This window comes from Ursus americanus, chromosome 1 (assembly GCF_024610735.1).
Source record: "Ursus americanus isolate L20-20 chromosome 1, mUrsAme1.1.p, whole genome shotgun sequence".
Lineage (NCBI taxonomy): Eukaryota > Metazoa > Chordata > Mammalia > Carnivora > Ursidae > Ursus > Ursus americanus.
Window position 1 is genome coordinate 104,637,457 of NC_142127.1, and position 55,588 is coordinate 104,693,044.

Below are 55,588 nucleotides of genomic sequence, written 5' to 3' on the forward strand. Positions count from 1 at the left end.
CCAGGTGCCACAAACGACGAAATGAATGGAGGCAGGAAAGCGGCTCAGAGCCCCGGGCACCGGGGTGCGCAGGCTCGAGAACAGCTGGGACGACCCCGCCCCCGGCCGCTACTAGCCAATCAGCAGGGATGGCGAGATTCACGCCCGCCCCCGGCCGTGCCCTCTGCCAATGAGCGAGTCCTGGGCGGCCAGCTGCCGAGCCCAGCCCCGGCCGGCGCACGCCGCTGTTCGCGTGTCAGGCTCCAAATAAAGTTCGTCGGGGCTTTGAATTTTTTTTTTTAAAGCGCCCGCTGCCATCTCGGCCGCCGCTGGCAAGAGAGGCCGAGTCCCCGCCCCGCCACTTCCGGTCCCGCCGCCCGGAGCCGGTGCGGCTGTGAGGGGCCGTGTGTCGCCGCCGCCGGCCGGCCGGGCATGGTGTTAGGTGCCGGGCCCGCCTCGCCTGTCTCGGGGTGTCCAGGTGAGCAGCGCGCGGCCCCGCGGCGGGCGACGGGCGGCCACGGGCCTCCGGGCGGCGCCGGTACCGCGGGCGGGCCGGAGGGCGGGCGGCGCCGGGGCCGCCTCAGGCCGCGCGCTCCTCACGGCCGGGCGCCGGCGGTGCGGGGCCGGACCGCCTGACCGGGAAAGGGCCGAGGCGCCGGCCGCCGCCGGGCTCGAGGGGCAGCCCGCAGCCCCCGCCTGCTTGTGCCGGCGCCCGCACGGCCTCGCTCGCGCCCGCCGTCGCGGGGGAGCCGCGGGCCGCATTGTCCAGAAGGAAACGGAGCCCAAGGTCACCAGCCCGCCGGGGCGGGGGGCAGCGGGACTCGGACGCGGGCCGTGGGACTCCTCTCTGCCTCGGGAGTCCGGCTAGGCCCGGAGAGCGGCGGGGGTGAGGAGTGGGACTCCCGCCTCCCCAGCCTGCCTGCAGCTGCCCCGCGGCTGGGGGCGGCCTCGGATCTTTTGGAGGATTTTACCCGGACCGAGAGGGGGGAGGGTATCTTGGAACGATCTGAACAACCGAGTCTTGGATTCTAGACCTGGTTCCGCTGGTGTGTAATCTTGGGTGTGGCCCTGCCCTCCCAGGGCTCAGTTTCCTCATTTGTCACATGAGGGGACTGGGCCCTCCCCTGTCTGCATTCCCTCCAGCCCTGGAGTAGGGGCAGGATGGGTTGGAGTGGCCAGAGAAGGTTTCTTGGAGGAGATGTTGGAATCTGGGTAGGAATCTGTTGTCCTGAGGAAGGAATAGGAGTAGGTGGTGAAGGGAAGGAGGGCACTCCAGACCTGGATATCATCAGATTGAGCAGAAGCTTCCAGAAATGGGCACGGTGGTATTGAGGAACAGGGAGGAGGCCAGCTTGCAGAGGATTTCTGGCTGGGTATGGGGATGAGGGGTGGGTGGTGGGGGACAGAGGGTGGGAGAGATGTTTGGAGACAAATCATCACCAGGCTAGGTGGTGTGGGGCTTGAGAACCTCCACCCAGATTTGCCTGCGGTTCAGGTAGTAGGTAGTGCAGGAGGGGGCATGTTTACTGATGAAAATAAAGGGTTGGGCTCCAAAGGTCGTTCAGCCAACCAGGGTGACTCCCCTGACAGGTGGGAGGTTTCTGGACCCTGGCATTCTGAAGGAGGAGGGTACAGTGTGGACATTTTTGTGTCCTGATAAGGGCCTCTTTGGCTAGAGAAGTTGATCGCCCCCTGGTGACCTGTGGTTCCATCTTTTACTCTGAGGTTGCGACTTTTCCACAGCAGGAAGATTTGCAAATGCGGAGCTCCTCACACTGAGCTGACTGGCTCCTGGTATCCTGCACAGGTGACATGGCCCGATGTTGCCACTACAGGCAGGAATGCCAAGTAAATACTCCTTGATGACGAGACCAGTAAATAGCACGCAGGAATCTTCTTTGAACAGCCCGAGAGCAAGTCCCACCCAGAGGAGGAACGTAAATGGGCCAATTGGGACTTGTGGGATTTAGAGACAGCATCTATTCGATGCAGCTGATCTGTCACCAGAAATGCTGCCTTAACACTGTGTGCTTTGCAGTCAAGGGGTAGTTTTGTGTTAAGCTCTGTGGGTGAAGCGTAGTATAGAAGGAAAAGAGAATCCTGAAGCAACTGCAGGTGTTTGGCAAACCTCTTGACAGTTTGAATAATTCTCTTTGTTCAGATCTCTTTGTAGAGAATTAATTTAACAGCTAAGGAAACATTTCCAAATTAGGCCTTAGGTTTATCCCTACAGTGGCATGGAGTAGTAATACGGATGGTGGACAAATAGGTGGTCATTATACACTCAGACTTCTTAGAATGCTGGGAAAGTAAGTTCAGTGTTCTCTTCGATAGACAACAAAACACAAGTATCATTGTCTTATACCTGTCAGTCAGTGCCCTGTGTATTTATTAAGGGCCACAAACTTGTTGATGATTGCAAGCCAGAAATCTGGCTCCTAGTGGAGTTGAGTGTGGGGCATATTCTGCCCACAGAGAAGACTTCAGTGTGGGTAGTAGGGTTATAAAAGAATAAGCAGCAGGGAGCCTGGGTGGCTTAGTCCACTGAGCGTCTCATCCTTGGCTTCAGCTCAGGTCTTGATCTCAGGGTCTGGAATCCAGCCCCGAGTTGGGCTCCTCGCTCAGCAGGGAGTCTGCTTGGGATTCTCTCTCCTTTTCCACCCTCCCACCCCTGCTGTCTCTCTCAAAAAAAAAAAAAAAAAAGAAGGCAGAATCCTCAGACTGCAGTGACACAGAAGAGTGTCTTGGTGTGAGCCTTTGTAAACAAGTCTTCCGAGGACCCTCCAAGTGGCTCCTTCAGTGCAGGCCCTCAGGGAGTTCAGTGCAGACCAGGCATGTGCCCTGGCACTTGCTTCTCCGTGGGGCTCTTTGTTATGACTTTCCTAGGGTACTGCCTGTGGAACTGTCTTTACTCATGTTGGGCTTTTGTTTTATTTTTTGGCCGTATTTGTATTGGCAGGGTCAGCTAGAGGATAAAAATCAATTGGACTTTGTGAAGGATGTATGTCTTGGTCCATCTTCAGGCAACCCTAACCAGGTGGGATTGATGTGCTCAAGTCTGGGTGTGTGGTGGACTTGGCTGGGGTGGCAGACACTGTTTTGTGATCCAGATCTGCTTAAGGGATTCCTGACAAGATCATTCCAGGTGGGGGCTGAGCAAGAGAACCTGGCTCTGGATGGTCCTTCTGTCTCTGGTAGCTATAGGCTGGAGCCCTTATGGGTGTTTGGCTTTCGTCCCACCCCCAGGAAGCCCCCCTTGTGAGGTTACCAAACCAGTACCTTCCTGCCCTGGGTAAAGCTAAGAAGATGTGTGTTGGTTATGGTCCAGGCTGCTATGTAGGTTCATCTGGGGAGATGGCATGGTCAAGTGGCAATGAAGAAACTAGTGTTGGTTTGTTTTCACATTTGTGTCAGCTTTATTGAGGTGTGATTGAAGTGCACGAAACTGCACATATTCAAAGTATGCAGATAGATCTGTGTATGTATATACCACTGAAACCATCACCACACTCAGAATGTTTGTGTCATCTCCAGGAGGGAAACTGATGTTTCTGTGGTGACTGCTTCTGGCAGCTGGGTGGCCTCAACCAAGCCAGTTCCTGGGTTCCTATCATCACCGGATCTACATCAGTTAAAAAAAAAAAAAAAAAAGTGGGAACTGAGGGTTGGAGGGGGAAGTCCTTCCCAGATTTGAAATTTTAGGAGCTTGTGAATGCTCATGTGTAATAGAAGCATCTTTTGAAGCATTTAGACCAGTGATTTCTAAAAGGGATTAGGTGTGTGTTCGCGTGGGGGTCATATACGATACAGAAGATCATATTCAGTATGTTTCTTTTTTATGGCATACATAATAGAAAATAAAATCTGACAGTCTTTGGAGGAGGGGGAGATACACAGAAGAAGATGGTATGAGAAGTTACGTAAAGAACCTGGGTTAAAAATAGTAAAAATACCAATGGGGGAAATGTGTTCTTATTTTGGCTTTCAGTATCTTGGCCTCAAACTAAAAGTTTTGTGTTTGGGTCAAGTTTTTCATTTGGAAGTTTTAGATCGTTTTCTTTTGAAAACAATCGGTATTGAAGTAATGTGAAAGCAACAAAGGAAATTATGGAAATATTGGGCTGGTAACCAGTTTTTGTGTTTGGTCTTTATTGTCCTTCCCAGTGAGCTTTGAGTGAGTTTCAGGGGGTGCCTGAAACACAGATGGGTTGGAAGCAGCCAGTGAAGAGAGTCTAGTTTGGGGCATTAATTCTAACTTAATATTGATGTTGATATTGCCTAAAAAATGTAAATAAGACACAACATAAATAAATGCAAAGATGCTTCTTAAGGGAGAAGAAAAGGGAGGCATTGCATTGCTTCCTCCTCACCAGGGCTGATGCTCCCCTCAGTCTGCGATGGGCCAGGCACAGGGGCCACACACACAGGTGCACGGTCCCTGCAGCAGAGAGGGGCACACTTAGAGAACAGTGGTGGGGCAAAATGGAACCCATTGGTGGAGGCTCCCCTAGACCACGAGCTCATGGGAGCCTTGTCACCACGGTGTCCCAGGGCCTGATGCCCAGTGAATGTTAAATGCATGGCTGTCCCTTTTTAAAATTTTTGTGTACTTTAAAAAATCAGACTTACAGAGGATGGCATAGAGATTTCCCAAATCAATTATAAGGAATCCAGTCTTATGAATGTGCCTTATATGCTGAATTTTTCTGTGACTAAAGTATAGGTAAAAGTTAACTACCTATGGCCTTGTCTTCAATTTCCAGTCATTGTCTAGAGACATGTCTGTAACCCTACTTTTGGTCTGTCTTTCAGGGTAAAGGTAGCAGTAATGCTGACACTGGCAAGCAAACTGAAGCGGGAGGACGGTCTCAAAGGGTCCCGGACGTCAGCCACAGCCTCCGACTCCACTCGGAGGGTATCTGTGAGAGACAGGCTGCTTGTTAAAGGTAACGTCATCCATGTAAGCTGGTTTCTCTACTATAACAAAACGAAGTCTGACTGGAGGCTCTTTGGGGATATGAAACAGCCAGTTGCTGAGTAGAAATACCTGTTTGAAAATATTTAAAAATATAATTGCCTGTCATTTACAAGGACTTCGTACTGTGGGAATACTAAGGACAAGAAAATGTGGTATGTCTTGCCACTTGGGATATGCTCTGTAGGGGCTGCCAGAGTGCCGGTGGGAGGATTGTGGTACTCTGGCCTCAGTGCTGTCAGTGTCTGGCTGGTGTGGTGGTCAGGGGAGCATCTTCCTTTCTCGTGCTTAATCACAAGGGGTTCCAGAGCCCCTCTCTGACACCTCAGCACCAGTTTCTAAAGGGAGGGAATGGAATTCAGTAATCTCTAGGGTCTTTCTGTACTTCAGTCAAGTCACAGCCTGAAGAGAGCCTTGTACAAAATTAGTTCCCGTCACAGAATTAATAACTTGAGTGTCTTAGAGCTGTAGTCTTTGGAGAAGGGTTTATATAGTGTGTGTGAATATGCGTGTGTTTGTATGGAATTTTTGCATTCTTTCATTGATCAGACTTACAACTGTGAGGTGCAAAGGCAGTTTCCTGGGGTCATGAAGACTACAAAAGGTGAGGAAGAAACAGTTCCTGCCTTAAGCTTAGAATTTGCAGCACTTTTTACTTTATGGCACATGTTTACATTTCTTAAGTGTATAGGAGCTAGGAAGCCACGAGCTATACAGTTGGTTAGGACTGCCTGTTTTCCTGTCATATCAGGTAGACACCATGAGGTTGCTGGCATTTGTGTGTCTTGAAACACACCTAACAGCAGGAGAGCTGGTGTGAGTGCATGCACTGTTTGTCCTTCTCAGAAATGAGGCACTGCTGAGCTTGGCAGGAGTGGCACCAGGAATGCATCAGGTTCAGGGAGTCTTGGGTGGTGCACTCTTCCTTATCCTCCCTACCCCTGAATCTGGCCTAGCTCTGGTTTATCCAGCCTAATGGATGACTGGCTAATGGTGGAGTAAGAATCACTTCTTACGTTTTGACATTACCCACTGTATCAGATTGAATTCAGAATTTGTGATGGACTGCAGCGCTCAGAGGGTGGGACATGGGCCGCAGCTCCTCACTTGGATGGGCCTGATAGGACTTGAGTCTCTTTCCCAGATGCTGGCTCAAGGGTTCCATCTACGGAGGAAGCCAGGAGCCAGGTGAGCTGGGGAAGGGGTTGGATGTGTTGATGTGGTCCTTAAGTGAAGGCTGTTTTAGTGCCTGGGACTTACAGCGAGAAGGCCCAGATATTAGCTGAGGAGGAGCAGGTGGAAGCAGTGAGTAGACTGTCCTGTCTTCTTCACCATATCTTTATCATGTAAAGATATTAGTAACTTGTACACAGAGCACTTGGGACCAGGCCCTGCATTGGACACTTCATAAGGCAGTTCTTGTTTGACTGCTAAGCCTTGCCAGGTGGGTGGTTCATTCTGCAGCTGAAGGACTGAGACTCAGGTTAAGAAATGTGTCCAGAGTACAACTTTGTTGTAGCAGCACAGCCAGACCCACAGTCTGGGGTGGGGCAGGCTCTGGGGGAGCAGACGCAACAAGCAGAAGCTGGAGGAGCAGGAAAGAAGTGCGGGTCCACTGAAAAGAGCATTTAGGGAGGCGCAGGGGCTCCTGCACACCTTCCACCCTGCCCGAGGATTCACCTGGCAGCTCGCAAATGGCTCTAGGGCCTGATGCAGCCCTGGGGAGCCCATGGAGGCTGGACTCCATCCCTGCTCCCAGGACAGATACCTTTGGCTGGGTTTACAGGGCCCTGCTCAAGTCCTTTGACTTTGTGAGACTCATCAGAGAGAGAGGTGCAAAACCACCTTGTGGGGCCACCTGTTTCCATCCTCCCAGGGCACTGGTGATTATCAGGTTTCTGGGGTAGCTGTGGGCAGCAGGGCTCAGTGTAACACACACCTCATGTGGCCTGCTCCCTCCTGCCTCTGGGGACTGTTGGACCAGGCTGGGCTGGCTGAGTGGTGAGCAGTTTGGGCATGTGGTAAAGGGTGGGGAGAGAGGAAGGGTGGCCCTGGCCTGAGAGGGGGCTGTGAAGAACAGGCACATAATGAAGGATGCTCTGATGGTCCATGATTTCCTGATCTGCCCCTAAAGCACTCCTTTGCTTGGCTAGATGTGGAGGAGATCTTCATTCTGGGGATTTCGGATGCCGGAAGTGGTGCGTGGAGTCTAGGAGTCTGTGGCATTGTGAGCACTTAAGGGGTGATTACAGAGAAGTTCTTTCTAGGGGAAGCCCCCTTTGGGAACTTTGAGAAAAGTTGGATGTCTGAGTTCAACAAGATTGCAATAGTCAGCAGTGTCATCCTGGGCTGTGGCTTTGGCTCATGTGGGAATGTTACTCATGAGGATCATTAGTTTGTAGAAAAGTATGTTAATGTGTCTTGGGATTCAGTACCATAGGCTGGGTTCCCAGGAGTGGGGAATTTGGTATCCGGATAGTTATAAAGGAGTATCCCTGAGACTGATACCTGTAGAGGGAGGTGAAGGACTCAGGAGCAGGCAGAGCAAGAAATCGACCTCTGGGGAAGGCTCCAGACAGCCTCTGCTTAGGGCAAGCATAGCCTTCAGAGCAGTCCCCAGTCAGGTGAGATGGTCAGGTTTTCCTGCTCTGCATGGATCAGTTGCCAGAGAGGCTGCCCTGAGAGGGATGAGGGTCCTGGGGTGAGGGGGTCTGTGCAACCTACACAGTCCCTGGAAGGACTGATTGCTGAAGGCCATCTGCTGAGAGCCCTGTGGGGGGGTGGGGGGGTGGGGGGGCTGTGTATCCCGTAGCCCAAAGGTACGGGATCTGGCTTGGTGCAGATGGCTGTAAGGTTGAGCTGATGGATGGGGGAGATTGGGGGTTGGCAGGGACAGTTGGTGCTAATGGTGAGGGCCAGTAGTGGCTGCAGAGCTGTAGTTCCTGTTCCTTTTCTTGCCTCTGGAAGGCTGGAGTCCCCTCTCCTTGGAAAAACCAGAGCCTGCCTTGGAGCAGCTGGCCAGGGGAGGCTTCTGTGCTGGCACCTTGGTCACACCACCTTTTCGTTTGCACCCCTCAGGTAACTCGGGGACATCCTTCAGGCTGGAATTGGAAAGATACTTGTAGCAGCAGTCCCTGGAGGGTGTAGAACAATCGAGTATTTCTGGGCTAGGACTGAGGGCTGCCGTCTGCCCTGAATCCTAGGAGCTGGGGACAATGTGGAGAGAGTGTCAGATCTGTGCAGGTCTGAGCCTGACTGGGGAGCTATCACCAGGGTTTTTAGTCACAGGGCAGATGGTACTGAGTTCCTGGTGGACCTTTGTGGGGCCACTGAGTCCAGCAAGTTCAAAGTCCGATGGTGCTTCCCACCTACCAGAATAGCCTAGCAGGGTCTTAGCTAGCAGAACCTTGGCACTTTTTATGTAATGGGATTGTGTGTGTCTCCTTGTTCTTTCATTTTTTTCGCTGAACAGACATTTTAGTCCCTGCTGTGTGCCACCCTACTGTTAGTGCCCCCTAAAGACCCCAGGGGCTCCAGGCATGCTGGCAGAAACCTTTCACCTCTATTAGTCTTTATTAAATGTGGAGACTTGGATTGTGCTGAGTTCAGGGTCAGTTCCGGAATTAGGGGAATAAGAGGGAATGAATCTGTGTGTACCTTTATCCATCCCAGCCCCCACACCCCAGGTGCTTCCTGGCGTTCCGTGGCTGTGGTGTGTGGCTGTCCATGCTCCAGGCCTGGAGCAGAGAGGCCTGGCTGCCCACCAGCATATGCTTCCCAGGGTGCAGGGTGCAGGGTGCAGGTGCCACCTCAGGTGCACTGCTGTGTCCACATGAGCTGTTCAGTCATGGGATGGGATAGGGAGGGCCCCATTCCAGCAATTCCTGGAAGAGTGGGGGAAAGAGGACCATTTATTGTTTTCCAGAGCTGCTTTCTCTATGCCAGGCCCTGCCCAGGACCCTGGGGGTGGGCTCAGAGTTTGGCTTGCATGTTGGCAGAATATTCAGAGCACTTAGCGGCACTATAATATGTATTTTAAAAACTTGAAGGGTACCTGCTTGGCTCGGTTGGTAAAGTGCACGACTCTTGATTCAGGGTTGTGAGTTTGAGCCCCATGCTGGGTGTAGAGCTTACTTAAACATAAAATCTTAAAAAATAATAAAAATAAAAAATAAAAGCTGGAATAGTGACCCAGAGAGGAAGAGTCCTGCTAAAATGGAGCTATTGCAGCTGGCTCCAAGGTTAACCTTTAAAAAATGTTTTGTCAAAGGGTTAAATAACCGTCAGGCTGCCCAGAAAGCTTGGTGGCCCCACTTAGGTATACCCGGTAGCCCTGTAGTGCAGGGAGAATTGTAGAAGCCAGTTGCTGACCTTGTCAGCTCATGTTGAAAGTGGGGGTAGCCTGAGGCCTTGGGTTTCATTCTCATTGATACCAGTCTCTGCTATAGCAGTTGTGCTGATTTTCAGGGTGATAGCCTTGCTTCCTCAGTGTGTGGAGGGGACTGTGAGTGCTCTGGGCTGGCACTCGGCAGTGTGCTACTAAAAGGCCCCTAGCCTGAGTAGAAGGGCTGATGGGAGGGGCCGTGAGGTCCTCAGTTCTCGGCTCTAGCAGTGCTGTCCCTGTGGAGGGGCTAATGCCCTTCTTAGTTCAGGTGTCTCCCAGATAAGGGCACTGTGCATGGATGCTGAGACTGCAGAGGGGGTGCTCGACACCTAAAGACGGGTGGGAAGCTCACAGAGAAAGTTCCAGTCAAAGAAATCTAAGAGGTAGTGGTTCAGGTGGAAGGAGGTAATCAAGTCTTCTGGGAAGTAGCTACATCTTTCCCTGGGTGGAATGGCACAGCTGCCCTGCCCGACGGGGCTTGGAGCTGGCTCTTCCCAAGAGCCATCTGTTTCGGTGATTGGCCCTTTGTCTTAGCTCAGACTGCCATAAGCAAATACTATAGATTGGGTGGCTTCAGCAACACACATTTATTTCTCATGGTTCTATAGCCTGGGGAGTCTAAGATCATGGCATCAGTGAGGACCCCTTCCTGGCTTGCAAGCACCTGGTATCTCTTCTTATAAGGGCACTGATCCCATTGTGAAGGCCCTACCCTCATGACCTCATCTAACTCTCATCATCTCCCAAAGGCCCCACCTCCTAATAATGGGGGCGGGGCGGGGTTAGGGCTTCAACATAGGAATTTGGGGGGAACACACTTCCACAGCAGCTTTGGAATGCATTGGTCCCTAACTACACAAGGGGAAAGGCTTCTCACATCTCAGGACGTTCACACCAAGAGCACGGCCAGCTTGCTGGCAAGTGTGCTTATTTGTTAGGCGTTTCCTGAGCTCCCTGTGTGTGCCAAGCCCAGGGCCAAGTAATGGGGTCGCAGGGCTGGGTCAGACTACAGTCCCTACCATGAAGAGGGCGCAGATTTGAGGGGCAGGCAGTGGAGAAATAGGAAGAGCACTGTATTGTGAGCAGCCTGTGGCAGAAAGGGGTGAAGACGTGCCGTGTGGGGGCCACTGTGGTCATCGGGTGGATTTTGTAATCTGATATCTCGGTGCAGTCGTGCTTCAAGTGGGCTCTGTGGTTTGTTTTTTAGTTAGAAAGGAAAAGAGTCTAATTTCTCAGAAGGAAGTTGTGCAGCCTCGGAATTGTGCAAGGTGCCCCCCAGAAAGGCTTGGCCAGTGAGGGGTAGAGGTGTTAGCATCTTGGAACAGGCGAGACTTTAGCAGGTTAAAAATACCTGAATTCTTGCTATTTTGCAGGTAGGGGTTGTGTCCTGCAGGCAGTGAGGTCATGCAGGGAAGGGCTGCTGCTTTGCAAAGAGGCCTCTCAAGCCTGTGAAGCAATTTGCTTGTTTCTTTGGCCGTAGACTTCTTGTACGAGTCTAAGGCGATAGCTACTGATAGTAATGAATTCTTATTTGCCATCATTTGAAGTGTAGAGAAACTTGTGTCATTTGTGACAACCCCATGAGAGTACGTGGCTTATTTTACCTTCTGCACTGGACTGAACTAAAATGCTGATTATCTTTATTGAAATTCCTGTGCTCCCAAGATTGTATTTCTTGCCTGCTCTTGGACCAAAAGCCTACGGAGGCCCTGACTATGGTGGGACTCTCCTGGCCCTTGTCCACTCCCTTGACTGAGTAACACTGAACCTGGAAATGCAAGCATAATGGTCATCTTTGGAGTTGAACTCTAGACCACAATGTGAAGTTACTAAATCTGCGTATGTAAATATCTGTGTGTGAATATTTTAACATGGCCAAATATCCTGTAGCAGTTTCCGATACCTGGGGAGAGTAAAAAATTCAGAAGCCTAGGCCCCACGTAAAACTTTTGGTGTAATGGGTCTGCATAGGACTAGGAGTTTTAAAAGCTCAGCAGGTATAGATTATGGTGATAAATGCACAACTCCAGGTTTTACTAAAAATTATTGAATCATACACTAAAAGTGGGTCTATTATAGTTAATGGTACCTCACCACAGCTGTTTTTAAAAGAGGGGCAGCAAAAACCTCTCAAGGTGAGTGATGTGCAGCCAGGGCAGAGATTGATTCCCCATCCCACTACAGTCAGGCTTCCTCGGGACACAAGCCTCTGGCCCCCCATCCCGTCCCTGTGGTGCAGGGGTCCGGTTCTGTTGCTCGATCACCACCACACCGCTGGTCAGTGCCTTGCTGCCCTCTTGTGTCCTGACCTCCCTCTGCCCCGTCCCTTGGCACCAGACGGTCTTCTCAAACATTTTACTTCTGTTTTGTGTCCCCCTTCTCCTCAAATCCTCTGGGCATGTTTTTTATTTCACTGTTTTTTTTTTTTAAAAACTGGACTGCCAGAGTTCTCACAACTGTAGACAGGACAGACTTGCAAGGGAAGCCAATTCCAACATCAGTTTCTCAAAACAAGGGCCCCCAAGGACAGTTTCTTGTAAGTTCTTACCAACAAGCTAGATAATAGTATAATAAAATATGCAAATGCATATAGTTTAAAAGCATACAGTTTAATTATATAGGTATTATTTATTTTAAAGTGATTAATGAATGACTCATTTGACATAATATGTGCTTTTTTGATAAAACAAATGCCCTGTGTGAGCGTCTGGAGCAGAATGTGGCTCTAGGTGGCCCTCAGAGGACCCCGTGTCAGTGACCTCAGAGTGGTAGCACTGTGGTCTCAGCCCCCCTTTGCTGCACACAGTTTTCTTAAGTGAGTGCCCTGCTCCGAGGAAGGGTGAGAATGCGCCAGTCAGAAGGACGAAACTAAAGATCACTCTGGTCTTTAAAAGAATAATAATAGTGTACATTCATAGGATTCTTAATTACGTTTTGTTAAGTTACTGTATTTTAAATGTACCACAACACAAGGCAGCCAAGAAAACAGAGTTCCCAGGCTTATACTTCATCGCAAAACCTGTTCCTTTCCAGTCACAGCAAGACAGTCATTAACTGTCACTCCTCTCCCCGTGCCCAGCTCCACTGAAGAGATATGCTCTTTCTCTCTCCCTGGTTGGAGCATCGGATAGAGCACTGTAGCCCACGCGGGCACCTTTCCACTCCCTAGCTCCTCCCTCCTCTGCCCCACTCCTCTTTGCTGAGTGCCCATTCTAAATACCTGGACCCCAGAGTGAACACAGTTAGTGGGTCCCCTGTCTGTACCCAGATTCTCAGATAGCTGATATTAAAGGCCTATGGGACTCTCAAACCCTTGGCCTCAGAATGGAGCCATCTGCCAGTCTTCCCACTAATGCACTCAGTGTTCAGCTGTGCCACATGATGGCCTCTGCCATCCTCTTCCCCTCTCCTGCCCACAGCTCTGTACTTGACATGAAGGAGTTGTCATATCCACTGCTTCTATATTTTGACCACCCATTTACTTCTTAGTTTTTTGTAATCTGGTTTCCATCCTGCCACCTGCCTTCTTGCTGTTTCCAGTGCCCTCAGCAACGTCTGATCCACACTTCATGGCCTTGACTGGGACCTCATTTCCCTTGGATTAGTCTGTCTCCTGAGTTACTGTTTTTCCGCCTTTTGTCTTGAGGGACCCCTTGCCTTTGTCCTGTGTTTTCTGTCTTTTCACTGTTCTCTCCTCTGTCAGTCGCATGTCGTTCAGGTGGCATCACTGCGGGGACTCCTCAGCCCTAGCCGTGCACCCAGATTTCAGCTTCCTCCTCCCAGGACTTCCCCAGCATGTCAGCCCTCTGCCGTCTCTGACCCCCCCCACACACACAGGTGGCAGATCCCTTTGTCCTCTGTGCACACAGGGCTCTCCCTGCCTTTGCTAGGCCCTTGCTGCCTATCGGAGTGCCCACCTCACAGGTCACCTGGCCTCTGCTTTGCCCTTTCTAAAGTTGTCCTCTTGAGGAAAGTTTGGAAACTTTTATTCAGAAATGTCCCTCTGCCCCCTATTGCTGTAGATTTAAGTTTAGAATTCTACGCCATGCACACAGGGCCCCTCCAACACCCAGGCCGTGTTTTTCCACCTTGTTTCTTGTTGCTCTTTTGTTGTACCCATTGCTCTGGCTGCGTTGTGTGCCTTCTGGTTTCTATGCTGGCCTATGTTTTGTGCTTTTGCACATCACTGACTTAGCTTCTAGGAATGCATTTTTTCCTCTTCTGCTGGACTTCATTCTATTTCTTCTTTAAATCGTGGCCCATAGACCTCCTTTCTCTCGTCTCCACAGCTGGGGGGAGTCTTTGTGCTCCCAGAACTCCAGAGCACGTTTTACTATGTCTGAGGCACTGCTGACTTGCCTGCCCACTTATTTCTGGGTGTCCCCAGACCTCAGCTCTTAACAGTTGTAGTGAAGGGTTTGCAGCTTTGTCCTGGCAGAGCGGGCGCTGGGCTTAAACACTGAGCGAGTGATGATTCAAAGAGCCAAGGCTCCAAGCCCCCCTTTCTCGGGCATTTAGCAAGATGTTAATGGATAACAGCACAGCCTGGGGCCCCGGCAGGAGGCAGAATTTTCTCTTACTGGAATAGTTCAAGCACACACTGGGTGAGCCGCACAGAAAGCCAGGTCTGAAAGAACTGGAGGAGACACAAGGTGTATATATAGATCAGATACCAAGGGCAGTAGTTCTGCTACGTGGGGGAACAAGACTTTCGAAAACACTTTAGTGACCATTTACCTATGGGTGATTTCTGTGTGAATTTTAAATGATTTTCATTTATACTAAGTACATTTCCAAGGGCCTGTGACTGTACTTGCTGGCATCCCACAAGTCCCTTTGAGTCTTTGAAAGCAATTCCGTGGTCTGAAGTCTAAACGTTAGACCAAGTGTAGGTTTTAGTTACGTCAGTCCCTTTTGTCCCTCAGCATTCTGGGAGAAGTTGCCAGTTTAGAGCTGGCGGTTTTATGTGGAGACCTGACTGGTATTAACAACAGTCTTTTTGTTTCCACAGAGGTCGCGGAGCTTGAAGCTAATTTACCGTGTAAGTATAGCATCCCCGCCCAGACAGTAAGTGCTGCAAAGTAACTGCATGGAGAAGCTTTTTTACGTTTTAGTGACCTTGTACAGCCAAAAGCCTGTTTCTCGTGCGTGTTGGGAGTAGGTTTTAATTTTGTGCAAACAGGTAGCAGAATTTTGTTGAGGCTCGGGTAAGAGTGAGGTATTTACCATCTTCGTGATTGTAGCACGGAGGGGCCTCCTCTCTCCTCCTGTGGCAGAGGTGACTTGGTTGGGGTTTGTATCTCTTCCACAGTATTCTGTCCCATGTCCTCTTTGAGTGTAAAAATCTGTAAATCAGTGACAGATGGTCCTGTTTTCATAACTGACAGTACCACCTTTTTGGTCCAGAAAGTGCTTGCCTATAATGTATCTCCGTTCGTGAGCTGGGGTGACCACACCCCTTACATCACCAGGTGTCCTTGGTCCTTTCTGGAAGCTCAGATACACAGACCTGCTGTGCAGTCCTCACTTGTGAACATACTCGTTTACCGGGCAGTTAATTTGTCAAAGGGTTGTTTTTCTTTTCCTGTTACTAATCTTGTCCCAAATTTTTATAATACCATTAAAGCCTGAAAGTTTTGACCATTTTAGTATTTTTTTTTTAATTAGAACTTTCTATCATCATATTTGGTTAAAAATAGTTCTGAGGCTGATGATGTTTGTCAGTGTGAGTGAAATGTTTTATACGTGGGTCTCCTGGTTTGGGTGAATGCTCTAGGGAGCTTGGTCTCTCTGGCCTACCGGACACAGGTAAGAGAGGGCCCGTTCCTGCTGCCAACTACAGTTAGAAGGATGATAGTTGGTGTGACCCTTAAGTGGTTATAGAATCATTTGTAAGGGTAAGTACACATAGTTTCTTGAAAAGTTATTTTTAGTGTATGGTATTTATCTGTGAGTGTGGTGGGTTGTGATATAAAATAGGTTTCTTAGTATGGGTCTCAGCCAAAAATGCCTTAAATCCCTGAATTGCTTGACCTCAAAGTTTTCTTCTAGTCAGAACTGGAAGAAAGTGTCTCGGGGTTTTCTTAAAGGGTTTATATATATATATATATATATACACATATACACATATATGTATATACACACACACACACACACACACACACACGCATACATTTAATCAAAGGCCGCAAAAACTTAACCACTTACACACTGTTCATTTTGTCCTTAAATATACTCTTACAAAAATTATTGGTTTTTAACCCATAGAGGATAGCTTTAACTTTATCCAAAATTTTGGTTTGAAAACTGTTAAACTTTGGGGGGCACCTGGCTGGCTTAGTCGGTGGAGCGTACACTCTTGAGCTCAGGATCGTGAGTGCAAGCCCCATGTTGGGCAGGGGCTCTACTTAAAAAGAAATTATAAAAACAATTAAACTGTGTAATTGGTTTTCAAACCAGGATTTTAACTAAACACCTTAGGTTTGAAAAAGGCATCTCCCTAGCACTTATGGCTAAAGTGTCCGATTAAAGAGACTGCATGTTGTCTCTTCTCGCTTTCTCCCTACCCTCTGTGCCATCAGAGTGGGGGAGGTCTAAATTAGTTTATACAAGTAAGCCATGCTTTCCAAAAGTACGCAGCTCATTAAAGAGGAAACGAGAAGCCACCAAAGAATAAATCTCTAGTATCTTATCTAGTATTACTAATATCTCTGAAGTATTAACTAAGAAAAACAAAATAACCTGCTGTGTAGCAGTGCTGCTTAGTAATCATTCAGAACTAGCTCGGAGCTCTCTACATGCGCGTTTATAGAAGTTTCTCTGTTGACAAGAATACCTGTTCCAGAGAGATGGAAGTACAAGATGCTAGCCCATACCTGCAGACAGAGGAAAAGCTTTGAACTAAAGTAAAAACCTGTCTCTTAACTTTTTGTTATTGAGCTTTAAAAATGTTTGGTTGTTTTTAGTACTTGTTTGTAAATCTGCCTTGATAACTTTGTTATTATTGGTGGGCCAGTCTGTTCTAGAGGGATGGATTTCTATGTCTGCCCTTCTATTGAAACAAAGGGGAATGCCAAGTATGAAAACAAAGAAATGCTGCTGACTTCAGCCAATAAGTGAGACGTTCCCCAAGCCCTTGTCCTACGTTTCTGTTGCATAGATCTGGAAAGATAGTATTGCTCATTTCAAGTCAAGATTAGGAGAAATGAAGCCCATATATAGTTCACATGTGTGGTTTGGCAGAAGTCTTTTGAACTCCATTGGCTCACTGCTTCATTATTTGTAAAATAAGGAATGTAACAATGTAATCTCTAAGACCCCTTCTTGCTCTTCTGGATTAAGTTACCTTTTACTCTACGTTGATTTTCTGGGGGATTGGCAAAAAAGAAAAAAAGAAACCCCATTAACAGATTTTTATGGTTTTTATGCCTCACACCTGGCATGTTCATGAAGTAATGAAATGAGGCGTGGTATAGGGAGAAGAGCCATGAACTCATCTTTAATTTGGGAACAAAACCTTCTGTTGATAACGTGTGTGATCCTGGGCTAGTCGCCGAACCTCTCCGGACCTTTGTGTTACCTCGTGCTTGAGGACATTGAACTAGATGATCTGTAAGGGCCATTTCTAAGTCTGAATTTGAATCGTCCTATTTTTTATGAAATTTCATACCATTGTAAAACTAGGCAAATGCTTTCAGTGGTGGGACTTGTAAGAAATAAAGTCAGCAAGTGACCCAAGGAGTTTAGCATATTTTCTGAGTTTATAAAATAATAGACAATTTCTACATCATTCCTTCCCAATTTAATGGGTATTTATTCCTTTTGTGTATTTACCATTCCTTGATACCATTTGTTTGAAGGAAGCAGATGTAGGATGTAGCCAGCTTCCCCTGCCTTTACCACTAACCATTAGCTCTTCTCCCAGTGAGAACTCCTTGTCCTGATTTACCAGATCCCTTCTGATGTAGTACAGTGGACATAGGGTGTTGCCATCTGAGCAGAGCATCATTTGAACAGCAGAGCAAACTGAGCTGCCACTTGGGCTGTGAAGACTTTTTTCCCCTCCTGTTTAATGCCATGGTAAACTCTGGGTGTGAGTTAACTTCACGGGCACCCTTCTTTTGAACTTCAGTTTACTGTGGTGGGTATGAGTAAGTATGGTGGAGGATGAACAGCCTAGAAGTTTGGCCTGGGTTTTTCTGGTTTTGCTGTATGGCAAATCACTGGTTTGCAATTTTAGCACGGTGGCACAATTACTGTCAAACCAGAAGCAAGGAGGAGTCTACAAACTCCTCTAGCACCTTCAACTCCATGTGTTTCAAGGTTAGCCTCCACATAAGGACTGCTGCTAGCTGTCAGACCTTCCTGATGTGCTGTTTCTTTTGCAGGTACATGTAAGGTGCATTTTCCTGATCCAAACAAGCTTCATTGCTTTCAGCTAACTGTAACCCCAGGTAATATTCTTACATACTTAAGTGTTAAAGTGATTTTCAGACAGTAAAGTTTAAAGGCTGCCTAAATCTAGAATCTTTGGCTTGATTTGTCCTCTCACTTTTGAAAGTTACGAAAGTCACAACTGTTCCACATGAAGACAAGATATGTGCTTTGTAGTCAGAGCAGAATAAAGGGAACCGGTGGCATTCGGTGTATATGCGGAAATGAAGTACAGGCTAACAGCTGGAGTGAACGGCCGCAGGAGCTGTTGGTACAGTGAAGAGTGTGAGCTTTGAAATCGTAACTGGGTTCTGATCCTGCTCTGCCATTCGTGGCAGTGTGATCATGGTTCAGTTGCTTCATAACCTCTTTGCACAGCCCACCCAGCTAGAAAGTGGGGATCAAATAGGACCTATCCCGTGGGATGGTTATGTGTGTGAAGGATTTCAGCCCAGGGTCTGGCACAGGGAGGTAAGCAGATTACCAGCTGTCCTCGTTAGGACTGGTAAGCCTCCAAGCTCCAGGTGCTCCGGGATGGTAACCTGTCCCTCCTTGGTCAGACTGGGTAGTAAGATGGAGGACTGGAGTTTTTTCTTACTGCAGTGCAGCTCTGAACGTTGCGGATTCTAACCTGGCACAGACTACCAGTGTTTACATTGGGCAGAGGGTGCTGTGCTTTGGGCAGCGGGGCTGCTATAGGGTAGGTGGGGACAGGAATGTTGTGGAGGAAATGGAGGGTGTGATTTTATTTGGGGCATGGAAAGGGAATAAGACACTGAGAATAATGAGTCACTAGCTAATTAGAAAGTGAAAGAGAATACAGAATTTCAGTAGGCGATACTGAACCCACAAATAAGACCTGGCAGTTGTCTCCCTGCAGGTAGGATGGATTATTTTCTGTGGAAAATGTTTTATAATAACAGGAGAAATCCCATTTTCAACATGGGCTTGAAAACTTTAAAACTCGGTTAATCTGTGTGGTGGTTCTACAGACATCTCTGGACATGTCTGTAAACTCAGTCTGGCACCATTTGCACTTAGAAAGCACTAGGAGGGAGTTAATATCAGAACCCAGTCGGTAGATGTGGGGCATTGCACACGCCTGACATCAAGAGATAACTGAAGCTCAGGACTTTAAGCTAGGAAATGATGAAAATTATAACCATCCTTTGGCCGCGTTCATAAAACATGGTACATTGTGCTGTTTTTAGCAAGGGGTATTAAGCACACTTTAATGTTTCTTGGTGACTCAGGGTCACCATTCCGAACAACATTTACTGTTACTGTTGAGTGATGCAGGGTATTTTCAGAAATGACTGTGCTGATTGAGATTGGTTCTGTGTGTACTAAGTGGTCTCAGACTGTGTGTTTGTAGTAAACATCCTAAGAGCATTTTCAGTGGCTGGCAGGGATTCTGTTGCTCTGCTCCCTGCCCAGGAGTGGGCTCCATGGTCCTTCCCAGCCACTCAGAGACCTCTGTTGAATTTGCTGGGCTTGTTACCATCTTCTGTGGGTTTGTGTCAAGTCCGGCCTCTGAATAAGAGTTTCTCCTTTTGCTCTTGTTTTTTTTAACTGAATTTTTTTTAATGGAATTACGTGGGTGTTGTTGATTACTGAGATTATGTACATGACGCCATCTTTGATGTTCTTATTGTTCTTGAAAGTGGAGCACAGTTGCTTGAGTTTTGGTATTCACTGTTCCATCAGATTAAAACGTAGCTTGTGTTTCGGTGCCCGTAACTGTTTAGTACCTTAGCATTTATATTTGTAGTAAGTGTGTGTCAGGGACACGATTATCACACTGAGCTGCGTGCTCAGCGTGTCCTTCAGATGCTGTGTGTTTGCCCTTATTTTGTGGTGTTAGGGTGTCGGAAAGCTGCTGTGGTTCCGGCCCTTTGTTATTAAGAGAAACGTGGCAGAGATCTGCCAACCCTAAAAACTTGTCTAATATCGTGGTCTTAAAACAACGTTTTGGAGTCATGCTCCTCTTAGTATTGGAAAGAAATTATAGAGATATGCCTAAGTGATAAAAGTTTTAACCGTGTATGAAGCAGATCATTTTGAAACCGGCTCACTGGAAGCAGCCAGTAGTTTGCACACTCAGTAATTAATAAGATCTAGATATTTGGGTGGTCAGGGTGGGAGAACTCTATCGGTAGTTGAAGCTCACAGCTCCTTTTTACCTGGCTCCTGGCAAGATAGTTCCTGTTCATACTTGGTAACATTTTCATAGTTTAGTTTTTAGAATGTCCCTCATGCTTGGGCATAAATGTACTCTTCAGAGGAAAGATGGAAATGTATTTTGGTGGTAGAGGAAAACAAAACTGAATTTAAGAGGGGAAAAAAGTCTCCACATCAACTCACAAAGTAAGAAGAAATACTAGTAAGAAACGAATCGAGACAAAGCGAACACTTAAAAGATTTGCTGAGATACTCTCTGGAGTCTTTGGTGAAGTTAGACAGTTTGAGAAACTGTTGCCCTACTGACTTGTGGGGGTCCCCTCAGCCTGCCCCACTGTGATATGGATCTTTTAGGCAGAGAGGAACATGGACTTAAATAACAATTTTTTTTTAGGGGCGCTCTGTTGGTTAGGCATCTGTCTTCAGCTCAGGTCATGATCTCAGGGTCCTGGGATCAAGCCCCATGTCGGGCTCCCTGCTCTGCAGGGAGTCTGCTTCTCCCTCTCCCTCTGCCCCTCCCGCCCCCCACTTGTGCTCTCTCTTTCTCTCTCAAATAAATAAAATCTTTTTTAAAATTTTATTTTTTTGTTTTACTTTTTAAATAAATTTTACTGAGGTATAAAATAACAATAAAATGTACTAATTTGGACAGTAGCTTAATAAGTTTTGAGAAAATATGTACACCTGTGTAACCACAACCCCAGTAAAGCATTTCCAAAATTCCCTTCTGCTGCCTCTCCAGTCAATTTCTTGCACCTGGCTACCACCCAAAATTCCTTTCTGATTTGTTACCATAAATGACTTTTGTCAGTTCTTGAATTTCATATAAATGTCATTTTATATATGTACTCTTGTCTCTGACTTCTTTCATATAAGATTTTTAAAATTCATATGTGTTGTATCAGTGGTGTTTCTTTTTGTTTTATGAGTATGCCATAATTGCTCATTTTCCTGTTCATGGACATTTGAATTCTTTCCAGCTTTTCCCTATTATGAATACAACTGCTCTTAGCATTTTCATACCATCCTTTTTATACTCCTATTTTTTCATTCTTTCGTTTTCTCTTTAATTCCACTTAAGAGTGAAATTTCTGAGTCACAGGAAGATCTATGTTTAGCTTTGTAAGAACTTTCTGAAGGGGTCATGCTATACACTCAGCAGTAATGTATAGGGGTTGTACTGTATGGCAGTGTGTGAGAAATTGCAATTATTCTACATACTGCTCAGTATTTAGTTATAAATGGTATTTCACTGTGGTCTTAATTTGCATTTACCTAGTTCTGGGATTTTGATTGAGATGGTGTTGACTTTATAGATCAGTTCTGCCCGAAATGACATCTTCACAGTGTTCAGTCTTGCCATGCATGAGCACGTGAATGTCCCTCTTATTGAGATTGTCCTTACTTCTCTCAGCAGGGTTTTGTACTTTTCAGTGTATAGGTCTTGCTGATATAACACCAAGTATTTCATGTTTTTTTAAATTGGTGTAAATGGTATTTTTTTAATTTCCATTTTAACTGTTACTAATTATGTAAAGTACAATTGATTGTTTAATATATTGATCACGTGTCCTATCATCTTGTTAATAAATTCACTTACTAAATTCTAGTAGTTTCTTATATATTCTTAGGATTTTTATATCCATGATCATTGCATCTACAATAAAGACATTTTTACTTCTTTCTTACCAGTACGCATGCCTTTAATTTCTTTTTCTTATTGCACTGGCTGTGACCTCCAGGACAGTGTTGAATAGAGGTAGTAAGAGCACATGTCTTTGCCTTGTTCCTAATCCTAGGGGAGAAGCGCTCATTATTCACTGAATATGATGTTAGCTGTAGGGTTATTTTTAAAAAATAACTTCTTTATCAGGTTGAAGAGTTACCTTTTTTTCCTCATTTGCTGAGAGTTTTTATCATGTGTGTTCAATTCTTTCTAATGCTTTTTCTGCATCAGTTGATACGATCATATGATATTTCTCCTTTATTTTGTAAATATGGTAAAATACATTTAATGATTTTTGAGTGTTAAACCAACCTTATATTCCTGCCATAAACCCCACCTGGTCATGATATGTTATCTATTTTCTTTATATTCAATATAGAAATATATATATATTTCTACATATTTACATTAAATTTCTTAATATTTTCATATAGAATTTTATATCAATATTCATGAGGAATGTTGGTTTGTATTTTTCTATTCTTGTGATTATTTTGTCTGGTTTTGGCATCAGAGCAATGCTAGCCTGGTAGAATAAATGAAGAAGTGTTCCCTCTTGTTTGCTGAAGAGTCTGTAAAAAATTGGTATTATTTCTTCCTTAAATATTTGATAAAATTCACCAGTTAAATAGTCTGGACCTAGAGTTTTCTTTCTGGAAAATTTTTACTTATGAATTCAAAAATAGATACAGGGTTATTTATCTATGTTTCTTAAGTCAGCTTTAGTAATTTTTTTCTTCCAGGGAATTTGTCTGTTTCACGTAATGTTTCACCAAGTTGTAGAATTTATTGATATAAAAGTTGTTCAGAATATTTTCTTATTCTACCACTGTATGTAGGACCTGTACTGATGTCCCCTTTTTCATTCCTGACATTGGTAATTTGGGTCTTCTCTTTTTCTTGATCACGTTAGCTTGAGGTTTATCCAGTTGATCTTTGGAAAGAACTTTTGTTTTTCTGAGTTGTTTGTGCATTTTATTGATTTCTGCTCTTTATTATTTCCTTCCTTATATTTTGGGTTTAATTTGCTTCTCTTTTGCTACCTTCTTTTTTTTTTTTTAAGATTTTATTCATTAGAGAGAGCATGCGCACATATGCAGGTGTGAGTTGGGGAAAGGCAGAGGGGAAAGAATCTCAAACAGATTCCCTGCTGAGCAGAGAGCCTGACAGGGAACTTGATCTCACCACCCTGAGATCATGACCTGAGCTGAAATCAGGAGTCTGTTGCTTAACCTACTGAGCCACCCAGGTGCTCCCTTTTTTACTTTCTTAAGGTGGAAACTTAGATAATTGATTAAAAAAAATTTTTCAAAGCAATATTGGTTGAGGTGTAACATGTTACATTTTTAGCATAATACTTTTGCGTTTCACCTGTGTTGTTGCATTAATCAGTATTTTGTATCTTTTTTTGATGAGTTCTATTCTATTCTATGTGTGTATACCAGTTTTTCAGGTCACTGGTTGATAAGCCTTTGTGTTGTTTCTACTTTGGAACCATTGTGCATAAAGCTGCTATAAAAACCTTTGCGTGCAGGTCTTTGCCATTATGTTTTTATTTCTCCTGGCAATGGAATTACTGGGTCATGTGATAAGAGTAAGTTTAACTTCATAAGACACTGCTATATAGTTTTCCAGAGTGTAAGTACTATTTTGCAGTCCTACTAGCAATGAATGGGAATTCCATTTACCTCACATTCTTGCCAACAACTGGTATTGTCAGCCTTTTCAATTTTAGCCATTTTGGTGGGAATGTATCTCATTGTGACCTTTATTTGCATTTCTCTAGTGACTAATGGTATTGAACATCTTTTCCTGTGCTTGTTTGCTATTTGTGTATCTTCGTTCAAGTGTCTGTTCCGATATTTTTCCTGTTTAACATTTGGGTTGCTTGTCCTGTTATTGAATTGTAAAGTTTATATAACTGGATATAAGTTCTTTATTAGGTATGTGGGGGGTTTTTAATGGTTAATAACATCTTTTTTGTTAATGTTACATATATAAAAATTCCGATTAGGGAATTCAATAGCTGCACTGTAAATCTTGTGTATTTGTTTCTAAATGTGTTAGCTTATTTGTGTTTCCTTAATTTGAACATTTAATTTATAAAAACTCTCTAATTGATAATGACAGTAAAAGTGTAGCGTACATTAAGTCATAAAATTTTAATTGATTTATCTATTACCCCTATTAATGTTTGATTAATGGCCCCTTCTTTGTTTCAGAGCTTTGGACTTACAGAAAATTTCTAAATGTGAAATACAGTAAGATCCTAATTTCTGAACAAAGAAATATGGTTGATAAGCCTGAAACATGGGTTTCTTCCCACTCTTGAGCATTTGGAACAACATTTAAATACTCGTGGAGATTCTGAAAGCTGTTGAGATAGAGCAGAGCACTGAGCAGGCCCTTTGCCTTGACCTGCACTGCAGTTGTGCATGGTTAACACGTCAAGGTTTCGGACCCGGAACGCGTACTCTCCCTGGTTCTTTCCAGATTGACTTTTAGTTTTAAGATGGAGATAACTATCGTGAGGGGATAAATTTGAAGAGGAACAGACTTTTTCCTGGTGAAGTCTTTTCTTTCAGTTTAACCCTAGAAATACAGGTGCCAGTTCTTCTATTTTTATATGTAATAGAAGTGTGATGTGAGCTCTTAAGACTGTCCATTATCTGACTTTACATTGGCTAACCTTTGTTGGGAAAACATCCACTGCTCTTTTCTTGGCTCTTTCCAGAATCTCCAGGTAAGCTTCTTGACTTACCATCCCATGTGTCTGATGCACGCTGTTCTTACTCCGATTTCTGCATACACACACACAACACACACAACACACACACCACACACACACACACACACACACACACACACACACACACCCTGCCTCGCACATAACTCTGAGGCACATTCTTCTCAGGACACTCAGGTTTCTCCAGTGACAGAGAGATTAAATGTCTGACTCACTGTTTAAAGCTGTTCATTACCATGCTTAACATATATTCTTATGGTCACCAGTAAAAACCAATATAATGTGTATAAAGCTGTTTAAATGCTGAGCTTTCTGACATATTGTAAAGATTGCCAGCACTCTTGGTTTCCTGTCCCATCTGTTAGTGCCTTTTATGTATAATAGGCTTTTTTTTTTTTTTTTAATTTTCAAAAATCATGTGTAGCGAAGATCTAATTGACAGTTCACTGTTCGGGGGTGTTCTCTACATTTTGACACAGTGTGTAACCACCACTACAGTCTAGATACAGGATGTTTCTGTCAGCTCAGAAAGGTCCCCCCGCTCCTGGCAGCCATTGTCTCCATCATTGTGCCTTTTCCAGAATGCCATATAAATGGGCCAAAATAGTATGTAGCATTTGTATATGGCTTCTTTTACTCGGTATGGTGCTCTCGAGATTCTGCCGTGTGCTGCCATGTGTCCTCATTCCATTGGCCGTCACTGCATTCGAAGGTGGAGGAAGAGCCTCCTGAAGCTGGAAAGGGAAGGAAACAGATTTTCCCCAGAGTGGCCTGAAAGGAACGCAGCCCCGCGCACTCCCTGATTTTAGCCCCATGCCACCCATTTTGGACTTCTGACCAACAGAAGTTAGAAAATTTGTATTGCTTAAGCCACTGAATTTGTGGTGAATTATTATAGCAACCATACAAGCCAACACAGAGAGCTGTGCTCTCTGTGCCCTAAGAGATCTAAGAAATACAAAGAACTCCTCTTATTTTTTTAAAGTAGTTTTTTAGTTTCAGATTTGGCAGTTTGGTCTGTGATCCATTTTTAGTTTGTTTTCCATATGGTGCAGGATAAGGGTCTAGTTCCTCCCCCCCCTCTGCCCTCTCCTGGAATGAAGGGCAACGTGCTTCCTTCCCTTTCCGGGACAGTGTACGAAGAGTTAGTATCCGTTCTGTAGTCAGCGGTAGAATTCGCCAGGGAGGCCACCTAGCTCTGGAATGGTTTTTTTGTTTTTGTGGTAACATTTTAAGCACAAATACAATTTCTTCAGTAGATAGAAGGCTATTTTGGTTATTCCTTCTGGAGTGAGCTTTGGTAATTTGTGGCTTTCGTGTCATCCACACTTTCAGATTTGTTGATGTAAGGTTGTTCTTAATATCTCACCCTATCAAATTCTGTGGAGTCTATGTTGATATCACCTCTTTAATTCCTATTGAACGTGTTTTCTTTTTTCTTGATCAGGTTGGCTAGAGGATTATCGATTTTAGTCTCTGCAGAGAACCAGCTTTTGGTTGCATTGATTTTCCCCTAATATATTTTTTTTCCTGCTCGTATCTTTATTACCTTCCTTCGGCTTGTTTTCAATTTAATTTGTTGTTCTTTTTCCGGTTCTGAAGGTGGAAGCTTGGACAGATAACAGGGTATTTCCATTTCCCCACCCCACCTTTCATTTTATAGTTCTCATGTCTCCTTTACATATGTTGTAACCTGGCTTTAGACAGTCTGCTTGCTTTCTGTGTTTATCAACATACTGACCACCAGTGACCTTTATTCCTTGTTTCCATCTGTTAGTTTCTTTCTGCCTGAAGAACACCCTAGTATCTGCCTGTAGTGCAGCCCTGCTGGTGACACTTTCAGCATCATAGGGGCCTCATGCTGCTGCCTCCTGAGTTAGTGCTGATTCTTTGTTCCACTTCATGCGATGTGCATGTTATTCTCTGGTTGCTTTTAAGATAGTCTCTTTATCCCATTTTAACAGTTTGACTGTGATGTGCTTTGTTGACCTGGGCTTGTTGAGCTTTCTGGATCTGTGAGTTTGGTTTTCATCAAACTTAGAAATAATTTGACCAGCATTTCTTTAAATATGTTTTCTGTAACCCCTTCCTGGGACTCCACCTGTATGAATATCTCTTGCATATATATTACCTCTACATAGAAACTATACCTCCATTGGGTCACAAGGCTATGTTCACTTTTCTCTCTGTGCTTCATGTGGGTAATTCCTATTTCTGCAGGGTCTGATTTACTGTGGACCTCATCCAGTGAAGTTTTCGTTTCAGTTATTAAGGTTTTTTTAGCTGTTGATGTTCTGTTTGCTCCTTTTTGATCGTTAATGTTTATTTCCTTGTTATGTCCATGGTTTTCTCTAAATCTCAGCATCTTTACATGACAGCTGACTTAGTGTCTGTCTGTGGCTCCTTGCTGGTTCCTGACCCCATGTCACCGCCAAGCACCTGCCCACCTCCTCAGTGGCACCAGGCCACACGTCTGCCATAGCTGGCTCATGGCAGTCCTATCTGCAACTCCGCACCCACTCCGCCTGCCTCATGGACACTGTCTCTTTGTCTTCCCCTCCCCTGCCCTGCTTACCCTCAGATTCCAGTGAGACAGCCTGATCGGAAGTGGCTATGCTCCTTTTTAGCCGTGGGGCTGCAGCCAGTTACTTACTGTACACGCCCCAGTTTCTTCTTTGAAGTGGTGTTGTGCCCATCCCACTGCACTGTGGTGACTTCGTCAGTGACCGTGTGGTCCATGCTCCGTGTGTCCATGTGGTTAATGTTGTGGCAGTTGTCATCCTGATTTTCACGTTGTACCTAACAGCATATCCCCCAGGCTTCCCCTGAGTAATCCAGCCCACACCAGCTTCCCCTCGTCAGTGAGCCAGCTTCATGTGCATTGTGTCACACAGGTCAGCACCAGTTTGTCTTTGTGTGTTTTCTTTTCTTTCTTTCTTTTTTTCTTTTTTTTAAGATTTTATTTATTTGAAAAAAAGAGAGTGTGCTAGCAGGGGTGGGGGGGGGAGTGGCCGAGAGAGAGGGAGAAGCAGACTCCCCACTGATCAGGGAGCCCAACATGGGGCTTGATCCTAGAACCCTGAAATCATGACCCGAGCCAAAGGCAGACATTTAACCAGTTGAGCCACCCAGGCTCCCCTTTTGCGTATTTTCATGTTGGGGTGGGCGCACTAGATCCCATCCCAGAGGTGAGCCAAATTCTACCCTGGGCCAGTTTTTGTGTGGCCCTCAAGCTGAGAATGACTTTTACATTTTTGAAGGACTATGAAAAAAACACAAAAGAGGATATGTGACCAGAGATCTGTGGCCCGAAGCCTGAAGTACTTACCGTCTGCCTCTTTACAGAACAAGTTTGCTGACCCCAGTCTACAGGCTCATCTTTGGCAGGGACGGTGTTTTCCCTGACTTAGGTTTAAAATGTGCATACAGTATGATTTCCAGTGTGCTGTAAATATTGACATTTAAAGATAAAAGTATTATATTGCTCTTTAAAATGTTTCCAGTAGAATCTAAACAGCATGGATACGCCCACTATCATGCATTTTTGTGGAAACATGAGCAAGCTCTATTGCCGTGGTTGGAAAATGTTCGTTGCTGCCTTTTCTCCTTGCAGTCTCCGTTTTATTCCACTGGTCCTGTAGAATTTTATCCCAGGGTAAACATATTTCTGCTAAGTATTTTGTCACCCTGTCATACTATTCTGTAAATATATCTATGCACATGTATGTATATATAAAAATTATTTTAAAAGTTTCTTTAACTGTAAGACTCTTAGGCCTTAAGCATTTTCTTTTGAATGATTGTTAGTCATTGTTTGTACCAACTCCTGGCTCCTTGTCTCCCTCCTCCTCCATTGGTGCCGGCTGCCCTCCTAGCTCCTTTCCCCACCCCTCCAGGTGGGGGTCCTTCAGACTCTGTCCTTCCTTGGACCTCCATAGTCAGCTCATGAAATCTGAGTGCTTGGATCTACTGAACAGCTCCCAAACTACCGTCGTCCAGCCCCGACCTCCCCCACACTCCAGAATGATCGGTCGACTGCCGATTGACATCTCCGCTTGGATGTTGACATGAAACCTCAGATTCACCTGTCTGATGGAACTTTGTGCAGTGGTGCCTGTCACAGCCTTTTTATCTTCCCAGTGGCAACCCTGCCCTTTGCATTGCACGGTCAGAGAACTCAGCTCTTCTGTGGCTCCTTTTTCCCCACCCCTCGCCCAATCTGTCAGCAAACACTGGTATTGCTCCCATCAGAGTATTCCCACTTCACTGCTTCCACCCTGGTCTTAACCAGCTTAATGTCTTACTGGGGTTACTGTAACTGATAGCCTCCGCAGGGCCTCCAGCCTGTCCCTCCTCTGCTCAGACCTCTCTCATGGCTCCCTGTCTCACTGTGCATAAAAGCCAGCACTCTCACAGTGGCGTCTTCAGCCTCAGGTCCTCCCTCCCTTGCCTCCCCTCTGGCCTCTGGAGTGTTCCCTGAACATACCAGGCCCTCTTATGGGCCTCACCCAGCTCCCCTGCCTGGAGTGTTCTTCACCCTTCTTTTTTCAGGCCTTTGTTCTCTCTGACCACCCTATTTAAAATCGCAGCTCCTACTGGCTTAGCTCTTTCACCTTCTATTATATGATTTCCTTATTTATTTTGTCTCTCTTCCACTAGAATGTAAGCTTTGTAAGGGCAGGAAAGTCTCTTGCTGATGTGTCACCAGTGCCTAAAACAGTGCCTGGCACATCATAAGCACTTGTCAAATATTTGTTGAACGAATAATGACTTTAAACAATATGTTGCAAGCTTTAATGGTTATTAAACATAAAATACTATTTCATCTGAAATGTATCTGAGAATGATGGAGTTATTACTTTTAGCATTTTTCTCTGATTCAGTTGATGTATTTGTGAATGACTTTATGCTAGAAAGAAGGGTTCAGTATCAGTTTTCTTTCTTAATTTTTGTTTTTGTAGATGCAGACACTGAGGACTGCTTATTCATACAGGCCTGGAAGGTGTCTGTTACAGCTATGACATTCTGTCCTTGGACTTCAAAGTTAGAGGCCAAAAATACCATATAAGATATTTTGTTGATCTTTTGCTGATTACTAGGTTAGGGTCCTTCTTCCATTTTGTTGAAAGCATAGAATTGGAACCCACCTGCCTTGGAGAAGACTTTCCAAACACAGTCATTAGAGTCCCTTAGCATCACGGTTTCTGAGGCATTCACCAAAACCACTTTCCCAAGACCTGTCAACTGACCATTAGTCATAACTGTCTTCACTTAAAAACATCTGTCGTTTTATCTGAAACTCTCAGCAAGAGTTGAGAATTTTGTGATTTTACTGATTTTGTCATACCTTTACCAATCTGAAAACATACGCTTTATATTTCCTCAAAAGCTTGAAGCTGCAGGTTTAGCTCATTCAGTTTATCAGAACTGTCTCCCCAGTGCATAAATAGGCAGAACCAGTTCTAATTGTCAGCCCACTCAGCAGTCAGACTCACTCTCAGGAGAAGTCTTACTTGTTTCTAAGGCGCACCATCAGCCACCTCTCTTCTGAGTTTGATTCCTAGCGGGTAGGTGAGGCATGGAGCCAGTCACCTGGGTGGAAGAAGGTGCTGTGCCTGTGGCTTATTGGCTCCCTGTTTGCTTCTCATGGGGATAATGGCTTCTCTTACAGTAGTCTAGGGATTGAAGTTGCTAAATGAAATTTTAATCATCCCTACCATCAGACGCTACGATGTGTCTGAATTTAAGACATTCCATTATGAACTGGGATAGCTTATTTATAATACCCTACTTTGCCCTTAACGGAATTGGGTGTGGGATAGCGAAAGCACACCCCTGCCCTATGCCTCCATTCAGAGGGCTTTCCTGTGACCTTTGTCCTCTGGGATGTTTGTGCCTTGGGGCAGTGCATCATGGTAAGAGGAGAGCTGAGAAGTCAGCCTTCTGCTCCCAATTGGAGCAGCTGTGAGAAGGAAAGGGAAGGATGGCCTGCAGGACTTTGGCCGTCTTGAGACTATCAGGCAGCTTCATTTTAGGAGAGAATGCAGTTGGACACTGACCACCTAGTAGTGGATTCTCTTGAAGCTGTTTATACCCACCTACCCTTTGGACAGTCTTCTCCCAGGAGTACCCCTAACCTGACTGAGAGATAGTGGTGTATGATTCCTGGAAGGCAGGAGGGAGTGGGTTCCAGGATACAAGAGGAGGGAAAGATGGTTCCTGTCATTGTAACCCTGGGTGGCGGGGATAGGCCGGTCCAGTGAGAGCTGCATGCCAGGAACTTTCCTACTGCATTTCATTGTTGTACTTGAATGCCCAGTTATCTGAGAAGCAGGATGTTTTCAGCCACAGCAGCCATGGATAGTGACGTAGCGGGCCTGTCCCAGACTCGGATGTGGTGCACACTGGGTTACGGACGCTGTAAATGACCCCTCTGCCCGCTGGCTCCAGAGTTGCGTAGGCCGTTCCCAGTCTCCGCCCTGCAAACTGCCAGCTCGGGAGCCAGACCCGGAAGGTGGATCAGCAAGGACTCTTCACTGGGCCCTTTTGTTGAGAAAAATCACAGGAAGCGAGATCCTCTTGAGTTTCCTCTCAGTCCAGTCTGTTCCTTAGCTGCTTTGTAAGTGGGACTATGGCATTTCTAGGCAAATGCAAAGCCAGGGTTGATCCAGTCCAAAAGCTACGTACCTTAGAAGAGGAAAAACGAAGTACTGGCTCAGGAGCTGGTAATCTTTCCTGAAAGACGTATTTCATGAAATAGAACAAAAATTAAACTGTCTGCTTGCTCTCTATTTTCAGTGGGTTTGGGGATGATATAATTCTAATAATTACTAATTGAGAGCTTGACTAGGACAGAGGAATATAGTAAAACCAAAACCCTATTTCTTTGAAACTGGTGGATAGCAGAGTTGAAACTATATAATCATGGTATGGAAAGCCAGCTAGAGAAGAACCACAGTGGTGTGGCTGGAGCACAGCCTTGGGGAGCAAGAAGAGAGGAGAGCAGAAGGAACTCTGCACGCGAAGCTGGGGTTCTGGTGGCCGCTGCATGGTTTACAGAGCCCAGTGCTAGGCCACTCTGCCACGGTGACCGCTGTGCAACACGGGAGCCTCTGCTGAGCAAGAATGTGCTCTGATTACTTTTATACCTGAGATGCCACTTGTTTGGAAAGTTCTGGTATCTAGAGGTAAAATTTTTCCCCAGAGTCTTTTCCAAAGATTCAGTACTGTCAGTCACGAATCCAAGTGCACTTGTAAGCACAGAAATAGACACATCAGTTCAGTGGGGAAGGGTCGAATAATAAATGCTATGTGATGGGTTAGGCAAGCAAGGACAAAAAACACACCACCTTATTATAGATGAGCAGATGAGCTGATGGACCGTATGAAACCACAGGATCACTAGGAGAAAACAGAAATCAAGTGTTTCTATAATCTTGGTTGGGAAAGATCTTTTAAGGGTAATACCAAAGACAGAAACCACAGAAAGACTGGCTTCTCAAAAGTGAAAACTAGTTGAACCACAAAACCATAAGACAAACAGCAGACTATGAAACATTGTAACAAATATAAAAGGCAAAGGTTAATCTTCTTATGAGCTTTTTTATATTATAATTAAAACGTGGGTACCTCAGTAATTCAAGGATACTTATGGAACATCAGTCATTCTGTTCTTAAAAAAAATGACTCAATATGAAATAAATTTCAGCCTCACTGCTTTTCTTCAGATGAATGTAAAATGAAACATAATATTTCTCTTTTGACACACTGGCAAAGAATGAAAAGGTTGAATTCCAGGTAATGTTAGTGTTAACTGCTGGACAACATAAATGTTGACGCGATCTCAAAAAACTTTTTTAGTGATGATTTATTGGAAACTAACAACTTCCTGTTAAATGTTCATTTACATAAACAGCTGAGGGAAGCAATACGATGTATTATTGCTGATTTGTTCACAGTGATAAATATTTGGGGGGTTGGAGTTGAACTTTCATTTTAAAGATGGTGTTAATTTTTTGAAGTTGTGAAGCTCCGAGTAATTTGCGGGAGGGGAGTGTTTCAGGTTCAAGCATGGTGGAGCGTTTCATGGTGGAGCGCCCTCTGCTGGCAGCAGCCCCAGTAGCATTTACAAGGCACCTGCAGGCCAGGTTCACCCTGGGGGTCGACCCTAGAAGAGGCTGAGAGGTGGCTGATGCCATCACAGGAGTTGGGACTGCGCTGTGGGGTCTGACCCAGTGCTGCCCTGACTGCAGACATTCTCCTGCATGCTCACCAGCCCTCTTCCAGAGGGCCCTCTCTGTTCAGAAGGCTGCAGCCAGCACTCAGCCAGCTAGCCCGAAAGCTTTGCTTGTGCACTTTCTCTGAGGCAGGGATATCGTCTGTGTGCTCCACTGCTTGTCCGCCGGCCCTGGAGCACCCCTCGGAACTGACATTCTCACAGGGCAACCAGCTGCAAACATGACCCTGCAGCTCAAACAGAATGGTTACCTGTCGTGAGATGTGCTTGAAGGGGGCCCACGGGTGCCGGGATGTGGAGTGGGGTGGGCCGAGGTGAGAACAGTGTTCCCTGGGCAGGTCCTGGGAGACTGAGGAAGAGGAACCAGCCCCCCAGAAGGGTGCCTATGCCTCCTCTGAGGGTGCATGGCTAGTGGGGTGACAGAGGCAGGCCAGCAGGGAGCTGATTGGGGTTCATCATTAGTGCAGGGGCAGGATTTGGTGAATTAACAAGGAACCTTGCAGTCCTGTTGTTTAACTCTTAATTCTCTGTATTTGCCATATCCTAACATAGTGTTTGCTTTTCGTTTCCTTTTTTTTAATTTAAAGGATTTTTTTGTTTTGTTTTGTGTTTTTGATAGATGAGGGTTACTACCAGGGTGGAAAATTTCAGTTTGAAACTGAAGTTCCTGATGCGTACAACATGGTGGTGAGTAGACTGCGTTTGAGCCATCGTTCCCCATTCGCGTGGCCTGGTGGTCATCACCCCCCCCCCCCCCGCATTGGGTCCCCCCAGTCCCGGGGCTAAATACAGACTGGCCGATATTTCTGTGATTAATGTTACTGTTGGCAGTATTCTGCGCCAAAGGAGAGAGATTAACTTTTCAACAAGCACTTGTGAGTGCTGTGTGTCGGGCAGTGCGCACTGGGGATACAGCTCGGCTGAGTCTGGAACAGCTGTCCCGAGACTGACACCTTTGCTGGGAGCTGCCTGTGTGGTTCACACCAGTCTTATTTGTTAAATTCTGGCACTGAAGAAGAAAGCATTTTATTTAAAGCTGTAGTTTTGTTTATGGTATAACCCCAAAATTCCCAAGGTGTAGAAAACATGTATTTTAGAATTTTAGCAAAGAGGAATGACTCATAGTTTTAAACTATAAGTAATTTATGCCTGGAGCTATGTGTTAATCTCTCAAAGACCCCACCTAGGTAATAATTAACACCAGGTACTGTCACATTCTGTCCTTGCTCTTAAGGAATTTACCAATTAGGAAGGTGAGAAAAAGTGTGAGTTACCATAAAATGATAAAAGCCATAAGTAGCAGACAAGAGAGATATGGAACAGGCCAGGAAACTAATGTACGGGGATTCCAAGAAGGAAAGGAGAGGCTCACTTTGGGAAAGTGGTCAGGCCAGTTGAGCTTTTCAGGAGAAATAGGATTGGAGTTATCCTGACTTGGGTTGACCCTTAACCAGGGGAGGGTGGTCTAGGTGATGTCGAAATCTCTGGAACTGCTTAGTAGGTCCACAAGTGAGAACGAGTGGCATGTGTGTGGTGGATTGACCAGGTCAACTTGAAGGAGGAGTCTGGGTTGGGGAGAAGTGGAAATGAACAAGAAACTCAGATTTGAGGGTTGTTGGGCATTTTCTCTTTGGCAGTGAGAAACCAGTGACAGTTCTGAACAGCTCTGCAATTTTATGTGTGTGTGTGTATACACACACATACACACACACACACACACACACACACATATATATATATCCCCCTAATGTTTCCCAGCCCTCTCTAGGCCTATCGAGTAGGGAAAAAAAATCTGATGGTAAAATTAAGTCTCTTGTTCACTTGAGCTTGTGGGTACAGGGGGCCCCATGTGCCCTGTTAGTTTGCCTGCAGTTACTGTTCTATCTGGCAAGTGGGATTAGGTCCCTTGCCCTGGGCTCCACCACCGGGGCACAGTTCAGTGGCTGTCACACTTTTTTATTTGCAGCCAAACCTTTATCGAAGGAATTGGTCTTTACTAGGCTACTACATTAAAAGTTCTTTCTGAATGCAGTTTATGAGGATAGGAAAGAATTCAAGAAGAAAAAAATTAATTTTTAAACCACGACAGGAAAATGTGCATCTCAGGTCTTTGTCCATCCATTCAGCTCCCTGCTGACTTCCTCTGTTTCCCTAATCACACACTGAGGAGTCTGGCTTGATAGAACAGTGGACTCCCTCAGGTGAGATGCAGTTGGAGAGGTTTGGTTGAAGTACAGTTGTTTTGAATTCCAGGGGCTAGTTTGATGTTTTCTGGAAACAGCCAGGCATAGAGCACTTAAAATTCTGGACCTTTTAATTGTGCGGACATTTGCCGTCTCGAAGGACTCCTCGTCGGAAGAATGCTAAAGGGTGGTACGTGACACAGTCTTTTCGGAGAGGCAGTGAGTGTTGGAGGAGGAGGACGGCGTGGGGAGGGGCTTATCATGAGCTGGCGGACTTTTCAGACAAGTCCTGCGGAATCTGAGGACCACTGTTTCAGGAACATTAGGTATCATTTAGTGGCAAAGCCTCTCGGTCCCAGCATCGGAAGAAGGCAGAGCATGAGAAGACACCAAGGGAACCGTTTTTTTTTTTTTTTTTTTTGAAGATTTTATTTATTTATTCGACAAAGATAGAGACAGCCAGCGAGAGAGGGAACACAAGCAGGGAGAATGGGAGAGGAAGAAGCAGGCTCATAGCAGAGGAGCCTGATGTGGGGCTCGATCCCACAACGCCGGGATCACGCCCTGAGCCGAAGGCAGACGCTTAACCGCTGTGCCACCCAGGCGCCCCAAGGGAACCGGTTTTTGTTGGGAGCTTTTATGTACCAGGTACCCACTCACTTTCCTTGAGTTACTCTCCAGCAGTTCCCCGGGGACGTTAATACCCCCATGGTGACAGGTCTGGAAGTTAGGGCCCAGAGAGGTAGAGTTAAGGACGTACCTTGTTAGTTTTGCCAGAATAAATGGCTCCGTTGCTGAAGCAGATTCTTGTCCAGGGCTGCCCAGCTACGTGATATGCGCCCTTCCCGCAAACCCAGTGACCACTTTGTGTGAGCAAATGTTTGTCATCTTGTCCTGTCCCTGTGTGACCTCAAGAAACAGAGAAGTAGGATGCGGAATAAACAGGATAGAAAACCATTGAACCTCAAGGACATGTTTCTTATATTAATTGGTGACTTATGATGGTTTTATATTCTTGTATTTAGTTTCTGTCTCCTTTGGGAAATTTCTAAATGATGGGCTGGGTTGATTTCATCAGGAATGAAACCCATGTTTTCAGGCCAGAGGCACTGAGAGGCCAGTCTGTCTGGGGTGGACCCAGACCCTGTCCTGCCGCCGTTGGGGCCTCTTCCACTCTGCGCTCCCGCAGCCCCTGCATGTCCTCTCTGCCTCCACGTCCAGGCTGAGGCCACAGCCTTTACTACCAGCCTTACTACCCACTAGCTCAGGGTAGGGAGTTGGGGGGTGATACCGTCCCTGGGAAGCCATGTGATGTAGTGCCTAACCGATACAGAGGTACTTGTGTTTACTTTTTTTGTAGTTAGTCTTTGCTTATGTAACTCCTTGGTGCCTCCTTCCACTAGACTGAGAGTGTCTTACTTACACTGTATTTCCAGGGCTCTGCGAGATCGCACAGTACACATTTGTCCAACGGTTGGCGCTCTCTGCCCCTACGGACCTGTGGTGTAGAAAATGAAACCAGCATCTGAAAATGCCAGGTTGTGGGCATGTGGGACAGAGATTGTGCGAGTAAACTTCAGGCCCCTGTGTTTTATTTGGATGAGGAGACAGCCAGCTTTTAGAAGGTCAGCCTGAGAGACCTCCGTGGAGCTGTCTCAGGCTCATTTGCTTTTATGCCATGACTTTATATGATTTCTGTACTTGGTAAGGACTTTTTGAAAACCCTGACACTTATAGCTTCTTCAATTAAAGTCACTTATTAAGATTGTCATTCTCAAAAACTTCTAATCAGTAAAATAGCTCATTATTTTAGAGTAAACTTTTAAAAGGAAGAAAATACCTATTTGGTATCCCTACCCCCTCAGTGCCCCTACACCCCAGCAGCTTAAGTTCAGATTTTCCTTTGGCTCTTTGTCCTTTTGTCCCTGACCTTTTACCTCACAGCCTCAAGCCTGCCTTGTGATCTCTCTAAGATACTGGCTGAAATTATTTAGTGACATGAAATAAGCTTTTAAAATGTGCGAGGTTCTATGTCAGACACCGGCTTTTGAAGGACCCCAGTCTCGTGGGAGACAGCACAGACAGTGATGAGCCAGGGTGGTGACGTAGCATTGGGGATCCCTGGGTGACCAGGAGGCCAGAGGAGGAGCAGATCCTCAGGGTGGTGTCACAGTCCCCAAGTCCTGCGATGCTCCCGTGGCATGTCGATTATGCATTGGTCGGTGGAGACCATGCGCTGAAGCAGGAGAAAGGGACATGGCTTTTCATTCTTTGCCTCCAGTTTCCTCCTGGAAGTGACATGTTATGTCCCCCACACTTTTTTTTTTTTTAAAGATTTTATTTGTTTATGAGAGAAGAATGAGAGAGAGCAGGGGGAGGAGCAGAGGGGGAAGGGACAAGCAGACTCCATTCTGAGCATGGAGCCGGATGTGGGGCTTGATCTCAGGACCCTGAGATCATGACCTGAGAAGCTAAGAGTCAGATGCTGAGCCTACTGAGCCACCCAGGCGCCCCTCCCGTCACACATTTTTGTAACGTAACCAAATCAAGAGACATGGCCATGACCAGCCCCAGAGAGGGTAAGGGGGGAGCCAGAGATACTGCAAGTGAACTGAAAGTCCACTCCCTTCTTCCTTGTATGTAATGTATACTTTTTAGGAAATTGAGAAAATACAGCTATGCAGAAAGCACCTGTTACCTCTCCACCCAGAGATGATCACTGTTAACTTTCTGATATATGTTACGGGCGACATATAATCATACGTACAAATGGGATCATGCCACCACGCAGCTTGGTAACTTGGGGTTTTTAACATTATGGCGTGATGAACAAATGTTCTCTTGTCAATTAATATATCATTACATCATCATTAATAAGAGCACTTCATTATATGACCCATCATGGTTTTAAATCAGTCCTTTATTGTTGGTCACTAGTTGACCAGTTTTTGATAGTATGAACCAGACTTTCTGTAAATAGTAAATATTTTAGGCTTTGTGAAGCACAAATGGTCTCTACCACATATACTTTTTCTCCACAAAATATGTGGGTTTTTTTTTAAACAATCTTTTCAAAATGTAGAAACCATACTTAGCTCCCATGCAAACGCAGGCCCCTGCTGGTGGTGCACAGGCTGTCGGTCGCTGACGGTGGGTGTAAGCAGTACTGTCATGCGTGTCCCAGACGGCAGCTGGTGTACGTCTGCCTCTGTCCTGGGCATAAATCCGTAGAAGTAGAATTACGAATGTGTAGTAATTAATGCTAATTTTAAGTCTCTTCATCAATACTATTAAATTAGTTCCCAGAGAGGTTATGCCAGTGGCTTCCCCACCAACACTGTTTGAAAATGCCCTTTTTCCTCAGAAAGATGGAATATTTTGATTTTCCTTTTGCTTTTTGGGGAGGAAATAAATGGTATCTAATTGTCATTTGAGTTTTCATTTCTTAAATAAGTAGAATGCTAAATATTTTTTCCTATTTCTTAGCTTTTTATGTTCTTTATGAGCTGTTATTATGTCCTAAGGCCTTTTTTCCATTGGGATATTTGTTTTTCTTATAAGAGTTCTCAGTTAGAATTTATATGAATTTATATATTTTCCCTAGTTTTCTTAGTTGTACTATAAAGATTTTTCTGATTTTCCCTTGTTTTTTATTGTTTTTATTCTATAAAACTTCAGGGGTTTTTTGGGGGGAAGGTTTTATTTTCTTTTGTTATTGCTTCATTACTGTACTGAAACCTACTTTTCTTTCATAAGTTTTTCTTCTTATGAAACGTAAACAGGCCTTCAGATCCCGAGGTAACTCGTCTGCATCCTCTTCAGTGCTCACATAGTTCTGTATCGTTTGTGCTTGATGCGTCTGGAGTCCAGCTCCTAGTGGGCATCTAACTATGTTTTCCAGGTGGTTAGCCAGTTGTGCACTGACGAATACCTTTTTTCCCATTGGTTTGCAATGCAGTGGCTGTCGTACATTAAACTCTTACAGGTGGCAAGGCCAGGGAGGAGGTGGAACTGGGTATTTCTTGTCTGTCTTGCTTTGGGGTGGACTCAGGTCTACAAGTTCTGTTTGGAAAGTGTGTGTCAGAATCTGGGTCCATGGTTCTGATTTGTTCTCTTGTCTGGGGACTGCAGTTAAGAGGACCACTGATGGGAGGTGTCTGTGCCAACACCTAACTATGGCAGGTGTGAAGGGACAAGGAGGAGAGAGGCAAATACAATCGGATAATTGGTGATCTAGTGAACAACACTAGGCAGGATGACAGGTATGTCAAGGACTCTCTAGAAGGGAGGGAGATAGAGCCTGCAGGTTCCCTCTGATGCCGAGCTGGTGATTCAGTCTACCCAGTATTGTTACTTAGATTCATGCAGCCCCTCAGTGCTGGCCTTCCTGAGCCTGAAGGCCTCGCTGGAAATGCATGACAACTAGCATACTTTCTGTCAAACGCATTTCCGTTTACTTGCAGGAAAGCAAATGAGAGCATATTAAATTAATTGAAACTCACTCTGAACCTGAATTCTCTAAGCTTGGACACCTACATTTGCATACGTGGATTAATTATCTGGGGGAGTTTCTTGATGTCATGGTGTTTTAAAATCAGTAGAAAAACGTAATTACAAGAGTGCTGGAAAGGTATGTCTGTTTTGTATAAGTAAAATGACGGAACGATTCAAGTACTAGAAAAAGTGCAGGAGAGTATTTGGGTGGTTGGTAACAAAGATGAAATTTAATTACAGAGACTTTACAAAGAATAGCATCATAAATGCAAATTAATACCAAATGATAAATGTGGAAAGCGTGGCCCCTCTGTGACAAAGGGCTGACACGTGAATGTCTACAAGATGACGTGTCTGTGAGACTCGGCCAGGTGACACTTGTGTGCTCTGACCAGCAGTTCCTCTACCTGGGCTTCCTCCCAGGCAGACCTTTCCTATGGGTGTGAGCAGAGATGAGTGCACGGATTTAACCCAGTCCGTGGTAGAGGTGGGAGGCAACCTAAATGTCCAGTAATAGGAACTGGCTTGTGAAATGCTAGAAGGCAAGAAAGCCCAAAGCTACCTGAAGTGGTGGCAAGAGTATGAGAAGAGAGAGCGCACACGTCCCTATTTCCGTAAAGAAAAATGAACGTGCACGCACGTGCATCTCCGTGTGGGGCCTGGAAGAGAGGCTCATAAGGTGGGTATGAGGTGTTACAGAGATGACTTCTGGGTGGAATTACCATATATAACAAAAGGAAAGACAGAGATCTTGCTTTTGTTTTCATTGTCTTTTTGTCTTCAATGAGTATGGATTGCTTATATTCTAGAATCATTTTAAAAGAACAACTTTATCCAAATATGCCTCGTTATAAGCGATGTCAATGTGCCTTATTCCCACGTGCTCATTGTCATTCTCTCTCCCTCCTGAAACCGTAAAGCAGACTAAGGCTTGGCTGTAGGACAATGTACATGGCAATAGCATCTTCAGAAACACGTGCACAGGGACCCAGCCACCACCGTGAGGAGCAGTGACTCTCAGTCACCGCAGCTCAGCAGCGTAGCGCACAGCGTGGCGTCTGTGGGCTCCTCCACAGCCCTGGCAGGGTGGGTCAGAGGTGGCCGAGGCCCCGCCACCAGCCCCACGTTCCCTGCGGCCCTGGGACTTGTAGAAGGGTCGTGTTGGGGGTACGGGCAGACTAGCACTTGTGGATGCAGCGTGAAGACATGAGGGTGACATGAGTCCAGAATTGAACACTGGCTGGGGCCGGTCCAAGTGAGTGCCAAGTGAGCAGGGGAACGAGGGGCTCGGTGGCAGCAGGCATGATTTGGAGAGCCTGTGATCTCTTTCTGTCTGTGTTGCAGCCTCCCAAAGTGAAATGCCTGACGAGGATCTGGCACCCCAACATCACAGAGACAGGCGAAATATGTCTAAGGTGGGTTTCTCTTTCTCGTCTTCTGTGTTTGTGAGCACTTTGTGTGAGCGTGGGCTTTCTAACACATAATCTCCCCTGAGGAAATTTTGAGGCTGGGCCACGATGAGGGAGGTCAGGGCTTTGGGCTGCACTCTAGTGACTGGAAAGTCTTCCACTCCCCACCCCACCCCCAGCCCGCCTCCACCTCCAGAACCGCGTCTGGGCCCTCTGGTGGTTCAGACCCCTGCTGGTGCTCCCTCCAGGGCGCCTTACCCTTTTCCCCTCCTGCGGTAATGAGAGGCTGCAGTCCCTCCATGCAGCTGATTTTAGCTAAGAAGGAAAAGTGTGATTTATAAAATCCAGGGAGGCTGGGGGGGAATGTAGATGGCAAGTTTAAGACCTGGACGTTTTTATTTAAGATGTCCTCTCTTTAGCAAAGTAGTCTTGATGTGCACAGAGCAGGGCAGCTTTCCCAGAGCTTCATGTCGGTTGTGGCCTGTGTGTGTTGCCTCCCCCCCACCCTCAGTCCAGTGGCAGATGATCAGGGATCCATGACTCCCGCTTCTCGAGGCTGCCAGTCACTAATGTAGGGAACTGGAGAGGGTATGGGGTTTGTTGTTCTTAAGTAAATTTGGCACTTGGGCTTTATCTTCTGCGTCTCGTCACTCTCTATAGTGAGGCAGCAGTGGGTTGCCAGGGCTCTGGTGCCAGGCTGCCTGGCTAGAGGCCGGCGCCTCCAGCAGCAGCAGCCGCGCCGGCCGCGGGAGACCGGCAGGTTATGTAACATCAGCCACAGCTCAGAGAGTAGCCGTTAGCATTAGCACCTTGCTCTGCCTTCTTTCTGTGATGAAGTCGGTGTCCTGTCATGTTCCGTCCCCACCCTGGGAACACGAGCCCCTGCCTGTGATGGGGAGCTACCCACTGCCCGTGGTGCCAGCATAGCTGGACCCCTCTTCTTTTTCTTCTTCTTCTTTTTTTTTTTTTTTAAGTTTATTTATTTGAGAGAGAGAGCATGCAAGCTGGGGGAGGAGCAGAGGGGGAGACAAGCGAACTGCCTGCTGAGCACCGAGCCCCATGTTGGGCTCCATCCCAGGACCGAGATCATGACTTGATCCGAAATCAAGAGTCAGATGCTTAGCCGAATGCCCCACCCAGGCGCCCCCTCTTCCTTCTTAAAAGCACAGTTAGCAGCCGGCTCCCAGTTTAGCTTGTGTGCAGTGCCCCCTGTTCTCTCCTGTCCGCCTCCTTTTCTGTAGATAGTTATGAATGCATTTGTAAGAGCCCACCTTTTCCCCATCTGTCCTTTAAGTATCACACTTATAAAATCTGACTCCTCCAGCTTCAGGCTGTAGATGGCATCTGCTCCAGCCTTCTCCCCTGAGGCCATCGCTGGTGCTTGCTCTCCTGGGAGTCCACTGCACACCACCTCCCTGTCATACCCTGTCCTCTGCCAGAGTTAATGCCAGAGCAGGAATTTCTCGTCACTTTTGCTGTCCTCTGAGAGATCAGATTATTAGCAAAGTGTGGGGAGAACTCCGTGGGCGGCAGCCAGCAACAAAAGCCAGAAACCTTAAAGGAAAATCGTTGATAGATTTAGCTATATTAAAATTAAAAATACAAAACACAAAAGTGAGAGAGAAAAGATCAGCTGGGTTACATCCGTGTGTAAAAGGTCTTTGCCAGTTAGGATGAAACAGACAGACACGCCCGCTAGGAACCCAAGCACCTGCTACAAGTGGTGACTCAGGAGAGTTACAGGTGGGCAGTAAGCACCAGAGGGACGTTCGGTCTCCGTAGTAGCCAGAGAGAGGCTCGTGGAAACAACAAGACGCCGTCACCACTCCTCATGCTGCCTGGTGCAGAAGCAGATGCCCAGTGGGGGTGTGTGAGAGGGAGGGAGGGAGGGGAAGAACAGGCGCTCACATCCCGGGAGGTGTACCTGTGTTGGTCCTTCAGCTATAAGTTCTATATTTAACTTGTATTTGCCCTTGGATTTGTCAGGGCACTTGCAGGGATTTATTTGTGGGAAACTAGACAGTGTCCAGCAGGGGCTTAGCACCACTGACTCATGGCATCTCCTGAGCGAAGAGAAAGACAAGCCTGGGCCAGCCACTCCTGGTCCCCAGTGACCGCCGGGCAGCAGCTACCTGGATACCTCACTCAGCAGCACTGAGTGGTGCTGGTGCTCCATGGGGCCTTGTCTAGTACACAGGACACTTACCTCTCTTTGTGACGTTGCTGTGCTCCCACCAGGGTCCTTGCCTGCTTTGGCTCAGGGTCAGAGGTGAGAGGGGCCATGTCTGTGGGATTAGAGGGCCCTGGGCCAGGACCCTGGTGGTTACACTTGAGACTTTTTCTCCTGCAGTCCATGCTTCTCGTGTAGCCCCCAAGGCACCGTCTGATCCCTTGCCTGGTTCCCTCTCTGAGGGCCTGTCACCTGAGCTCCTGCAGGACTGCCTCCTGCTGAGGCTGGGCTAGAATTTGCACAGTGATGGTGTGTCCCCTCCGCAGTATCACTCTGCCCAGACCTGTGGCCTGCAGACTTGGGCACAGCCTGCCTGATGATAGGCACCACCCCCCCTTATCTGCCATTGCCCTGGGTGGGCACAGCTGGCCTCCAGGTTCAGAGCCCTCCTGCTCTGGCTGTGCTGTTGACAGAGGTCAGAGGATACTGCCTGCTCAGCCAGTGAAGCTGCCTCCTCACCCCCCACACCCCACCCCGTCAGTTAACGGTGGTCGAGCCCAGACGCGGTGGGAGCAGTTGCTGTTCTTTGCTTTGTGGGGCTTGCCGGCTGCTGGGGAGACAAGCATTGAACAGGTAGATGGCTAAGGATTGTGACGAGATCTGTCAAAAGGACAAGGACAGTCAGAACTGATTTCTGTCCCTGCCTCAGTGAGGAGACCTCTCACTGGGTCATATAGACCACTAGGACCCAGCACGTGGTTCTCAAACAGTTACTCAGAAGTTGCAGGGCTTTCGTGTCAACAGGGCCTGGGCCTCTGCAGCATGGAGATATCTGTTCTTTCTTGTTTTCTTTTTAAGGCTCAAAGTAAGTGGTAGTGGTCAATTTAAGGTTTTGTTTATTCTAACTGATGTTCATGGACAATTAAGATTATAGCATATTTATATTTTCTCCTGGTCTTAATTATGTGAATTCGCACATGCTCAGATCTAGAACTTCTCTTCACAGTAACGGTTAAGGTGCGGAGAGCCTGACACTGCCGTGTGAGCTTAGGGACTGTTATGTACACATCAAAGCAGCAGCGGGATACAGCTCAACAATGCCAAACTAATTTTTCCCCAGAAGGAAACTTGGCAATAAATTGAATTTTTCAAAGTGTGGAATAATCGTTTCTGTGAGAGTACGTAATGCGCACGTACAGCTATGGAAGTGATGAAAATGACCCTTGGGTCCAGTTTAGGAAATAGGACCTCACAGTACCTCCAAAGCGCATGCGTCCTTCTCTCAACACGGTCCTCCCGCCCACTGGTAAGGACCATCCAGAATTTTGTGTTAATCTACCTTTATCCTTCATTTTCCCCTTTTGAACTTTTTTTTAAAAAGCAAAAACAAGGTATTAGAATGTGTGCTAGGAGCTGTCATCCGTGTTCACCTGCAGCTCCAGGCGAGTTGCCCGGGTTTGAAGGACCATCCCCCAGGCCCATGCCCTTGCTGCTCTGTGCCTTGCTTTCTTTCCTTCGTTAGAGAGATGGCAGCGCCTCCCTCGTGGGTCGTTGAGGCATTAAGTGAGGTTAGGATCGTGCTGACGCACACAGGAAGCCCTAAGCATCCGTTGTCATTTTTCTGAATATCAAGTTGACAAGTGTTCTTCGTATGTTATTTTAAGCATACTTTCTTCCTGCTTAAAATTTCATGTGCCTGCAGGATTAAAGACCTGGGTGTATAAGCAATAAACAGGACACAAGAGGTTAGACTTGGGGGTAGAGACGGCCTTCTGCAGGGAGACGGGGGCCTGCGAGGTGCCGGGGGAGAGGTGGGGCCTGGGGAAAGCAGATGTCCTGAAGAGATGTGGGCCCAGAGGGCTTGGCGGCAGCAGCTCGGCAAACCTGCAGCTCATGCGCCTGGAGGCTGTCCTTGCTGACCACTGTGCCTTTCTGTCTGTTTCAGCTTACTGAGAGAACATTCGATTGATGGCACCGGCTGGGCTCCCACAAGGACCTTAAAGGTAGAGTGCAGTGCGCTCGAGCACCGCCCCAGCCTGGAGGCCTCTCCCTCCGGGAACCAGACTTCTTGCTGTCCTGTCTACCCAGGTGGCCGGGCACACCCTGCTCCCTCCTGCCAACCTGGGGCCGCTCAGCCAAGCACTGACCCGGTTGGTTCCTCTGCCCCCATTTCATCCCGGGGCAGTGGGAGGTTCAAGTGATCTTTCTCCCCTCTGCCCTTTACCGTTTGTGCTTCAGGTCGTGCAGTTTCTATTCTTCCCTTCCTCTGGCCCCCAGTCGTGTGTGGCGCCTCACTCTCAGAGGACACGAGAGCTGCCAGGATGGGGTATGGGGAGGAGGGAAAGGGCAGATGTGACCTCCGTCTGCTCCGAGTTACCCAGAGCTAGCCTGGCCAAACGAAGGGTGGCAACACAGAGGCCGGGGATGCCCTGAGGGAGGACCCCACCCAGGGGAGGGGTGGAGAGGGGAGCCACTGGGACTGAACAGGTGGCCCCAGTTGCTTCTGTGGTGTAGGCTGTAGTTGGTTCCGGGGGTGCATGTTACGGGCGCTACATGAGGCCACCAGCTGTGGCTTCAACTCAGTTTTTCTGCCATGGTATCCACGGGACACCTAGAGTTTCCTCATGTTGCCTGAGCTTTTCGTCAGAAGTCGTCAGGACTTCGGCTAGTGTTCAGTTTGTTCATGAACAGCTGCCTGACGCCTGCCATCGTTTCCGATGGGTAACTAAGCAGTCCGTGCAGTCATCATAGCTTTTGCCCTTCTTGTGCCGGGTCCGTGCTGCCCTGAGGAGCGCTCTCCCAGTTCTCGGTTCAGAGGGCAGCTGGGTTCCCAGCCTGTGCTCTTCAGCCCGGGACTTGGCACAAAGGCGTGGTCATCCAGACCTGGCCCGTCTTCCCTGGTGACTGTGTCCTCCTCCTCTGTGGCTGACAGTTGTCCCAGGTCAGCCTGAAAGGGTTATGGGTGTCAAAGCAGCGAGTTCGTGACGCTCGCAGACTGCCTGGCACATCGCACAATGCCATCTTCCTCTCTGTCTCTGTCTCAGGAGCAACATTTTTGCACACGTGTTAACTTTGGCTCAGTCATGCATGGATTACAAAAGTCGTCCGAACTAAAACCATTTGTAAGTCGTCCTCTGCACCAAACACAAAACCACCGGAGATGCTGCATCGGATGTTGTCCTTCGGGCCACAAGGGGAAGCCTGAGCGGAACTGGACAGGCCTGGGCCCTGCCCTGCACACATGTGCCAGGCTTTCTCTCCCCGCCATCCTTCACAGTTCAACTCTGTAGTCCCTGCCTTTGAAAAGACCTTCTGTGGATAAACTGACCTCATTCCTTATATGCCAACTTCCTGCTTCACCTCTTAGAGACTGTCCTCACTCCCACCCCCTGCTCTTAGGCAGCCCCACTGCTCTTAAAGGAGGACACTGAGGCCCAGAGAGGTGTGCATGGGTCACAGCAGCCCACCAGTGACTGCATCGATCCTGGACCAGGTCTAGTTCTTTACATGACCACACCTCATGGGCGGCAGGTGCAAACTCTGGTGTGTAGGCACTGTCATTGAATATCACCAAGTAGGCACTTTGGGGGAAGAACACAGGGAAGGAGTTTGGGGCCCTCCGCCAGAGTGAGGAGGACACTGCAGATGTCCTACAGGTCTGACTGGATCCTCCCAAGGTGTGCTCTCTATTGCCACCGGAGCCTGGCCTGTCTTCTCGCCACACCCTGGACATGTCTTGCCCACTTAAGACTTAGCTTTGGCACAGGGGTCCCTCTACCTGGAAGGTGCTCCCTCCTGTTGTCCCTCTACCCAGCAGGCCCCACTTCCTCTGGGAAGCATCTCCTCCTTGCTGGTTCCTCTGTGGGAACACTTGTATGGAAGTTCTGCTGACAGGCCTGTCTGTCTAACCTCTCCACCAGACAAAGAACATGTGTTCACCCCCAGCTCCAGCCCCAGGTTCAGCTCACCCCAAAAGGACACAGGTGGATGGCTGAGACAAAGCAGAGGGGGCGATTAAAATTGCCAACTAGCTGAGTATCAGCCGGGGCTGAGAATCAGCCTAAAAAACACAAGACTCAAGCTGATGATGAGGAAGGCTGAGAGGAAATTTGTGGTTGAGTCATAGATGACAGGTCAGTCCAGAGAGAACACACTGGTTTTCCATTTTGTTTTAATGAGAATTTCTGATCTTTGAACGTTAGGAAGTGTTTATCGGTCCTCCACTTTTTTTTTTAAGTAATTAGAGCAAAATTGTTAGAGGCCTGTGGGACCATGGGTAATTAGCTTATCTGCAGTCCCCCAGAGGACACAGATGCAGAAATAGCAGATTGTGTTGTAAAGATGACTGTTCAGAAGTCCCGAACTGTAGTGGGAAGTGACGAAGAAGAGGGATGTAAGTTGGGGTTCTCCTGAGCAGACAGCCTGTGGGCTCCTTGGGCACTTATGTCGTCCTTGATTCTGTATTTACTACCTGTGACTACTCATCTCCAAATTTCCCAGCGCCTGTTGTCACATTGGAGAAGTTGTTTTCAGTTTCTGTCTTAGGAGAAACAGCGTGCCAAAGATCAGTTCTGACCTGGCACGATACGTACTTCTTGGTCATAGGTTTGAAACACTAAGTGCATGGGAGCCTGAAACTTGTTTTCTTCTTTCTTTCTCATTCCAGGATGTTGTTTGGGGATTAAACTCTTTGTTTACTGTAAGTATATTGACCAGAATCTCAAGTTTTTCTTGAGTCCTCTGACTACTGTTTTTAAACATCACATTAAGGATAACCTAGAGGGGTTAAAAACAGCACCCTGTACACGCTACACTCCTCCTTTCTGTCAGATTTATATGAGCCAGAGGAACAGTGAGATGGGAGCTGGGGGGGCCTTTGGGGTGGCACCTGGGGAGTCATCAGGGAAGGGAGTGCTGGGGCCCGGGCCGTTTGCTGCAGCCTTCTCCACGTGGGGGGCTCTTCCCCTGGGGGCACCTGGCCTGGCCCTGCTGCTCCGTGTCTGCCCTCGCCAGCAGCCCCTTCCCTCCCAGGTGTCCTCCTGGCTTGGGTGAAGGAGTGTGTGGTCACCTGACCTCTAGGCTTTTCATAAACCAGAACCACAGACCCGTTCTCTCCTCAGTGACGAGCTGCTGAAGTTTGCTGTCTGCAGAAAACAGCACATTACAGGCAGGGGCTGGAGGGGCAAGAGGGGTATAGGGAGAAGCCAAAAGCTGCTGTTTGGATTTTTTTAATATAATATTATTCTTTTGAGTTTTTGCTTTTTGATCATAAAAGAGCTTTAAAAGAAAGAAGCTTCAGGGACTCTGTCTGCAGGGCAGGGCGGGGAGTTGTGCTACTTTTGATAAAACTTGACCCTCCATGAAAGCGAGCCTACCCTGGCCAGCCCACGGGATGGCGGGTCGTTGGAGGGGCAGCTTCCTGGCCCACAGCAGGTGTGCTGACACAGTGCCGGCACCCGGGGCCAGGCTGCCATCCGAGGTCGCAGTGCTCTTGCTCTTACTGGCAGCAAGAGCTTCAAAATTAGACCCCCCCAAGGCCCTGCCTCCCTTTGCCTTCTCATCTGTTGTCCCAGGTGACCCCTGTAGCATAAGCAGCAAGCCCGACACTTCTGGCTTCGGGCCCTCCCGTAACCCCCTGGGAAGGTAGTGCCCGCGTTTTGTTGTGATTCTGGTTTGGCTTTGTCATGGATGTGCACGGTTTTACTTCTGGAGCTGTGAAGGCTGCAGCATGATTTAAAGTCTGCCCAACAGGTCGGGCTGCTTTTTCATTGATTTAGCCTTTAATCTGGTGCAGTCCCCATCTCTCCAGTGCTCCAAATACTAGAGAGCCAACCAAAATTGCTGATTAAACCTGTAATGGTTATTCCAGCCAATGTATTCATTTTAGGTCAGAAATATGGTAAGGAAGATAAGGAATTTTGTGTGTCTGGTGGTCTTTATATGCACTGGCTATCTCATCTGTGTGCTTTAATACTTTTGCCTGTTTCTAGGACTTGAAGTCTGATCAACTTTACAAGTGATTATAGAGAATTAAGAGATTTCCTTGCTGTATTTGGAGCATATTGGTCATACCCCATATTTATTTCCAAATCAGAAATACAGTCCCCAAATTTAACATTTCTCCTGAGCAGAAGTACCGTTGTCTTTACAGTGACCATCGATGGCTCTGGAAAGCAATGACTTCTCTTAAGAACAAATCTCACTACGTTGGTGTTTAAGAAGGGGAGTAGGCGGTATAAAGATAAGGCATGGCATCCGATTTGAAATCCATGGTGTTTCTTGTGGGGAGAGGGGAATAGCCATTCCATTTCTTTTTAAGATTTTTTTTTTTTTTTAAGTATTTCTACACCCAACATGGGGCTCAGACTCACAACCCTGAGATCAAGAATCACACGCTCCAAGGACTGAGCCAACCAGGCGCCCCCCAGGGTTTTCTAAGGTAGAAAGGGGGACAGAGGCTTCCTGGCGCTGTCCTGCACTCAGGCTTCATACGCCATCCCTGCTGGGTATGAGTGCCGTGTCGTGAAGGGGAATAAAAAGAGAAGATCTGGTTAAGGTCAGCGTGGAAACCACAGACTTAGAGAGGCAAAGATGTTCATCACAAATTAAAAGAAGAAATGGGGCGCCTGGGTGGCTCAGTCGTTGGGCGTCTGCCTTCGGCTCAGGGCGTGATCCTGGCATCCCAGGATCGAGCCCCACATCAGGCTCCTCCGCTGGAAGCCTGCTTCTCCCTTTCCCACTCCCCCCGCTTGTGTTCCCTCTCTCGCTGGCTGTCTCTCTGTCAAATAAATAAATAAAATCTTAAAAAAAAAAAAAAATTAAAAGAAGAAATGAATTTTTGAGGAAAAAAGAATGGGATTTTTATTTGGAAATGCTTGTAATGAGAGTGGTTCTTTATCAAAAATAACATTAGAACTTAATGTGATATCACTGGCCTCCATTTCACCCGACTCTGGACAGTTCATGTGAACATGGCGACCTTCAGTCAGCCGTTGACCAGCGTGCAGGAAGTACCCACACAGACCGTGCGCTTCCGTCACAGGAACCGCGATCCGTAATGGACTCTCTACTCTCTGGGTTCTCCTGTTTTTTGATTAGAAAATGAAGACTTAGGACAGCAGAAAAACACATTCTTTCCATTGTTTACTTTGAGTTTCTCTCTTTTTAAGGATCTTTTGAATTTTGACGATCCGCTGAATATTGAAGCTGCAGAACATCATTTGAGGGACAAGGTAAGCTAGTGGTAGCGTTCGAGGGTGATGGATTTGCTAAGAAGATGACTGGCTCTCGCTCAGCCAGATACAAGGCTCAGAATGGTAGGTCCATGCCTGGAATTGAAAGCAACTGATAAGTAGTGTGTTGTGATGAACGTGAGTAGTCTCAGTAGAGTATTTGACCCAAGGTCAGACAGAAGCGTTTTTATTAGATGTGATTTCCCAGTAGAATTCAATCTGAGGGATTTAAAACAGGCCACTGCTACTTTATCTTATTAACAGTATGGGGCTACAGTGTTCACATCCTCAGGTCCTTCCAGTGTGCCTGTGCACACGCGTGCCCATTTGGTTTCCATCCAGAATAATGGGATCCTGTTTATTATTAATCCTTAGTTCCCTTTTTTTTTTAAAAAACTTTTTTCTTCCAAATCAGTGCATAAACCATTACTCATTTTAGGAGCTGATAGTCCATGAAGTGGCTCTACCGTACTTTTTTCAACCATTCTGTGAGTGGTGGGCACTCATGTTTTCCCCATGGGTTTTTTTTTCCCCAACTACAAATGATAACGCAATAAATACCCCCTTTACACACATCCTTAAAAGTGCACGGACTGGGTGTTAGGAGCAGGAGTCTGGGAGGTGGCCCTGGCATCGGAACAAGGCTGGTAGAGGTTGTACAGCTTCACTTGGGGCCAGTTAGGCCTCAGCAGACAGCCCTGCAGGGCTAATTTGGTTTAGTCATAGAGCCTCAAGTTTCATTTTCTGAACCAGATTCCCGGTGAATCCTCACCACCCCAGAAATCAGCCACCCAAGGCTGTTACCCAACACCTAACTTGAATCTATAAAGTTCTAAATGCCATTGACCTGGTTCTAAATACCGTGCTGAAGAGCGGTGCTATGTTTATGTGACACCTGCTATGCGCCAGAGTGGGGGGCGTTTTAAATGTGCTGTCTGTGATGTTTACTACAACTAAAGAGCGGGCACCGCGAGGGCCGTGTCGCCCAGCACAGGCTCACAAACCATGCGGAGGCACAGCAGGGACCAGTGGGCCGTCAGTGGGACTGCAGGGTCAGTGGGTGCTTCTGCTCAGGCAGAGGAGGCTGGGAGCAGCAGAGGGCTTCAGCCGATGCGCTGTGGTGTCAGGCGGCTCTGGGCACGGGCAGCCGCTCTCACGGCATCACCCGCCCGCGGCTGTCAGCCCCCCGCACCACCTGTGCTGGCTCGCTGCCTGGCACAGCTGTGGTTTGTCCACTGCGATGATAAGCCCTTGCAGGTGCTCTCCTGCCCCCCCCCCGCCCCAGTACCTTTTCAGGCAGCTCCATTCACATTGTCACTGTCCCTGACTTGGACTTCCCCACTAAGCACCGTGTCTTGTAAGCCGAGTCAGGGAAAGAAATCGATAATGATGGGAATACTCTTACAGGGCCAGGTAGAGAAAGACCTGTTATAAATTGTCTATCCTTTTATTTTTCTTCGAAGGTTGCTTCCTGCTCTTTGTATGAAATAAGGGGAAGACTTGCATTTTTAAACTGTTAGCCCCAGTAAGATGGACCTAAAATCCTCCAGACAGTGATGCCTTCACATGAATTCTAAGAAGTGCCCCAGCCCCATGCCCGTCCTCATGCTGAGTCATGATGACATTTACTGAACTTTCTCCTTACTTTATTTCGTGCTCATTGTTCATCCCAAGTTTGACTGGTGGCCACTAAAGTGCCAGGTGAGGTGCTAATGCTCAGGATGATTGATGAATGGACAGTCCCTGTCACCATGGAGCAGACATGCTAGTGGATGGAGGCAGAGCATAGACAAGCAAACATAACGTGAGGGGGATGGGGGCCTGGGGGCGGGGAGCACTGATGGGTTTTGCTGCTTTATGTAGGGTGCTCAGAGAAGGCCTTTCTGACAAGATGTGAGTAGAGATCTGATGTGAACCAAATGGATATCGGGCAGGAGTATTCTGGACAGTATTACAGTAGTGCAAAGGCCCTAAGGCAGGAATGTGCTAGGGGTGTTGAGGAAGAGCACACAGGCTGGCGTGAGTAGAGTAGGACAGCGGCAATGCAAAAGCAGCAGCATCCTTGGGTGGCCCTCCCAGGCCCTGTCCCACCCACTTCCTGGAGTGCATTTATTCTCCTGACATCTCCACAAGGGAGGGACTCTTGTTATCCCTAATCTGCTCCTGAGGAAGGAGCATGGAGGTAAGAGACTTGGCAGGAAGGGGCAGAGCCCAAGATGTGAACCCAGGCAGTCTGGCCCCCGAGTCTTCATGTGGGCTCTGCTCTGTGGGCTCAGGCAGAGGAGGGAGTGGGAGGCAGCAGAGGCTGAGGACAGAGGGCTTCTGGAGGCCATGGGCTCTGAGCTTTGTCCAGGGCCAGGAGAGAGCAAAGGGGGTGAGACTGAGCACCGAGGTCCGGATGGGGGCAGCAGTGCCTGTGGGGTCTTCACTTCACATCCTGTGAGCTGTGGCTCCTTAGCAGCTGACGGTACCGTTGGCTTCTGGGTGCTGTGGAAATGGCCAAGTCAGGGCTCGTGGGAGCCTCTGAATGCAGTCCTGTCCGCAAGCGCAGGCTCAGCAGCTCTCCACTTCCTCGCCTGAGACGGCAGGCAAGCCACCAAACCATTTTCAGACTTCAAACCAGGAACCTACCCTGACCTTGAAAGGGTCACCATGTGAATTAAGTGGCAGAAGAGGCAGCCCGCTTGGTGCCCCGCCCCTTCTAGGCGCATCCTCTGGAGGAGGCGCCACTCCAGGCAAGGACTGGCCACAAGAGGTGCAGCCAGCGCAGCACCTGCCAGGGGCTTAGCTGTGTTCTCTGGGCGGTGTGGCGGGTGGTGTTACCTGTCACATGATGGGACTGAAGCAGTGTAACCTCATGGACATCGGTGACCCAGCAGCTGCGTGGTAGGAGTAAGAGGGTTGAGTTCCACCTGTCAGATCACAGCGTCCTTGAACACTGAATACATGTGTTCTGAGGTGGGCAAGCTCCAAGTCCCTCATGGCACATGTGGCCCCAGGGGCCCTTGCCCAGTCCTGCAAAGCCAAGGAACTTAGTTCCTAACATTAGAAAAGACTGAGGGGCGCTCCTGGGACACTTTCCTGCCCATGCTGGCCTGGAGACACCAAGGGCCACACTGCCTCTTTTCACCCGAGGAATCAGGCCAGGCACCCAGGTGGCCTCTGCCTGATGCCTGGGCAGGGAGCTCTACAGCAAAGCCACTGCTTCTGGGCAAGGTAGTCACTCAGGTGATGGGCTGCACTCGCACCATGAAAAGTGGGCACCTTTTAAATAGGCAGCATGGTCTGGGGGTTCTAGGAAGACATATCTGGACACAGGGGTCTTTGGAGAACAGCAGCTCTGACTTATCCCCAGCTGAGGTCAAGAGCCCTATCCTGACCTACATTGTCACCTCGACCACACTCTGGGCCTCACTCTCCCCATCTGCAAACAAAGGGTCTTAGGCTGCCTTCCGCTCAGAGCTTCTTTGTTTGGGTCCCTACCCCCAGCCCTCCCAGCACAGTGCCCCGTGCCCTGCACGCAGCGTCCTGTGTGCACCAGTCCCCTGGAGTAGTAGGGAGAGGGACCCCACTCCTCAGGCCTCTGATTGTCCTGCAGCCTTGGCAGCTGAGTGGGGAGGGGGGATTGGAGGCCAAGTCCTTCATACGCTCTTGAGAGCTCACAGCGGCTCCTCAGCTGGGGTGGGTGGCACTTGTTCTGGAAATGTTTCCCTCGCTAATGCGCTCCCCCTTCTTCTTTCTCTCCCTGATCCCTCCACAGGAGGACTTCCGGAATAAAGTGGAAGACTACATTAAGCGCTATGCCAGATGATAGGAGGAGGAGATGGTGGGGCTGTGGACTGTGTTGTAGGCTTGTCTCCAACCTCAACCAAGAGGGAGCCCCCCTCCCCAGTCCTCGCACTCCCCTGAGACCCACAGGGTCATCGACATCTGTGACCATGCTGTCCCAAGGAAGAACCTCTTCACGACTGCCCATTGTAGATGGAGAGTCCCACATAAATACAGCAAGAAAATGTGTTTGGGGTTCTAAAGAGTTGTCTGCTTCCCTTAACATGTTTACTTTTTGGAAACTGTACTGTATAGGCTATTGATGAGATTCCTGAGAAGTTGTAATGAACTCAGAATTGAGGCTAGCGCTTGCTTCTTCCCCTTTTCCCAAACAAAATCCTTCCCCGCACAAGTGATGCTGATGATGTGCTCAGTGTAGCTCGCAGAGGGGCGATAAGAAACCCGCTACATACTGTGATTGGATGCAAATTCTCTTAGCTCCTCCCACGGATGTTGGCCCTGCCTAGATGTCGTGAAGCTTCCCAGAATGCATAGTCATTCACTGTAGATCTCTTACTGAAATGCGTATTTTATTTAATGTAAGTATATTTTGGAACAGATTTGTAATTTGTACAATTTAATGCTTTAATTATTTTTTTCTATTCTCATTTAGTTTGTATTTTCATTGTATAGAGCAGACAGAAAGATGTTGGGTCAAGCAACTATTGAAGAGAAATACAAAGAAAATATGAAAGACATTATTCCTTCTGTCCAAATGAAACGAGAATTTGACTTTTAAAAATCAGCTCTTGCTTTTGGGTCCAGATGGGGCGAGGAAGTTTTAGAACCCTTTGAAGCTAGATCAGGATGATTTTTGAAAAAGAAAAAAAGGGAGCCCCTTCTCACATGCTGCCCGGAGGAAACTGGCTGGAGCCCAGACTAGCCAGGGGCTTGGTGTTCCCACAGCAGTCTTGTGGTTGTGAGCCAGTGGGCAGTGCCAGAGAGAGAGACCCTCGTGTCCTGAGGGATGGGAGAGATACCTCGCGAATCAGCCCACCGATGTCTGATGTCACTGAGACCGTACCTGTGGCCTTCTGAATCTGCTGCGGTTCTGGGCCGTCTCGAGGGAGCCCCCTAGGCCTTGGAGGGCCGGGAATCGGCAGCAGCATATAGCCATATTTGGTCAGGCCACTGCACTTCAGAGTAAGAACACTAAAGAGGCAAATGGATTTACTCCAGTATTTAGACATCTGAATGAGTGAAATCAAATGCAAAATAAATGTATGGTTTTCATCTGCTGCCTGCCTGGCACACTCAAGTTTAACTGACAGCCTCCTTTGAGCTCTGGATTCCCTCGTCTTCCATCTACCCAGTCTGGATGGTTGTTCTTAATTTATAATAAATCTCTGAGTATGAGATTAGTCTTCCTGGAGATCGGCAGGGAAGGAATGTAGGCCTTGTTTCCCATTTGTAATCAGGAATTGTACGCGTTAGATTGAGGGGGGCCTGACTGATGGTCTGCTGGTGCACAGAGCAGGAAGAGCGGGGCTAGATCAAGGGCACGGTGGCATCTTGGAGGCTCAGGGCCTGTGAGAAGACAACAGTAATCTCACCTCCTGAAAGCCTGGGGGAGGTGCTGCAGCTTACACACGTTTAATTGGAGCTCTGCCCG

The 55,588-nt window shown here is 47.2% G+C and overlaps 1 protein-coding gene across 2 annotated transcripts; it reads left to right on the plus strand.

The window, feature by feature from the left end:
• Positions 1–301: 301 nt before the first annotated feature.
• On the plus strand, positions 302–55,240 carry UBE2F (ubiquitin conjugating enzyme E2 F (putative)). Of its 2 annotated transcripts, XM_045794001.2 has the most exons (10): positions 302–457; positions 4,792–4,925; positions 14,350–14,379; positions 17,726–17,791; positions 33,280–33,347; positions 40,682–40,752; positions 44,862–44,919; positions 47,583–47,615; positions 50,086–50,148; positions 53,909–55,240. In XM_045794001.2, the coding sequence occupies exons 2-10, from the start codon at positions 4,808–4,810 to the stop codon at positions 53,957–53,959; spliced, it is 558 nt and encodes a 185-aa protein (XP_045649957.1). In that variant the 5' UTR covers positions 302–457; positions 4,792–4,807; the 3' UTR covers positions 53,960–55,240. The 2 variants fall into 2 exon arrangements, with proteins under 2 accessions (XP_045649957.1, XP_045649959.1); XM_045794003.2 differs by lacking the exon at positions 17,726–17,791.
• The last annotated feature ends 348 nt before the right edge of the window (positions 55,241–55,588 follow it).

Bases quoted from the DNA above. Each gene is read 5' to 3' on its own strand.
- UBE2F (XM_045794001.2), top strand. From the start codon at position 4,808: ATGCTGACACTGGCAAGCAAACTGAAGCGGGAGGACGGTCTCAAAGGG. The intron at 14,380-17,725 runs GTAAGTATAGCA...TTTCTTTTGCAG, and splicing joins GCTTGAAGCTAATTTACCGT to GTACATGTAAGGTGCATTTT. The intron at 17,792-33,279 runs GTAATATTCTTA...TGTTTTTGATAG, and splicing joins TCAGCTAACTGTAACCCCAG to ATGAGGGTTACTACCAGGGT.